Genomic DNA, 72,089 nt, shown 5'->3' on the forward strand with positions numbered 1-72,089 from the left:
CCTGGTGCAATCCCCTCCTTACCACAGGGAAATGTCAGCAATGTCATCTCCATTTCCTTGTGACATTATTTCTGGGAATAAAGCATGTTCCGCCTTCGATTACATTCTTTATGATGCACCTTTTCCTTGTGGGTTTTATGAGCAGGAGCAGCTCATTAGATCTCTGAGGTGATCTTAGTCAAAGCTGCTCTACACAAAAAAATGTGGCTCAAATTATTCAGGTGTGTACCCATAAATTGTGGCTGTATTTTCATCCTGAGAGAACTTTATTTAGCTTTCTAGATGGCTACTGTGTTTTAAGCTCTGTTTGGGAGCAGCATGAAATTGCCCACCCAGCACAGGGCACAAGCTTTGCCTCCCACAAATCTGTATTCCATGAAGCAAGTCTAACCTTAAAACTTCTTAAAACAGTATTTTGACTTCTACTAGAGATATAAACCAGTCCCCAGTCACATATTTTCAATTGTTTTCTGGGATTTTACATTTCAAATCTTCGTTTTTATGGCAAATTGGGTATTGGAGCCGAATTTGGCATCTTGATGTTGTTTCTTCATTATTTATTAATATTCATCTGATTACATTTTTTTTGAATGCTTGTGTACATAAAAACAGGGTCTGGACAGTAGTCAGTATTTCTTCAGTATTTACCCTGGCTTTGAAACAGACTTCAGCTTTGGCCTTCGAAAGAATCACTTTAATCCATCACCCCTGTTCTAAATAGCAACAATGGGAAGCTGGCTCCAATGTGTATGTGCCAGTGCCCTACAGCAGATGCCCCTAGGCTCACGAACCCATTTATCATTAGCAATATATCATTAGCTATGGACAAAAACTCTCTTTTAACAGAAACAGTCTATTTCTTTAGGGTGAGGAGAACTTCAGTGTGGTCTCAGGCAACCTACGATTCCCTGAGCAGCCACAGCTGTGAGGCCAACTATTCCTCTCCTAGAACCCTCACCTGAGCTGATGAAAGAGGGACAGGCTATGAGTTCATAACATGGGTGTCACACTACTATCAGTCTTTATTAATACTGGTACTAGCTGATATTACATACTTTTAAGAATGCTGTGCTGCAGAGGTATCACTACATACATATTGCTGCTCTGTCTGTGTCTACTGCTGTCTTTATTGGCACTGCTGTGAACAAAGTCCTGTTACTGCATTTGTAAAGGGAACTAAAAGCATCTAGACATGATGCCAGATGCATCGTCCCCTCTGTGCACATGGCCAAAGGTCTTACCATTTCCTAAATTCACTATCTTTATGCTTAATCTAGATGCCATTCAAGTCTGAAATGCTGCATCTTTCAGTTAAAGCAGGTTTATAATACGGGAGCTTTGATTAGGCAGCTTCACCAATGTGCAAACACTATACCAATAAAAAATAAGTGGTCTTGCTTGTGTAATCATCCTTGCAGCTTCTGCTGCAGAGCAGCAGCAGACAACACTCACACCTTTTCATGCCATTGAACAACATATATAAAGGGAGAAACAAGCATAAACATAGTTCAGCTGGTGGTTTCAATCAGTTCCCTTTAGTCCAGTGGTTGTGTTCATTCTGGAGAGTAAAATTCTGCATGTATATCACCTGCAGCAAGTGTGAAAACTGATCCCACTACTGTCTGCAGGGTACACAGAAGCAACAGCTCTGGTACTAAGGGATAGTATCCCTTAAAGGATGGCATCAGAGAGCTTAGGAGCAGGACAGATGTTCTCTTGGAATGCCTCTAAACAGGGTCTTTGGGCATGTGTTTGGAGATTATGCTGTTTCCAGCCTTTTGTGGCAGCATTTGTTTGGGTGATGAAGTGCTGGTGCAACCAACATGCCCACACTTTGCTGCTGAGCAGAACGTGACAATGTGAGTCAGCTGTAATGTGAACGCAGGAGAGGTGCAAAGAAAAGTGTCAGAAAGAAATACTCCGGCTTATGGGGATGTTGGTAACTTTTTCCAGACTAGAATTCACTCCCACTCTCCAAAAAAGCAATGTGAAATTATTCTGCCATTATTTCATTTACAGTCTGGCCCCAGAAAGTCTCAGAAATTTGGGTCCTACTTTGAAGAATTTTCTTCTTCAATTTTTCATCCCATTTCTGCACACCTTATTGTTGCTTAAAATGGTATTTTTCTGTCAGTTCCTTAATTTTCTGTTCAATGCTAGTGTGAATCACTGGGCGTACATTATAAATATTCATTTTGATGAAAACAATGGTTTTGAAAGAAACTAGACTGTTGGCACATTGAGGCAATTGTCTGTATTTTGATCAAGCACAGCATAATCCCAGTCAATGGCTGTAATCCTTGGCAAGAACAGTGATGATTATGGATTTATAAATTAATACCAATTAATGATGAATAATAGTTACTAATAGTGCCTCTGTTCATTCTGTGCCTTGCTCATCCTGCTTGTGATACTGGGATGTATTAATGCAATATTTTGTATTTGCTAGCTGCCTCCCACATGCATGCATCAGCCTTCCCTTTCCACTTTCTTTTGTTTTTTTATATGTATGAAACTCCATTTGCTGGGCAGCAAAAGAAGGTCCCTCATGGGTCTTTGCGGAAGTTTACATTGCTGAATCAGAGAAAAGAAATTAATCTTCTAAGAGGACTTGACAGATGCAGACTTATCTGCAGTCCACTGCTGTTTTCTGCTGAGTCATGTCCTTCCACTTCAATCTGCCGTCTTTGGTGCTAGTGTCAGTGTGTCCCAAATGACACAACCTGAAGGAAACTTTTGGGACCTCCTTAGTCCAACCCTATGATTGCTTCAGTAATTCAGGGACATGAAGGTAAGTTTGCCTGCACATGGTTTATTAATATAGTATCACTACTGCTGATGCTTCAGAAATACTAGAAAAAACTAGAAACTTCATTCCAGAAATGTCAAACCACATCTTTAGAGATTCGGTGTGAGTCTGTGTTATCTATGTGTCTGTGTGCTTATTCTTATGTACCCATTTATTCTTCCTGGTAAAAACAGAAGCACATCTTCAAATGCCAGTACGGTCCCAAATGACACATATTTGTTTCAATTCAGTATAGGTCTATCTGTACACATACATACTTTTCTTCTTCATTTCTCCTGTCTTCTTTCTTTGGCATGCACCGTAACTCTCCTGTGACACTTTTCATTACAGGAAAATGAAGGAATCCGCAGAACAGCTAGCTCAGAAACACAAGCACTCTTGGATTTATAAATGAAAACATTCATTTTGCTGTTCTGCTGGGCTTTTGACACATTTCAACAACTTCACCAGGTAAATGGGAGAAGAAAGATAGATGGACACAGGCTACTTAAGGAACTTTAGGGAATCCAAAGAATTTCTGTGTTAAATAAAATGGAAAAAAATAACTATGCTAAATCACAAAGCGTTTGGTGAATTCATAGCTGATATTGACAGCATTGTGCAGCGTGGTTACATCTCTGCATGAATGCTCATATATGCATTTAAGATCGGTATCATATAATCAGATATTAATTCTACTAGTAAACATGAACTCACAGATATTTTCACATCATTACTTCTCCGAAAACACTGCCGTTACAATCAGATAAGACACCTTTTTATCTTGGTGTTGCTTTATCTTGGAGGAGTGTGGAAAGTGGTGAAGTAGTATGCAGGCAAGGTCTATGAAGTGTCAGTTTCTGTGAGCAAATTACGAGCTGAATAAGATTAATCTCATTTTAAACAGGACTTGCAGATGATACATATATTTGTGAGCAACAACTAGAGCGCGATGCAACAACCTACAGGTTTGCAAATGACAAGGCATGCCATTGCTTAGGCTGCTAAGTTGAGCTTAAATAACCTATTCCTGATGCAGTTGTTTAAGGTCATTTTATTCTCAGTGTAGGGAAAAACAGTGTTTCTAAGGGGCAATTAATCTCATCATAAGAGCTAAAACTATAAAAAATCAAATTAGTCAGATAAGAAAAATGAATCCTGAAACCAGTTCTGGGAAAAACTGCAGATTCTGTAGGGAATGGCATGTAGAGGATATTCATGCTTAAGATCAGGTATAATTTTTACACCAGGTTTGGCTGAAAAAAATTCATTCTACTCATAGAGGAAAATGTTGGTAACGTAAATATGTTTTGTTTCAAAATTACGCAGGATCCATTTTGGTTTTTCGCTCCAAAGCAGTAATTAATTAGTTGAGGTTAAGAAACAGCTTTTAGAGTAATGAATAAGTAAAAAAAAATGAGCTGGAACATACCACTAGGGGACAAAGTATTTTTAATTGACCTCCAGATTAAATTACTGATGTACTTGCTTGTTTATTTGCTTGTGGGCATCACTGAAAAAATATTAAACTATTCATTTTCCTTTTGGCTTCTGGATCAAAAAAATTCATGCTTCACCCCCTGCTCTAATCCAGACTTGGATGGGTTTAAGAAGAGGGCAATGAAATACCAGCCAATGTCCTTGCTCCATCTGAAACCCCTTCTGCCTGGCTGGGTGTCGCAATGCAAGTTACTGTTGGAATGTACTATGTAATTCTGGCAAGAAGTCAATAGGCTCACACTCCTCAAGTAACCAAAGCATGGTACTAAGAAATCATTGGAGCAGGCAGAGGCCCAGACAGCCAGTCCATTAGCAGCTTAACCACAGCAGATGTAAAGTCACCAACAAAACTCTCTACGGAGTCTCCCAAAGAGCCAGATGCTAGTGCTATAAAAAGACCTTCTAGAAGCTTGGCATGTTTCCTGCCCACATTTTTTTTTTAAACATTCTTTAGATAGGAGGTTGTTTTTTTCTTTTTTTTTTTTTTAAATTATTTTTTTATTAGTATTTGGGGCTAAAGGTAAGTGGGACGAGGAGGAAAAGGAAAGGAGTAAATATGGCTTATTTATTCCATTTTGCTTGTGAGTGAATCTTGTTCTTATGATAACAATATTCAGCGATAGCACGTCCTGAGGCATGGAAAGCAGTAGGCACAATTCCAGCCTGCTCCCACACACATCTTTTCTTATGCACCTTGGACTGACCTACAGATCGTTCCTCAAAGAGCTCTGTCAATGCACTTGGGGTGAAACACCAGCTGTTATTTTTTTCTGTTCTCCTCCACTGGCTCATCTTGGCCCATGGGGCACTCTTTGGCAGTCCTCTTGCTTTGCGCTCTTGGCTGATGCACATCAGCTCAGGTGGTTGTGCTTGGCATTTGTTGGTCTTTCCTTTTTATGTTGCTCCATCAAAGGACTTGCTTGCTTACTTGCAGCACTACCAGCCCTTCAAGTTTTGCTGAAATAGCTGTGAGCTCTGTGTAAGTCCCAGCTGCTCGATTCATGTGATAATGGTGTTTCAACTGTTTCTAGTAACAGCAACAACAAAAACGGTAACAAAACCAATAAACTGCATGGTACAGATACAATCTGTGCCAATTAGATAAGCACTGAAGCCTAGGACAGATGGGGACACCAGCTTAACAGATATCTGCACTTAGATCAGTGAATGCTACCCACATGTCAAGGTGAAAGGTTCATCTGCATCTGTGGATGAAGACAGATGTTGTTTGGGAAATGCATAGTAAAATATTCTGCAAGATTTAGATATAATACCTCAAGGTGACCACTTACTGGAAGTCTGAGTAGTGTTGAAGAGGTGACTTTGTGTTTAGCAGTTGAGGAAGAAAGCAGCTGATGTGCATCTGGAGAGATGAGGATTTCTCCTCTGCCTGAGCTGTACCTTACATAGTAACTAAATGTCTCTGAAAAGAAGTTAGAACAAGAATCTTGCTTTGATTTTGATGGAAATTTTGACAGGTTTGGCTCTAGAGTAGACCATGTAGGACTCACTGTGTAGTGGCAATAGCCCAATTTAGAGATGAGCTTTGATGATAAAACAACAGGGGAGGGAAGAGAAAGAGGTAGTCAGATCGTACGTGCTAGCAAAGTGTTTCTGTAGTAAGCCCTCACAGTGCTTCTCAGCTGCATGAGCCCTAGAGCTCAAGGATTCTTTAAACTAGAGATATCTTTGTAACAGCAGTGTAGAAGACAGGAGACATTCCCAAGTAATTCATTGCACCAGCAGGAAAAGGAGAAAGAACTGCATTTGCCTACTACATCTTTGATTCAAAATAATATTAAGCTATCACTGGGGCCTAAACATCTATTTACAAGACAGTGAAGGCAAGATGCCTATGAAATGGTTTTTGCTCCACAACAAACTAGGCCCTAAGAAATCACAGGAGCCAATGCTAAGAATGGAAGTGGATACCCACAAAAGGAGCTCTGAGAAGGAGACAGACCACTGGTGGTGACTATTTCAGAGAATCACAGAATGGTTTGGGTTGGAAGGGACCTTAAAGTTCATCCAGTTCCAACCCCTAGACATGGGCAGGGACACCTTCTGCTAGACCACCCCACCTTGACCTCACATTTCTGGTGTCCATCTCTGGTACACTAGAGCAGGCCTAGCTGCTAATCCCATGGCATTATCAATGGCCTGTTCAATGCATTCCATCTAGGTTCCATTTAGAACTAATGCTTCAGAGGTGTTTCATGCAAAAACAGTGATTCATGGTGACTGTTTTTTGCCACTTACTTTCAGCTTTGTGTACAGTTAACCCAGGCTGGATATAAAACATTCCAGTAATTATTAGCATCTTTCTAATCCTCCATTTGCACTAGGTTTTAAATTGCTTTTAGCATTTTATTATTATTGCCATCAGCTTAATTCTGCAGTTAGCTCTCTAACTGCTGATTTTTTTTATTGTGGCTATTCAATGCTACATGTTGTTACAGTGCATGTATTCATGTAATTTGATAGTTTGTTTTCTCTTGTTCATAACATTCTTCTCTGTGAGGATGACCTATTCAGTCATTGCTATGTAGTTTGTATCCTGGTATTCCAGTGTTCCACTGATTATCTTTTCTCCACTAAGTTTCCAAGTTGCCTGTTTTAACAATACCTCTTGCCGGTGTTACATATTCTGATTTTTTGGCATTTCCTAACAAGCTGTACTAGCCTCTAGTTTCTCCTTTTTCCACCCCCAAAGGATATATATTTTTCTTTATTTTTACTTTTAAATTTATTATTCCCCAGAAAATGAGCCAACTTAATTTGTGTGCTTTTTCATGCTTCTCAACTCTCCTTTTCCTCTACTGATATTTTGTCCGAAAGCATTTATTTCCCATTTCCCCTTCCCTCACACAGGCATAGAAACAATGATTAAAGCAAGTGACAAAGAATCACATTTTACCAAGAAAGCTATAGGACCAAGATACATATATTAGAACAATTCCCAGACTTTTTACTTGTTTCATACGTCAGACTGTTGGAATGGGAAGTAATCCTTGTGCAGAAGAGCTGCATTTTAGGAAACATGGAGTACACTTCTGTTTTGCTGTGGTATCTTCCAAAGCTGAGAAACATGTGAACAAGGTTGTATTCATTGCTGATTGCTGTGAATTCTATTTTTACTGTTATTCTAAAGGTTAAGAGATTCCTTGTATACATGAGATTCATACAACTGGTTTAGTTGCTTTTCTCCCTTACTCTCTTTCAGCATTCTTTTTTTTTTAACAAATAAAAGACAAAAATGAAAGTCCCTCTATTTTTTAAGGATGGCGGGAGGGATATGGTTAAATGACAAATTCTTTTTCTTATTATTTATTTAGTCATGAATAAAATTACTCTTTTTTTTTCTCCTCTTTCTTAACAGTTTTCTATTGCTGTTAGTCTTCTATATCAGAAAGAAGTTACAATGCCCAGGTATTCAGAGTTCAAATTCCAGTCTCTTCAGTTTCCTAAGTTTATTGAATCTCCAGAGAGGCCACCCTTTTCCCATGAAGAAACAAGGCAAAACAAACAAAAAAACATTTATCCAAATAACTTTAGGAACAGCATATTTTGTAGGTCTGTAATGAGAATCCAGACTGAAAAATGAGAAGACATTCCATTACATTGAAATCCAAGGCCAGCATCTGGGTTTCTCAGCTCCTATCTTGTCCTAAAAATAAAGTTATTTTTAAGCATTAGAGGAAGAAAGAAGAAACAAACAATGCCACCAGGAATCAGCCTCTGTTGTCCTCATGCATCTGTATTCAGCTTATTGGCAGCAAGGCCTGCAGCTAAGTGTCTCTGCACTAGGTAGATGCCAACTGATATCAAAGAGCAATCACACAATGTGACAAAATGTCCTTAGTCACATTGGATATGCCGGGAGTGTAAGATTCAACCCCAAAATCTTACACTCAATGTGTAAATGATGGACCAAACATGGGAAGCAGTGATCTGGAGAGATAGTATAGCTCTGTCAGGGTAAAGAATCAATCATCTTTCCAGAAAAACAGTCCAGTTTCTTAGCCATTGTACAGTTTCTTCCGCTTCTGTTATCCCTCTATTATCTGTAGTCAGTCTTCCATCCGCAACATTTGAGCACAGAGATTTTTCTTAGTTAGTGTTTAGATTTCAGGCAGGATTCAGTTGCTGAACAATAAGCCTCTGATGCAATTTGAGAGCCCCAAGGCATGCAGAACATTCCCATACAAATGGTAAATATGACATAATGTTCATGTGAGATTCATCCTTTTCAACATTGGCAGCTGGACTCATTGTATCTATGTCCCTTCTTCAGATGAGGTGAATCACTCTGAATGTTGCATCTAACTGGACCTCCTTTAGGTCTGGAAACATAGATACCCTGCTTTCATACACATACTTGTAGGCATATTAATCTGATGGGAGCCAAGGAAGACTATGTCAGCCCGTCAAATACTGATGGCATATGCTAGGATTTCACCTACAGTCACATAAATTCGAACCACAGGACTCAATTCACTTTCCCACTCCTCAACACCTAAAAACACCTGAGATGTACTAGAGTACTCTGCCTGGCTGCCAGCTGCCAGAAAGCACTAGTCTGCCATGGGCTCTGTGTCCCATCTGTGAGGCCATGGATATATGAGACACCTGGAGCATCTCAGACAAGCCATGAACCTACATATGGGACACCAAATTGAGCCTCTGTGAATAGTCGATGGTATAACAGTATCGACTGTCCCTCCAGCAGTACTACTCTACTACTTGAGATTATATGATTAAAGGTAAATAAGGTAGTATTGTAACACAAGGTTCGTATTAAGGAAGCGTATGAACAATTCTGACAATATCCAACTTGCTCCCAGAGATTCTCTTTTCCAACATTTTTGGCTATTTGATCCCATTAATGGACATGCACCCAAGAGACAGGCCATAAGATAAGCTTAACTCTGCTCATCACGCATTCAGTCACATAACAGGGGAACAGTTGTGTGCATTGCCTTCACAGGGGGTCCATGTATTCCACTGCACATATTCCACAGCCCTGCTTCACAGTGCAGTGCTTATTGGATGACAAGTACGGTAGAGTGCTTTTTAGCTATGTGAGAAAGCTTAATGTGTCCTGCTGCCTATGTCTTTCCTGCTGAGTAGCATAAGCAGTAGATATGTAGCCAATCTGGGAGTGTTTTCTGCAGCAATATCTACTGTGAAGGAAGACTAGCTGGCTATAATCCTGCAGAACACTTGTCCTGGGAGGTGTGCAGAAAAGAGTGGAACAGTCACTAATTGAAGATGTAATTGGTTACTCTGTGTTAGAACTATTACGTAGCACCTGGGGACAAGCCAGTGGAGAGGCTGTATATATGAAAAGCCAATACAGAGTAATCACGTTCACTATTCTTAGAAATGAAAAGACACAGTTCAGTTCTTACACTGGGATACAGCTCTAGCTTTCCTTGAGCATATAGGAACGGCCAAGAAACACGAGCCACTACTTTATTTTTGGACTCAGATCCAGATTCCCACTGAGTTAAAATCCAGTGTTTTGGGATTTGTTTGTTATATGCTCTATGGCAAAGGGCCATCACCCTTTCAAGGTTAAAGACTTAATTTGTCTTTTCTTTAACATGCCAACAGCAAGACAGCAGGGAGTGAAAGATGCCACTATTGAATGACGCCCATCATGGCTCATTGGCAAATCAGTGGCACACTGGTTCTCTGTGTGTCAGGACCTCTCAGCTCTCTTTCCAAAGCATTATAATCAAAGAAACTTTTCCTGCCCCATCTGCTGCAGCTCCCAGCCCTCTGCCAGCTCCTCAGCTCACCACTGCTCACTTGTCTTCTTTGGTGGCTGACATTGCTTCAGGTGACAAGGACTTTTGGTATCACAATGGGAATTTTCAGTGGCAGTGGGTTTAAGATAGGATTAAAGATTGAAAACATCTCTAAACAACGTATAAGAATCATGATAGCTGTGGGATTACCCACTGTGGCTGTGGGCCAATCCAGATCTTTGGAATGGAAAACTGGGAAACAGTGCTGGAAAGCTGAGTATATGTTCAGAGAAAATAAATGCCTTTAAGAAAGAAAACTGATAAATAAGAAAAGAAACTCATCTTTTTTAGCCACTTTACATTTTGTTCAATTATGTCTGGGAACAAAAGTCCCCAAAACCTGGATGCGACTTCAACTTAACTCCCTCCCTGGGATGCCACGGAACATAATAAAAGCCACCATACAACAAAAAGGTCTTGGTGGGCTGGGATAATGTCAGCTGCAAAAGAAAAACAAAGCTAGGCCTGGTCAGGACAATAAAAAAATAAACTAAAGCAGAAGAAAACAAAACAAAACAAAATGAAACAAAAGAAACCCACAAGCAAACAAACCCCAAACCAACCAGAACAAATTTGAAAGAAGCCACTGCTTTTCCCAATTTATCAGATACTTTGCAAAATAGATGGAGTTGGTTAATTCTCAGGTCAGCCCTTCCCCAGTAGTTGAACAGAGATAAATAATGGTGAATGCCAGTTCTAAACAGCAGGCACCTTTTCCAGGAATACAAAAATACACAATAACTAGTAAATACTGGAAATAAAATTCAGCTCATTTGCAATGGCAAGACAGAGATAACCTTAATGGTACTGTGGTTTGAAGAACACTACTGAATAATGCCAGAAGATGTGCTGGGCAAAGCTCATGTCTTTTCCTGGAAGACCAACCAATTTGCCAGAATATATTGGGAGCCAGATTTATGGAAGGCAAATAAGTGTAGGTTCAGTGACATAAACATGCATTACTCCTTCTTATCTGTTTTTCCTCGCAGTTTTTGCCCATTCATTCTCTAGTCAGCTCAGTTCTACCTCCTTCCTTTCTAGAAGTGTAAGAGCAGAGATTTGTAAGTGGACATGAAAAATATGCATCCTTTGAAGTTTCCAGTCAACCATAAGGGAATGAGCAGTTTGTTCTTTGGAAATCAAATCCTCTTAGAATATAATATGTTGGACTTCTAAAATAAAGGCATCCAGATTTACCAAAGAATTGTGGAATTGCCGAAAGGTCACCAATTTCTGAGCACTTGATAGGATGAGGATAACATTTCACTCATTCTTGTCCTACCTACTTGTACAACATGCTGAAAATATTCACTATCTTTGATTAATCACTTACACATTCTTCAAACCTATTGAGATGTGAAACCCAAAATAATAAGCTATGGAAGGAGGATAGAAAAGACTCACCTGGTGTTCAGTTAGCCATGATATGCTTCACAAAAGCTGGAAACAAGAAAGAGAAGGGTCATTTATCAATCTCTTTCGTTGAACTCAGTAAATTATTGGGTATCTCGGTTTGATTGTTATTTAAAATCACCTTCTTGCTTCCTTTGATGCAATGAGAACCACAGCACTTTGTAAATAAGATTCCAGATGCCAGGTGCTAAATGCTTTGTAAGTCCTTAAGGTAACATATGTACAGTGCAGTGCAGTGTAGCCAACAGTCTAGGTAGCCAGTGGAAACGAGTGCACACATCAGTCAGTCCATACCTTGCTTAATCCCTTACCCCTGGCTGCCATATGGAACTGGCTTTCCAAAGTATACAGCCATGAGAAACTCTGGGTCCTCATCTTGAAAGGCTTTCAAAACTTTAGCACATTTGCACTAAGTCAAGGAGCAATGAAGTTTCCTCTGGAATGAACTTCCAGTATGCACAGAAGCTCACCAAGTCAGGTATCATGACTATCTCTCTCCAGTGAACTCAGGTTTACAAAGTATTTCGAAATTGAATCAAGCTTGTGTTTCAGAAACTTCCATTTTTTCCATTTAAAAAAAGCATTCATTGTATACAATTTTTAAATTCAAAAGCAAAAGGAAAAATACATCTTATAGTTAGGAATTTTTTTTCTTTCCCAGTAATTCCCCCAGGCTGTGAATTTCTCTGAATTCACCATAAATTCATAAGTTATTTGGGTTGGCTAAATCTATAGATTTCTAACCTATAAAGTATTCATAAGAAATGTTTCCCTGAACTTGGATCACTGGTATTTGTGAATAGAAGGAGACTACCAATCCAAATATTCATAAAAAGCTCAGTGAATATGACTGATCAGCTAAACTACAAAAACAATGCAGTGGTCAGTCATCAGTCAGCCTTAAGAAGGGCTCAGCTGTATACAAAAGTGCATGTTCATGATTCCTACTAGAATATTGTGGTTTTATAGAACAGCCTGAAGCATGTAGGCTTGCAAGATGCAGAAAACAGCCATGGTGCATGTATTCATGACTTTATTCTGGCTTTCTAAAATAGCAATGAAATAAAATGGAATGTCTTTGGAAAATCTGTTAGGATTCTTAGGACCCAAAAGAGGATGATAAGGATAACATTTTTTGCTGAATTTTTGAAGGAAAATTCAGTGCTTTTTCTGTAAGGAAGCCTCAAAAGGGATGTGGGGTTTTTCATTTGTTTGTTTTTTGAGAGGGTAAGGAACTGTGGAGAAGGTAAAAAAAATAATGGTTTTGGTTTTGTTTATTGTTGGTTTTTTGGGTTTTTTTTTGTTTTTTTGATAAAGGCAAACAAAATAAGAATATACAGCCCCACTTTCCGAAGGGGCCATGGCCATTCAGCTATGGAAAAAACACAAGTAAACTTCAACAGATTGGGTGTACCAGCTGAATTATAGAATCTGAATTGGTCTAAAATATGGAAAAGCACATATCCTGCTTTAGATCTTTCACAGGTTTAAACTTTCTCAGTATATTTGCAGCGAAGCCCTCAAGCACATGATCTCTGCCCAGTCTGAAGTGGTCATACTTACCTTCATAGTTGATACAGCCATTGGCATCTTCCTGACCAGCCATAAGCTTATCAACTTCCTCTTCAGTCAACCTCTCACCTGGTGGAAAGCAAAAAGCCTATTCAGTATCTGGGCCCTTTTTTAAGAATTTATGAAGCATATTTCAAAGAACCGAAGAACACAAAAGAGAGTGAGAGAAAAGAGGGTGGTTTTCTTTTCAGATTAATTTGTGATGCTGACTGCTAGGAAAGCTACTTTTGTCCTTGCAAACTGAGAAAATTTAATCTGAAACCCAGAAAGACAAAATAAATATGGAAACCCACATGCTATCATGTTTATATACTCAGTCTTCTAAGAGTAAACTTTCTCTAAGTGCCAAACCTTGAAGGCTTTAGTCACTTTTCAACCAAGTATTCAGTAAAAAAAACTTTCAGTAGAGTCAGGATCTAGTTTGCCTCTGAGTTTTTCAGGAAGATTATAAGATCTAATGTAGGGATTGGTACATGGACGGGAGGTTGTCAGGAGGGACAGGAACCAGCTGACCCTGGGGAGGTGCTTAGGCAGCAGATATAAGGAATTGTAACTGCGCAATAAATCGTTGATGACCCGCATTCCGTGAATGCTCTATGTCTCAGCCCTAGTTCGGAGGGAACTAGTGCTTCCGTCCCTCACCACACGAGTAGCGAGAAACTACAATCTAATTTAGGATCTCTGAATTGGATCAGTGATTCTTTCCATTTAGTTTCATTATCTATATATTAGGAGCCCATTTGTCTGTAAGGCTTCATTTTTGGTTAAGCAGAGATTAACTCAATCCATTCCCATATTCTGATATTAGGCACTAATTTTAGGATGAGCTCAAATGAGTTCCAGAAAAGTAAATGAGAAATCTGAGGGTGATTTCAACTGAAATCATAGAAATTCAAATAATGAAATGAAAAATTAAAATAAAAATTAAAAAGTTAAAAAATAAAATAAAATAAAATAAAATAAAATAAAATAAAATAAAATAAAATAAAATAATACAATGCATTGGGTGTGCCCTGTTATTCATGTAGTTCCCCTTTTTCCATCACTGACTTCTGGCACACAGAAACAAGTCCTTAGCTGATGTGAATCTGTGAATGTGCAACTTTTTTTTTTTTTTTTTATTTAAACAGAGAAGAATGCTAATTTACAGAATATTTGGTTTTGGCTAGGATTTGGCCAGTATTTAGAGATGTCTTTCAAAACAGAACCATTAATTCTTAAGATTGAAATACTTCCTAATGGTGAATATCAGACATTGCTGTATTACTGGAAATAGAAGAGTAAGTAGAAAAGTATTTCTTGCAGTATTGTGAAAATTCCAATACTGCCCATACTGGGTTTTTTTTGTCCTAGGTAAGTTTAGACAGGGCAACAGTCCTGACCCTGGTGGGGGGTGCCGTCACTGAATTTGGTCCCCAAACTGATTCAATATCATCAGCAATAAAAAGGAAAATAGCATTGCTTTCTTTTCTTGTTCTCTGTGCCACTAATAAACATTGATGTGTCATTGAATTAAAACCCCCAGGCATAAAAGGTTTAGCTTTCTTGAATTGATATCCCAGGTCACAATCCATCACTGCAATACTTTTGTCCAAATCAAATCTCTTTTGTAAAGGCTTGTCCCTTTTTTAAAAAATACTGGACAAACACTAGTGAAAAAGCTGATTTTGAGAAATGCTTACTGGATTCAGATGACAGCATGTCAGTGCCTTCTAATCCAAATTGGAAACTTGTTATTAAGTTACAGCCAAATTTTCTGCCCTGCACGCATTCTGTTGTCAGCACTCTCTGTGAAATCAGAGCTTCTGAAGTAAAAATTTGAGAGGACGGACAAATATTGATCTCTTCTTTAAAAACAGGGACTTCCAATTTCAGAGACACTTCTGTTAAACAGATGACTGATAAAAATGTGCATCATCTTAAAACTTTTCTTGAAGGTGCAGAAAAATATTGAATAGCATTCCAATGTTTGGATAGTTTTATGGTGATGGAAATATAATCTTTATTGGAAAATAACACAAAGGAAGCAAGCAAGCAAGCAAAGGGCTTCCTTGACCTGTAGGTCAGTGATATTTAGCTTCATTATTAAAGAACATATTAGTCTTTATACCGAAGACAGTGCAAAATTTGAAATCTTGCTCAATCATTTCTTTCCATAGAGGTTGCCCATAACAATACAAGCTGTATAGAAAAGACCTCAGTGATGAAACTGCATAAGGAAAGGTTCAACTTACCCAGTGTAGCCAAGACATGGCGGAGTTCAGCTCCCATTACCGTTCCATTTCCCTCCTTGTCAAACACACGCAGACCCTCCACAAAGTCCTCATAGGTGCCTGTGTCTTTTGTCTTAGCAATATGCTGGAGCATGGGCAAGAAGGTCTCAAAGTCAATCATCTTGGAGTTCATTTCTACAAAGACACAGATGGAAATGAAAGCTTTGTTGGATTCTGGGAGAGTTGAGGACTATCCGTGGGGCATCTACCATGGATAAGTGATGAGGGTAGAAGAACTATGGGAACAAACACCAGCTAAAGAGGAGAGCATAGAAGTGTTATTAAGTACAGATGGAAGAGTGGATAGAGTAAGAAAGAGGTCTGGTGGAGAGAGAAATACTTACCTGCCACTGTTTCACTGTTTTCACCCCAACATATCACAATTGTTGAATGAGGGCTTAACTGACAATTCCACCTCAGTGGAAGGAAAAGACAGAGAAGTAATTTAGAAAATGCTCAAATGTAGATATGGTTTGAGAGATTTCCTTTGCTCTGAAGAGTTATCCAGATCAATGTTGATGGAGATATTGCTACCGTCATTACAGACCTTCTAATGCAAGTTTTTGAAGAACAAGCTGTGCCCTCATAATCAGTCTATCCCTCTTTTTTTTTTAGACATCTTCAGAATGTCTGCATTTTCAGTAAACACACATGAATGCCTGCCATCAAAGCAATTTTAAAAGGCAAAAGCACATTGACACATTAATTCATTCTTCTAAATTTGAGATGATATTAACTGCAAGATTACTTTTCCTCATTTACTTTTCTGCTGGTGATTTGCAGAGGATGTTCCAAATCCTTTGTTATTTCACAATCTTTCCATCAGAAAATGGATATCTCATCTGCTTCACAAAATTCTTGGAGTGATCTTTTTGAAACAAACACAGAGGAGGACACCAACCTTCTGGTTTGGGCCTGCCAAGCACTTTCAAGACCTCAGCCTGGGTGGGATTCTGCCCCAAAGCTCTCAAGACATCTCCGCATTGTGCATATGTGATTTTCATCTCAGATTTAGGAGTCCGGTCAAAGAGTGAGAATGCTTCTTTAAATTCTGGAAGGCAAAAAGATAAAAAGAAATGCATGCCATGTTCCCACAGATTAAGTCAAAGAGAGCCTAGACCTTCCCCCTAACTAACTCTGTCTGACCCTTATATTTTGCAGTTTGGGAACAAATTTGATGAGCTTTTCTTTTGCTGTTATCTGCAATGTTTGTGTTCCTCCTCCCCTGCATTTTCGGGTTCAATCAGGGAATGGAATCAGAGAGGTCAAATGTTCTTCTTATGGTATTTCCATCTCAGCTAACATCAAGAAGTGCAGAAAACCTTACAGAAATGGTTGGCCTTGAGAGCTTCCCAGCTCATCAGAAGCAGTCAGGATGGCACAGAATTCAATAGCAGTTCTGCTTATTAGCTAACTGGATATTTTATTCAGCATTATACACTTAGAGAGCACTGGCACAGCCTATTGAGATAAAGGAGTACCTCTCTTAGCAGGTAACAAGATATGCCATGATAACCTGTTGGAATTATCACACCAGAAACAGTTGGGTAAGGGTGGAGGTATATGGAAAGCCTGGATTTCCCAGGCACACTGATTGCTCAGAATCACCTCTCACTGCTGGAGTTGCAGATGAATTGCAGAAACGGAGGAGCATCTCAGGGTGCAAGCAACAGTAATAGGCTGTTATTGTTCATTGAACACACTCCATAGTGCATGGTCTATAGGTGATCACAGATATCCCTTTGACTTCAAAGCTGTGAATCTCTGAATCTGCCCTTTGTCCTGCTGTTACTCTTCTGTACATGTTTCCCTCCCACTCTCCAAATGCAGTGAGGATTTTTATTCCCTAGGTCCTGACATTCAATCATTCAGCTACGCATTCTGCATGCCAGATTTTCTCCATCTTTCCCTTCTCAATTCCTTCTCCTCCTCATTATTCCACCTCTCTCTTTTTTATTTTTTATTCTTTGCTTATTTCTCTCTCCTTCCTTCTTCTAGTGTTGTTGGGTTTGCCTCTCCTTCTTTTTCCCTCCCTTTTCATTTTTATCATTCCACCCATATCTTACTCATCATTTCTTCGTCCAACACTTTCAAACAATGATGCCTTTTGTGGTTTAGGACTAATCAACACCCACCTTGTTTTCTTCTTTTAATCTTCCTCTTTGCTCTCTCTTTCACTCTCCCTGCCTCTCTCTCTCCTGGATCTCTGCATCCTTGGCATGGGCCGGAGCCCAGGTCCTATTGGCAGCCCTCATTCCAGCAGAGGGCAATAATGGATTTTCATGGGCTCCTTGCTGGCAGTTGAAGGGGGCAAAAACCCACCCCCAGCTCTGTCCTTTCCTGGAGGTCTCAGCAGCTGAGATGAGTGAGAAATGCAGCTACCTCCCTGAGCTACTCATCTGCCTGCCACTTACCTATTCCCTGAGACAAATTGCCTGAGCACCCTCTCCACCACCTCCTGAAAGTTCACAATTCTTTCTTTTTTCTTTTAAAATCAGATGTAACCACCTCCCACCAGAGCATTGGCCTGTGTGTTTGGACACCCAATTTTGTCAATATACAAAAGCAGGCTATTTTTTTTTATTATTATTATTTGCAGTTGGATTTGCTGGCTTAATGCAAGTTTCCATCAAAGCAACAAAACCAGCCTGGGTATGGTCTTCTTTGATCTCCTGCTAGCCACTAAACCACTGGTAGGAGCAGTGCATATTTTCATATGCCTAATTGCTACCTAGAATAGTACCTTGAATAGTTCATATTCTTCATTTTTCAGTAACTTAGGGGGCTGAAAAGGCTAGAAATCCAGTTTCATAAATACACATTGCCACAACCAATGAATTTCATTGGCAGCTGAGGCATAAGGATGTATAAAGATGGGTATGTTACTCATGGCTTTACCCACAGACCATTCTTCTGAGAGTAACATTTTGGAGGCTAACATAAAAATGAATCCTTGCAAGAAAGTAAGTCTGATGCAAAAAAGTCTTTTTCTCAGGAAAAGGAATAGGTTCTAGGTACCCTACAAGACAGGGCTGGAAAACACCTTGAGATGCTTCATTGTCTGTTTCTTCTCCACCACCTCAGTTCAGAATGAACTGCCAGAAAACCAGTTGCGTCAGTCGTGACATACTGACAACCAGTAATACCTATCACACAGGACAGACTTCTTACTGATCTAGTTTCACCTGACAAATCAGGAAGTATTTCATCTCACTGAGGAACCTAGGTCCTCATCTGGTCAACAGTGAGAGAAGGAGGTGATTATTATGCATTACAGGTTTATATTTAAATATCCCCACTTATAAAGGCATGAGAGGTGACCTTGACCTCCTGACAACTTAATGAAAGAAGAAATTTGACAAAACTAACAGTGCAATGCAGAGCAGAAAATGAGCACAAAAAAAAAAGCAAGTGCAACTGAAACCTAGAAGAATGAGGAGAAAACAGATCTAAAGGACATATTCCAGACCTTTTGCAAGTCCCAGCTCTCAAGTGATTTCAACAGCCAGTATTGCAGCTATGAATCATGGCAAGTGGTGCTTGCTTTCTAACCTGTGTTTCTAACACAAAATAAAATGGTCTCAAGCACTGGAATACTGATTGTCCACTTTTTTAAGTCAGTGGCACACTTTCTGGCAAGGTTTTGACTTGTGCAAACCAGTACAGAGAACAGAGTGTGCCAGGAACAATCCAGGAACAACTGTGGATTGTGCAGCAGATATAATTCTACACCTAAAGTAATTAAGCTCTTCCAAAGAGTAAATACCTATCTAGCCACTATCAATCTGTCTGCTTAATCATCTGTGAACCTAAGAACTTCCTACCTTCTAAAGAACAAGTGAAGGAAAAATAAAAAGAAAAACAGAAGAGATCAGAGAGAAGGAATGGAGCTGACTGATCAGCAGTGCTTTTCTACTCTGTTCCCCAGGTGATGTTTAGGACATAAGGTACTACTTCCAGCAATTCATGGTAGAACCTATGAACCAACTGCGTAATTAACCCTGAGTGGATTTAGTGTTTCTTCCCAGTGCTAGTACACAATATAACTCTGCTATGTTGTGGTAGCTGGTACAGAAGTGTCATAGCCTTTCCCACACAGATGATATCTGCTTCCTGCCCCGTGGCTTTCCCTTTAATGTTTCAAGGACATCCTATTTCACAAGTCCTGTACTCCCAGCTTTTCTCTGTGTAAGCAGTGAGTACAGCTAAACCAGAAGGCAGTTGTAAGAAGAAAATTAAAAAGAAGATGCAACTTTTTGTTTCCAGAGATGCTCAGCATCTGCTCTAGACTTGTTACCTTTTTTGACAGCCCTAAGTTTTCTCCAGATTTGTAATTTCCTAGCCATGCCAGTGGGCTGATAGCCAGACAAGCATCCCATTTTTTCTGAATAAGTCTCTTCCCATTTTCTCATACAGTCTCTAGAGCTAGTTATCCTCAGGGAAGAGAGAAAATAAGGCATAGAAACTAGGAGGGTCCTATCCAATCCCCAAAACATTAACTGATGAGAGATCAACTGTTGTGTGCTGCTGGAATAGTTCAGAGGTTTGTGGCTCAGCATATGGTTCTCCCATGACTTTGGGACAGAAAAGGTACAGCCTCCCAGAAATTAATAGTTGGCTCCAACCATGAGTTACTTTTGACCTCTTGTTAGCAAATAGAAACTAAGCCAAACCCATTAAGTGGAAATGGAGGGAGGAGAGGGGTGCTTGAAAATCCCAAGGCAATGCGGGAAGTCTGCAACCAAGCCTCAGTCTTTAAGATATTATGGCATTTGGTTCCAGTTCAGAAAATCCTTCCTTCTGTATCTGTTCTTTCTAAATCAGCCTGACTGGATATCGTGGTTGGGTTTTTTTCATCTGTTCTAATTAACCCATTTTTTGATACCATCTTCCATAGTCTCTACCAAGTTCTGCCAAGTGTTTAAAAACCAAAACAAAATGCCAGATGTTTGTGACTCCATCTATCAATTATCCTTTAAGTGAAAAGCAAGCTGGTGGTTGAGGAAAAAGGGGACAGCTGCAGTGGTAGTGTTCCCAGGACTTCATGCATGAGGTTTTAGTATCAGTTTCTTGGGCTGGGACAAAGTTTTCAGAAACAAATGCTGATGTTTTGTTTTGAAAGAAAAAGAACGCCATCGCTGTCATTATTTGCAGGTTTCTGGAGAGCTGTCCCTAAACTGTAACACATTCAATTCTGATTGAATACAGGGAAAAGTTCTCAAAAGCAGAGTTGGGAGACTTTCGCTTGAAAGGATTGGCATATTGTTAGTGAGCTTTTTAAAACAAAGAGCATATTTGGAGTGAGGTTTTTTTTTGGGGGGTGGTTCTTTTTTGTTTTTTCCTCACTGGAAGCGGAGCTGATATTTGCTTTAACAAGTACTTACTCTGCATGGTGCATGACTTTCCCCTTTTTCTCTTAACCAAGTCAACAGAGGATTTGGAGGAGGGAAGGAGCATGAGCAGCGTCATGGATTAAAGCACAGCCTTCTCAAGGCACCTCAAATACCACACCTGTGTTCACCTCAGCACTTGCCAGCATGTCCCAGTAACAATATTTACTGTGTGCAGAAGAGAAACACATCTTCCTCACCTTCAATCTGATCAGCGGTGAATTCAACCTGGAAAAAACAAAGAATAACAGCCAGATAAAACCCAGAAAAGAGAAGCAAACAAGAAGAAAACTGGTTTAGTCTTTGTCATATGTTTTTGGGTGGTTTTGAGGTCTATGAAAGAGACTTACTTATAATGCCAAGACAATAATTTTATTGAACCTACAGATTCTTGTTTTTTCCTCCTCCACCTTCACCAGCCCCACGTTTAGGGTCTCTGCCCTCAGCACAAGGCCTCAGATGCCCTTTATTTTCTGCTGCTCTTGTGCTCCTGCTGTAGTCTCTTTCCTTTATCCCAAGTGACTCCCCACTGCTCACACCCTCTCCAGAGATGATTATGGTAGCAGCAGTCTACTTTCCTGAAAGATTTTATTGTAGACAAATGAGGATCCATAGTTTTTTCCAGTGAAAAAACTAAGGGCTATCACATGAAGCTGGCACAAATCAGGCTCAAAGGAAAGTGAAGGAAGTGGGGGTTTTTTGCTCTAATAGCTGAATTGTGGAAAGCTGGTTATGGGATACTGTGGATGTTCACAGTCTACACGTGTGTAAAGAGTCACAGGACCATTTCAGGGAAAAGTAATATATTTCTGTACAGTACAAAATATACTAAAATACATAGTTTAGGAAGTGTCTGTGTGAGGTTTAGGACAGTGTTTTGGGGAAGTTTTCCCCAGTTCTTGTACCTTTTCCAAAAGCATTCTATAATAACCACTGCTGTACTACATTGGACAACTCTTTGGACCTTGCTCTGACTCTGCAATATGTATAATTTTCTCATAACTTCGTCTTTCCACCTGTTCCTTAAGTTTTGGGGTTGTCATGCTCTATATTTTTACCTGGCACAGCACTCTAGCAGCTCTGGACTCCAAAAATGCTACAAGATGCCAAAAGGCTGCTGCTGAGCTCAAATGGAAAAGAAGGAAAACCAATGCCAGTGTGAGGTCCAAGCTTCTGCATGAACAGGCACAGGACAGCAATGTGAATTTACCCCAGAATTTACACCTGCCTCTGCAAACCAATAGGTTGGATGTCTCTGCTGACAGGAACATTCCTCCAGTGCAAGAAGACAGGCAGATTGCCTGTATGGTGAATACATATATAAAGAGAAACCATATTTTGGTATGCATAAACATATAAATGCATATGTGCAAAGCATACGCTTGGGACACACCTAACAGTACACGAATGGATGCTCTTGGAATCATTCCTCTGAAATAGACTCGTAGAATCATAGAATGGGTTGAAAGGGAACTTAAAGATCATCTAGTTCTGCCCCAGTTGCCACAGGCAGAGACACCTTCCACTAATACCCCTCCCCATCATATGTACAACCCTACACACTTTGTGTTAGATTTTCCATATGAAGCTGACCACCTTTCATTGTTTAGTGTCATATTTTGTTCCTTGGTAGCAAATCATCCAAGTGGAAAACAGGCATAGTGAGAACCTCAAACTCCTTTTTCCTTTGTTTCAAGGTGAAATGCAACATGACTCATCCCTTCATCATCTGCTTGGGGTTTTCATAATATTAAAGGATGGAGCTGTTGTAACTCCCCAGCTCTCTAGACAGGATGTCTATGTGTCATAAAAGAACATGACAGCACCAATCTCTTCATTTCACCCAGGGTTCATTGAACAGCTCCGAGACACTTCTCTGTCCAGATACCCTGAGCAGTACAAGGAGCTCTAGCATCCATAGGACACATAGGGTCTACAGAGCAGATACAGACAGCCTGAAACTCATATTTCTGACCAGTGACCTCCCTATCTCTCCCTAACATAGTGTTTCTGAGCATCTTCTGGCTTAGGACAAGGAAGACCTAGAAAATATCTGGTGGACTTGGAAAGCAGGACTCAACACTAATCCTGCAATTGTAGAAAATCAGGCCACTATTTTTCTGTCTGCCCTTTTCACTTCTTACCTGAACTAGCCCACTCAGGGGATTACCGTTTTGTTTGCAGTTCTCAGTCATGATTTACCTTGAATGAAATCAAATTAATAAAATAGCTACCGAAGTGACATCTAGGAAGCTGTCTGGAAGAAAGTAGATAACAAATGCAACAAATGAGCCTCCAGAAGAATAGCAATGCTCTTCCCTTTTCTAACACATGGAGGGGTACAAACACACATTTTTCACAAACTGTGGAATCATAGAATAGTTAGGGTTGGAAAGTACCTTAAGACCATCCAGTTCCAACCCCCCTGTCATGGGCAGGGACACCTCACACTAAACCATGTCACCCAAGGCTCTGTCCAGCCTGGCCTTGAACACTACCAGGGATAGAGCATTTATCACTTCTTTGGGCAACCTGTGCCAGTGCCTCACCACCCTCACAGTAAGGAATTTCTTCCTTATATCTAACCTGAATTTCCCTTGTTCAAGTTCAAACCCATTACCCTGTGTCCTATCACTACAGTCCCTGATGAAGATTACACTCATCTAGGTCCTATCCCAAATCCACATACCTTAGTGTAATGATAAATAAATACCCATCAGGGAATACATTTATACAGGTGCATTGTCAGCAGCAGACTTATGCCCAATGTGTCTAATTATATCAAGCTTTGAGAATTTGACTGAAGGTAGTTGCATACTGAATTTATTCAGGCATCAATAGCCAATGTGGGTCAAATACAGCCAGAGCTGCTGGCAACTCTGGATTGCTCTTGGGAAAGAATTCATCTCAGCTACATTTAGATTAGACATTCAGATGTGTCAATGACCCCACATGTGCTTTATACCAATAAAAGGGAATGGGCACCTGTAGGGTGTGATTTGACTTGGTTTAAGTCTATAGTTGGGCAGAAGGTTAGTTATGCTCTCCTTTTCACTCAGTGGATCAATCACTTCTCTGATGATGATAAAAGAATGTGGGCAACTAGCAGAGATGTAGATGTTTTTTTCTGGTCTGACGACTCCCACTTGGAAAGCTTGAGGCTAGACCTTTGGCAGACTGCAGATCAGGACAAAATGTGCCAGAGCAAAAAAGAATGACTGTGGCTGGATCAAAATGAAGGTTTGAGCTGAAGGGCTGACTGTGCCTCACTTCTAATCATGGCCCTATAAAAACACCACCCAGAGCTGGAGCACCATGCATGACAACTGGCAAGACAGTGGCAGACAGTTTGACCAGACCTACCACCCAGGCACAGCTTCCTCTCAGGAAAGCTGCAAATATGTGTGGGTGGCAGCTGTTGGTATTTTCTCCCTTCTCAGCACATACCACCATGGAGTTGTAAGGAAAGACAAGTCATTATTTGCCCAGCCACGAGGTATCATTGCAGATGAATGGAACAAAGTCCAGGCTATATTTAGACTGAAGATGGCTGGGGTTTTATTTTCCCTCCTCTCTCCCTCAGAATGGTGTGAGCATACAAAACCAAAGTCATCTCCGTGTACCAAGAGCAAGCAGGTGGAGAAGTCCATGAGAACTGTTCTGGAGATCCCAGGCAGGAGAGATTCAGAAGACAAGCAGTAAAGCTAGGTTCAGACTAAACCAAGCAGTGGGCAAATGAGTCTCAGTGCATTGTGCCCACAGTGATCCATGTCCATGCTTTTAGGCACCTCTATCTGCTGCTGTAATGCAATGGGCATCCAAGGGAGTGAATGCCTCTAGGGGTATGTCTGATGCCCACTCCTGCACCAGGCACTTAACACGGTTACACATCAGTATCACCCCACACTTCAGTGAGCTCGATCAGCAAAGCAGCCATCATCACCCAGAGCTGGAGGCTGCAAAACCTATTCACAGTCTAAATGTGAATTTGCTTTCCCATATATGGCTTTACATTCTCCAGTTCCTTGGAAGCAGACTTGTGGTTTTGTTTGTTTGTTTGTTTGCTTGTTTGTTTGTTTGCTTGCTTTAAATACCCTGGTACTTCAGAACAATTGATTTTCCTCTGGCATTTTTCCTGCTGGCAACTGAGGTTTTAAAGCAAAGGCATTGCTATGAGTGCCAAGCATCCACAGCACCACTGCTCACAGTAGTAGTGTTTGATGCTGCTGACTGCTAATATCTTTCCACTTGTGTCCTGCCCTTGTGTGGGCCATTCTACATGTTCTTTAAAGACACAAGACATCTGAATAAAAATTTTTCTATAGCAAACTGGAAGTATGATGCCAGCAATCTTGGCTTGAGGGGATCATCACCTGGCCACTGGTGGTATCAGCTGTAGCCCTAATGCTACTGTCCTCTTTGCCTGAACCATGACATTAAGCTGGTTTTGTTCCAGAGACATCAGGAGGGATGCATACACCCACTGGTGTTGTTAAGGTCATTCACAGCTTCATATCTCAGTGAATTTTTTATAAAGCCATAGTATCTCAATCAAGGACATAACCCTGTGCATGATAAATCAGGCATAACTAAGCCTGAGATAAGTCCTATTAATAAAACTGTTGTTAACCAGCAGTCGAGGTTATCTGGGGGCAAGCATTTAGAAAATGCAAGCAAGGAGCCCCTCCAGAAAAGAAACAATATACCTCTTGTTTCATAGTACACTGAGGAATCTTAACATAAACAGCAAGGTTTTTACTTAGCCATGACAGGGATAGTTTTGGAGAAGGAGAAGGGGTATTTTTACTGTGATCTTGAGAAACCAATTTAGGAGACAGAAATGCAGCAGATGGAAAGAGGCCCAGAAGGCCATCAAGATCAGTATCATTGTGTTGAGGTTACATTTGTATTTCACAAGTATGTGTTTTTTTCCACTAAGACCTTTTAAACCTATTAATACACATAAGCCCATCACTTTCTGCGCAGAGCAGTTGTGATGTACGCGAACTCCTCCACTGCCCATGGAGAAACTTTGACATGTGGTCAAGTCTCATACAGCTCCATCCTTTCCTGTTGTTTGATAGTCACTCCTGATCTATCACCTCCTCTGCCTTCTGAAACTCTTTAGGTACATTTAGCTCCTGAGGTTGCCCTAAGGACTTTCCTCATTATTTCTACTCAGGTCATGGTCTGATGGGAGGGAAGTTATGATACAACATACAGACATTGACTAGTATAAGAGCACATGACAGTACAAGATCCTCCACCTGGTCTTCATGGGGAACAGCTAAAATATAATAAACATTTAGAAGAATGGAAACCCAACCATAAAACCCTACTGATACTTTATTTTTTCAGGTTTTCATTTGGTCCCCAGCATTTCCAGAAGAAAAATTATTGCAAGTTGAATTGAAATGATAGGTCATTTCAGAATGGCAGAAAATACATCATTTGGAAGTTGAATAAAGGACTGAATCTTTGACCTCTTACAACACTTAACTATACTGATAATGAAAGTGAAGTGAAAATAGAATTCAGTCATTATTTTCAGCTGAATTGGTGAAGCCTGTCATAAAATCCTAGTATCCCAGTTTGGAAGGGACCTCAGGGATCATCTGGTCCAACCTTTCTAGGCAAAGTATGAACTACACTAGATGGCCCAGCATCTTGACCAGTTCAGTCTTAAAAGTATCCAACATTGGGAAGTCACCACTCTCTGGGGAGATTATTTCAGTGGCTCATTGTTCTCATTGTGAAAATTTTTCCTCTTGTGACTAGTGGAATATCCCCAAGAGTGACTTGTTCCCCTTACCCTTCATCTTTCCAAGTGACTTTCGTTAAATGATATATATTTCAAGATCCAGAATATGATACAAAGCCTTTGTTGAAGTAGTGCGGAGGATGCTGCTACATAAGGAAATACACAAGCACTTTTTTCCCCAGCCTGCATTCTATTTCATCAGAAAATGGTCACCTTAAATCTTCCTTTTATCTGGGTTTCCCATGAGCTTAAAAATTATAGCAGTATATCACCATTGCTCCTATTATAACTTCAGCAGACTTTATAACTTCCAGATCCCTACTTTATTTTGGAACAAGTCTGGATGACGTCTGCTAAGTTGTGGCTTTTGATTCACCTGGTCTCTAAAGGAGTAGGTGAAAAAGCCTTGTGTGAAGAAGAAGCAGGCTCACCTTCAGCACTGATGCTCTGCATCCTCAGTCTGAACTAAAGCTCTGGGTGGCATCGCTTCTTGATTTCTTGTAAATACCTTCTGGGGTTGAAGGAGCAGTGCATTTTTCAATCACTGTGCTTTTCCAACTCTAGTAGTAGTCTATAAATTGATAGCGCCCTTTCTTGTATGAGGAATGTGTTGCCATAACTTTCTGGATTATAAAGGGAAATTCCAGAGCCTCAACAGGAGAATGACACAGCCACTTTGGCAAACTGAGACAACTTCTGGCAATGGCCAGGACCAGAAACATAAAACACTTTAAAGACTGACTGTTCTTCCTGTAGCAACATGGTTTTGGAGTCTCCAACCATTGACAGCTGGCTTCCAGCCTTCTTTGCAATTTCCCCCCTTCACCAGCCTCACCAGCAGATGTTTGTTCAGATGTTCACAACCATGGAAGAAATTAGGAAACCTAAAAAAAATACCCTCTGTTAAATCCTGGATAGGAGCCTGGGATGTAGGAGAGGTCAGACATTGCCTGTGCTTTCTGCTTGAAGTAGACAATAGCTCATGGGATGGTTCTTTAATGAGAAGAGCCTCAAAGTGTGAGATGTCCCTGCCCATGGCAGCGGAGTTGGAACTAGATGATCTTAAGGTCCTTTCCAACCCTAACTATTCTATGATTCTATGATTCTAAAGATACAGCTTGTGAACCACATTGCAACACTTCCTAAAGGATTCAGACCCTCAAACCTCCTGGTAAGTGGGTGCTAAGAAGGAAAAAGGTCCTTCTCTCAATCCACACCCATGGGCACAGGTATACTCCACAATTTCACACATAATTATGGAACAGCATTGCGCTTGTGCCCCTTACAAAATGACCATCTTAAAATGGAAGGTCTCCAACAGGACAGGGAAATTAATCACCTGATAATACATTTGGTGGATATACTGAGAAGTGTCCAGGAAAAGAGAAACTCTTCTGCATTTCATTTGACAAACAGTTTAAGAGAGAAAAAAAATGAGGCATTACTATTATTATAATTATCATTATTGCACTTATTATTTTGATATATAAAGCTCTTTCTCTTTCATTTCCAAAATGAAATGTTTTGCCTTGTAAATACTGGCAGCTTTTTCATTATTATTATTATGTTTTATTTTAAATTCAAATATTTTCCTGTTGAAGTGGCATATTTTGTGTAAAATTGACTTAAAGATCCTCACTCCTCCGTATGATATCACTCCAAACCCTACCAAAACAATTCTTTTGGGGCTGAACAAATCAATTTCAAGTAGACAAAAAAGGATTTTTGTGGGTTTTTGAAAACTCCTGAAAATTCAAGCTAGTTACTTCTAATTTCCCCACCAAGCCTAAAAACAACCACCTTTTGCAGAATTAATTTTCCTCTCAGATTGCACAGTTGTGTAACTCCTCCAGGTTTCTGACTGATGTGTCAGTCACTGTAGCAATAAATGAGACCATGTGAGACATTAAGTTGGCCTTGGTAAAATAAGCTTGATGGGTCTCAGGCAAGGCGTAGCAGAAAGGCGTCTGTAAAGAGAAAATCTCCTGGAAGATAAGGAGTCTGCTTTGAATATCATAAAATCGTAGAGAGGTTTGGATTGGAAGGGACCTTAAAGCTCACCCATTTCCAACCCCCTGCCATGGGCAGGGACATCTTCCACCAGCCCCATTCAACCTGGCCTTGAATACTGCTACAGATGGGGCAGCCACAGCTTCCTGGGGCAACCTGTGCCAGGCCCTCACCACCTCACTTCACAGGGCCTCACCACCCTCGTATGTCTCACCACCACCTATATGGAAGCTGAAGCTGTTGCTCATACACAGCAAGGTCCCCAGGAAACAAAATACCTTAGCAAGGTACCTCCACCATCAGCACCAGACACCAGAACCATCTACCATGCTTTTCTTCTTCCAGGGTCTAGTCTGACAGTGCTCTGCAGCCCAGGAGCATATGCAAAAGAGCTTCAGTGTCCTGAGTAAGAAATATTCAGTTTTTCCCAGACACAACTCCAAACTGTGGGGTTCACACAGCAACACGATGCAAACATCACACTCCCTCAGTTCTGTCCCAGAGATGTTATCTCCATCATCACCATCACAGCCACCATCAACCTAAGCCCTCCCAGGGATGGAATGATGCCAGCTGCCAGCCCCTGGCAAAGCCAGTCCATCGTTATGCACTTGCCGCTCCTGCAAAATCAAACAGTAGCTGGACCCATTTAAAATGTCACACCCCTGTCTTGAAAAAAAAACACCAAACCACTCAATCAACAGGATTAAGCTGCCAAAGAGTCACCATGATAACATGCTGGCAAGGGAGAGAGCTCTTCTTTTGTTTCACAAAGCTGGCATGCGCAGCACACATGCTGCTCCCAAAACAATCACACTGTAACCCAGCTCAGGTTTCCAAAGGGCCAAAACTTCTCTGTAGAAAATCTACGAGCACAAACTCGTATCTGCCATACTTCATACTCTGGGGGTTGGATTTGGTTGTTTGTTTTGTTTTATTTTATTATTATTTTCCAAAGCAGGATGTTATTCATTGCGAGCTGAAAACCAGCATGCTCTGATCTCACTTGCAACTGCACTCATACTGGCTGTTCCTGCCAGTCTCCAGCATCACCAGGGAGCTTTAGCCCGAAAAGATGAGCCCCCACTGGGGGATTGGTCAAGAGGATGGAAATTTTAAATCTTGCCCTTTTATTGAAATTTCAAATTCTGCTGGAAAAAAAGAAAGGAGAAACCCTTTCCCTCTCCCTGCCACCACCACGAGTTTTTCATTTCAGTTCAGTCTGCTGGGGTCCTTTGATTTAGAAGTTTATTTATGTAGAAAGAAGCCAAATCTGGAGTTTCCTACAACCACAGTTGAAGCTGATGTTTCAGAGTTTTGGTTTGGTGTTTTTTTCAATCCTCTTATAATGGTGTCAGTGTCCAAATCCTGATCATACTAACAAGTGCTCTGACCTGTGACGGTTTTCTTCAGGCTTTTCAGCAGAGCCTGCCAGGTGACACTGAAACTTCCGAGGCCCACAAGCACTGTGCATGTCCCACAGCCTTGGTCCCCAAGGCCCTTTTGTGCTCAATACAGCCAGATCCTGCTGTCGTGTGCAAGGATGTTGTAGGCAGATTCAGTCTCTGTGTTTATAAAGAGCTGTCACCAAGCAGCATGGTATTTGATGACATTTAATTTCTGGGCAGAAGGGGGGTGCATTTGGGGGGGGGGGTGGGTGTGCTCTTTTGCAACCATTAAATGAAAGGGAGAGAATTATTTCTACCATTGCCAGCCAGTGACTGTTACCTAGTAGTCAGTACTAACCACAAACAGTGAAAAGTTTGAGCTATTTTCCTTAGGAACATTATATTTTTTCTTCTTTTTTTTTCTTCTTTTTTTTCATCCTTCTTCCCCCCTCCCCCCTCCAGCACTCAAAAGCTATTGTCAGGCAGCTCTTAACCATAGTGGGGTTTTCCATGATGCCTTATTTTATTTCCCTGCTCCCCATTACTGTTTTTTTAAGGTTGGGTGGCTTACAGTCTGGTTTGTTTTCTGAAGATCATTCACAGAGGCAGACCTCTTACAGTAGATTGTTCTGTCACGTCTGCTCAGTGGCTGCAATGTTCCGCTGCTTCCCAGAAAATACAATCGATGGATTGTCACTGTTTCTATTCTGGGCTTTGGATGCTTCGGTTTGCTGGAGCAGAGTGGCTTTCGCAGGCTGAAGGGTGGGTAGGCTCCGTCTGGGTTGCAGGCTTAGTGCCACCTCCCTTTCCGGCACAATCCCAGTGGGGCAGGCTGCAGGTTTGTCTGTCCCACACCTATTAGAGGGCTGAAAAGGAGGCACTGGACCCTAGGTTGACCATCCAGGCACCATGCATGGGTATGATGTGTGGTTACACATGCACCAGGCATTTGGATAAAGAAAAACCTCATAGGAGTGTGCATGGGGGTCAGTGTTTGCTCATCTATATATATGCATGTATATACATGTGTACTGATTCATAGGTACATATGAATATGCATAAATTCACACTCATTTCTTTCCTACATACATGCCTATGCACACATGCATATCGTATATATTTCTATACATTTTTTTTTCTACGTTTATATATATACATAGAATCAGAATGGTTTGGATTGGAAGGCACCTTGAAGATCATCTAGTTCAAACACCTTCCACTAGACCACGTTGCTCAAAGCCCCATCCAACCTGGCCTTGAACACTGCCAAGGATGGGGCAGCCACAGCTTCTCTGGGCAACCTGTGCCAGTGTCTCACCGCATCGCTTCACAGAGAAGAACTTCTTGATATATACTGTACGCACAACTCACACTGACTACCACATTCACATATCAATCCCCAAGGTAGCTAGGGAAACCAGAAGTGAGAGATGATGGTGTAAAAAGGACTGGTATAAATCCACCCTTTTTTAAAACCTTTTAAATTTAGAGACCAGAATCTTTTGGATTTAGGGCACAGATCTGTGGAAATGTAGGATGCAAGTATTGGGATAAACCAGCATGGGTGTATGCATGACTGGAGAGGGCTGTGCTGACTGACCCCTTGGTGGGAATCAGTCTGTGACGTGGACAGCATTCATGTGTAAAAGCTCCTAAAGCTTTCCTGATCCTTGTTATTAGTGGCAGTAACACACAGCTCCCTGGCTATGGCCAGGATTCTGGGAAGCAGCTATTTCATCAAAGAAAGCTGGGCTGCAAGCTGACTGTATACCCTGAGCATAGCAGGATGATCTTAGTTTATATTTAGGTGAGTCTCTCTCTGCCTGTCTGCTTTTTTAGAATTCAGATTGCAGATAGGACAGGGGAGGGAACAATGACATCTGAGATGCATGCAATGAGATAATGAGACATGAAATTAAACTCAAGAAGGAAATTTGCTTAGGAGGGAAAAAACCACCCAACATTCTGGAGATTATGTTGGCATTGCCTCTCTACTAATATTACATCAATTTCCTTTCCCATATTTCTTTCCACTTCTTTACACTGGCTAGCAGATGATTATTTTATAGGTATACATATATAATATTGTTGGGAAATATATTTTGACATTGCTTTTTTGTTGCTGGTTTTAGTAATACCTGGCCTTTAACCAATACTTTTGCCACTTGGAAACCTTACAACTAAGTCTAAGCAAACAGGTCGGTCCCTGGACTGAGGGAGGAAGGAAGATGGAGGTGGAGGAGCTCAATACTAGTCTAACATCAGAAAGCTCTGTACTTTGAGATCATTCAGAGCTACTGTAGTTTTAGGAGAGATAGGGATGATTCAGACCCAAAGTCCCAGAGCCTATGCAACAAGGTAGGCAGGTCTCATCAGCTGGAGCCTTGTGGATAGAGAGGCAGCAGGAGGAATTCCCATACTCCTGGTCTTGGTACAGAGCTAACCGGTTACCCTACTTTTACCCAGACCAGAGCAGGTACCCACCACACACCTCTGCCTGAAAATCACTGCAGATACACTCTGCCTTTTCCTGCTGCCAAGGAGAACTGCTCTATAGCAGTTTCTAAGTATTTATATCAGTCCTACTCTTCTAACACATCAAAATCCTTCATGAAAGCCTATCCAGATCTATAATTATCACTGTCCCCACTTTGCTTCTGGAACATATAAGTGCAGAGATAGGTCTTTACCCAAGATGACTGCTCCCAAGGTCACCATCAGGGCTTGCACAGCAAAGCTGAAGGACTCTTTCACTTGTGAGTCCACTTCCTATGGAGACGCATTGCCCTTGGCCAGCACATCAAAGACTTGGTGACAATTTGGTAAGCAACCTGCCCCTGGAAAAAGATGGGGTGCAGGACCATGAGAGAAAGCAGCACATCATCATCTGGCTCTGAGTCATGTCACCATCCAACTCACAACCTGTGTAGCTCCACTCTCCACGGGGAACACCTGCTAACAACTTTTTCCATCCTGGCACCTCTGCCCAAACACTAACATCTTTGCAAAAGTTAGGGGAAACTCGATGTTTCTGTTTCTATTAAGAGCCACTGTTCCTTTCCACCCCCATTCCTCCTATAGCTACTCTCAACATTTTTTCACCTTTTCCAAGTTAAGATTTAACTGGTTTACTAGAGGAATAAATACTCTGTCTCTACAGTTCAGCCTTCCAGCAACTTGGGAAAAGTTAGCACTTTGGCCAGAGCCTTCTGCATGCTCTGAGCTGTGCATTTAATTTAAATTTAATAGTTATTGCACGTTACACAAATGGTGATTAAAACCATATTGATTGAGGTTTAGCAGCTATGTGAGAAATGCAGATCTTATTACAGAGTTGCTCCATATCCAGAGTGCGCTTTTAATAACTCGCTGCTCATCAAGGGGCAGATTGGAGAGAGAGGGAAAGGAAAATGCAAGGTTGGGAGGCACGGGCTGGAGGGACAATGGTAAGGTTGTGAATCAGGCAGCTCTCACTTGCTTCCCATCTCTCGTACACACATCCATAGCATAAGATCTCAGCACTGATGTCCTGCTGACCTACCCATCTATAAATCAAAGTAAACCTACATTATGCAAACCTTTTTTGAGTGTAGACATGCAAACAAACCTACAGAGGCCACATCCATACCACGTGCTGGAGAAGCAGATAAACATGTTGGCTGAGATTTCAAAAGATAAATTTCTGTGGTAGGATGAATTGCTGTAAGGGCTTTCTAGGTCAGGACCTGCTGTAGAGCCATGTGAAAACCCCACAAACTCTAAAAAAAAGGGTTATTTGTGATTCTCTCATATATTTCCTCCACCCCCTTTTCAAAAAGCTGCAAAGTTAATTTGGTGGAATAGCAGAAATAAACAAACTCTTGTGTCCTAGTTTGTCTGAGATAGCGACTGAAAAGAGAAAATGAACCAGGAAAACAATAACTGCGCTGAAATCACCCTGCTGAGAGCAGTGCAAACCTTTTCGAACCAACTATTTGCTTTTGCACAGCTCTTTGCTTTGCACAATTTGATCAGTTTGCATGCTTCACACAGAAGTGAAAAGCAGTGCTAGTAAATATTATAGAGACAAGGAATGTATAATTTTTAAGGTGAGACAGATAAAGATATGAAACATGCAGGATTACAAGGGGACATGTAAGGGAAAAAAAAACACCAACCAACCAACCAACAAAACCCCCAAAACCCCCAAAACCCCAACCCTAGACATGCTTGCAGAAAATCTTCATCTTACTATAATGATTTCAAATGACTCAATAAATATGGGCTACCCTTGGGCAAGGTTTACCCAGTGCCACAGGCTTTTCTCCTGTGTTAGGAAAATAAAGTTAATGGTGTTTAAGACCCTCTACAGAAATCACCTCCTTTACATGAAAGACTAAGGAAAAGCGTGTTCAAAATATCACACTGTGCTCCTTCCTCTCAGCAACCCAGATACAAACTCAGAAAGCTGCACATTTTGCTTTAAATGCTGCAAGGCCTGAGGATTCAGTAAGGCTGAAACTCTGAGATATTTCAAATAAATAGAATTTATGAAACTTCATAGGTTTTAATCTCTACGTCCCTCAGACCAATCTGAGCTGTTTACAGGTTTAATTTTGTACATCTCTACATCTCTGTGCCACAGATATCAGATATTGCAGAAAAGTTATTTTTTTGGCAGATGCTTAACAAAGACATGGAAGAGACTAGCAAAAAAAAGAAAAAAAGAATTTTTTTTTAAATCACACTACTACATCTTTTAAGGTGCCACTGAGCAATTTCCAAATTTTAAGGGAAACAGTAATTTTGATTAAGAAAGAAAACATTTTGGGGTTTTGTGTTCTACTTGATGACAGTTTTAGTTGGAAATGAAAGAGAAAAATTGTTCCAGATTGGTCAAAATGTTCTTTTTTGCCCAAACTGAAGTAGTTTCAACCATTACAAAATTCTGGGTATTTTTTTATGTAAGAATGAAAGAACCCTCCAAAATTAATAGCTGCTTCAGATCAAAAGAAAGAAAAGAAATCTAAACAGGGAATTGACTAAAAAAAGGTGAAACTGGTAATTTTCTTGATCCTTTTAGATTTATTTTATTTTTAAAGTCCTTGCAAAATCTGTGTGTATTTGCAAAACATTCTGGTACCACCATATTGCAGTTTTCAAGTCTCCTTGAAAAGTATTTTTACGAGAAATGTCACCCAGCTCTGTGAACAAGAGAGATATACAAAGATAGCCAGACTTTCATTGGCCCAGAAAATTCGTCTGGAAAGCTCTTTCGCTTTCCAGTGCTACTCGGGTTTGGCCCTAAGAATGAGTGGAATATACCACAAAGAAACCCTTTTGCTGTGTTTTAATGCATGCTTGCTCAACATCTTACTATTTCTTCGCTGCTCTGCATCCTGGCCCGCATCTGTCTTGGGGATCATCTCTTCCGGGGATGCTACAGCCCCAGGGACTTGAGACATCTCACATCCCCTCTTCTGATGAAACGTTTCCCTGGATCAAGGCTATAGGATTTATCCTAATGCTGAAATACCCCTTACACTCTCAGGCACTGATTAATTTCTGTTAAGCAAGCTGCTAAACTCATGTCAATCTGAGGCCAGCGTCTCTGAAGCGATGGGCAGGAGGGAGAAAGGTGCTCTTTCTGCTCTTAAAAGCAGCCCCAGCCTGCCTGGGAGTATGCTGTGCTTACAGACTGACATGAAGCGTGATAAATAACGAAGAGAGAAAAAGAGCAGCTCTTCCTTTAGAAACAAGCTATGGCCACATGGCATTTTAATTATGCTTATCTTTGGGGTCCACTCAGAAGCACTGAAGCAAATTGTTAATGGGGCATTGACCCCATTATAAGCTTGGCCATGATTTTTATGTGCAAGGCAGCATGTCTCAGCAACTAGCTCCTGAGAAAATACCTGTGGTAGCTGCATATAACAGCCTCTGCTAGGCAGGGAGGCTTTGGAGAGGGAAGACAGACCTGACAGCATCCTCTAGCTTTTCCTCACAGTGCACACTTATGTGTGTGCTGTGTGTATGACATCAGACCTCTGCACTCCCTGCTATGCAGGGGGGCAAGAGAGTGTGTGAGAAAGCACCATTTATAAAGGGAAAGTGCTATGCCATGGACTTTAGCTGTTGTGAATTTGGAGGGGAATCCCTCAAGGAGGAGAATGTTTCCTCAGATCTCATGCAAAGCAATTGTTGACTGGCATGACCTGAAATCCACAGGTCATGTATTTCATAGAAAGGACCACAGGCTACTGAATTTGGATTCCCTTCAGGTTTGTGGACATGACAGATGGGAAAGATGCAGGACTTTATTTCAAAGATGGCAGTGATTTCTCATGTTTAGGGTCCTGCCGATCTGTTCTCCTCCGTGGTCAGCCCAGAGCCAGGGTTTTGGAGTAGGTCCATAATTTCTTTTAGAATAGGGTCTTAGGCAGAAATGCTGACTTTCAGCAGCCAATGTCTATACTGTGGAAAAGTTACAGAATGGTAGAAATCCAAAGCAGCGAATTTCTACCAAAGCAGTGCTATACAGCAGTGTACAAACCAGACAGGTTTTTATTGGCTTGCTTCCAGGCACGGTCCAGCTCTGGCAGTACTCTACTGGTGAGCACCAAGTATTTGCAATTCACATCAGCTGGGGCACAAAAATGAGCTGCCAGGGCTCTTCACTGCATCCAGATCATGGCTTGCATATGCTTATACTTCAATGGGCCCTCTTCTCTACCACTGCTTTATTTCATCTACCTTAGATGCTCGCCTTCCTCTGGTGAAATGAATAAACTTCTAACAGTGCCTGTGTTCAGCTGTGATTTATAAGAGCTTGAAGAGAATATCTCAACGTTGAATATCTAACTTGTAGATACCTGAAATACATCAGGAGAATCCCACTTTTGATCTTCATTTCTTTGTTTGTCAGTAGGCCCAAAATGCTTTTTCCTAACCGGAATCTTTAGGCTCAAGCAGAGCTCATCTGAGTCAAAATCTGCGTATAGGATGTCAGATTAGATAATTAAACAGACTTAAGGTCCGTAAAACAAGTACTCATCACACTCAGTGGCATGAAATGGTAATAGATCATCTAGGAGCCTATGGCCTTCTTCACTTATCCTCTGTATAGTGTAGGCTGAGCAAGGCAAAGGGCTCTGGTTATCTGGGGTTTGAGTGGAATTTCTCCTCTTTAATTTTTCTCTGGTTCTTCTGTGCCTGTCACAAGGGTATCAGGGCACTTTGGCTGAATATCTTTCTAGTGCAAGAGGGAAATGGGTGACACGTTAAGTAGTTGTGGAAACTTTGGAATAATACAATCCAAACCTCCGGTGACTCTCTGTACTTATCTGAATTGTTTACTAAGACCTTGTGCTTGAGATAGTAATTTGAACTTGTTCAGCCAAAATTTTCAGGGTGGAGCTCCTTCTTCTTCACTATAACCAGCTGAGATAGACATCTCATCTAAGCAGATAAGCTTCATAGAAGCCAGACTGGACTTTTTCAACATTCAAATTTATTAATCCCATTTTAAGAAATGTATCTGTTATTTAAAATAGGTGGCATCTGATGTCACACAGGAGCTTGTACCATTATTACGCTGAAAAGGGAGTTGTCTCTATGCACTTGAAGATAATTTACCAGCTCTATGCAGTTTTTGAGCAGATACCTCAGAGGCATTCACCACTTGCTAAATTGAAAATAAATCACAATAAGCTTGCAAAAGTTCTCATACCATGCCAAAGCATTGATCCATCGCTAGGATGGTGAGTCAGGAACAAATCCCATAAAACTCAAAAGGAAAGATTTCCTACTGACTCTCACAGCTTGCAATAGTGTCTCTTGTCTTCACTAAATTTCAGTTATTTTTGCCTGGGGCCTCCTCAAGGATCACTACTCAAATTTCTCTGTGCCTGAAAGGCTCAGAAAGAAACCACTGAAAGAGAAAGGGGTACAGCAGGAGCTAGATATAGCCTGGCAAGTGTCTGCCCACTGCAGAAACCTTCAAGTATGTGAGCACAGGAGGGAAGTTGCTCTCTAAAAGTATTTTAACTGAGATGCAATGTAGGCCAATAATAATGGTGATGACAATGGAAACATGTAGCACCTGGAAGGAATGAAACCAAGGGAAAAAGTAGGTTGGACTGAGAAAGATGAGAAGGTGTTCGGAGGTTGAAAGCTTATGGTGGCCACCTTCAGTTGTCCTCATGCCTGATCTTGCAGGCTTAGGCATATGTATGTGCAGCAGCGCCCTATGTCATTCTCAAGGAAACAACATGGACCAAATTCTCAATGAGATCTAACATCCTGACAGGTTTCAAAGTAGGCAAAGATCTCCATCCCCCCACCTCTTACTAAAATATAACATGATAGCTTCTTGTAGCCTCGATATGACATGCGTACACTGCACGAGATATCCAGGCAGGCTTTCTTGGAACCAGACAAGCCCTTTAGTAGCTGGATGCCTTTAGTATGTGCCAGGATATCATCTACTCAAAGACCCCCAGAAATAGTCCCCACACTGAGTACTGTACTGCCCTGTGTGGGTGTCTTAGGGACAGCTCTGTACCACCATCGATCTCATGCACTGTTGATATAGCTGTGCTTTCCTGGTGTAAAGAGGAGGTGAAACAGATTGGTGAATGGCATTGAAGACACCTGCTCCTGGTGTCTCTGTACCAGAGGTAAGGGTTTCTTCAGTATGTTGAGATTCAAATCATGTTTGTGCTGGGATATCCTAACCTTGGCCCAGAAAATGGCTTTTCCTAGCAAGAAAATGCCGTGTTGTAGAATGATCCCCACAGGTCTACACTGCACAGGACCTCACACTCCTATCGCCAGCCAGCTATGAGGTTATCTGCCTCTCACGCCAGAAGAGATGTGTGCCCATGAGCTCATAAGCTGGTTCCCTCACACAGTCAGGTAAAATATTTCTTTTGCACATTCAAAATCTCCCTCAAGTGGGCAAACACCTTAGCTTTCTTATTCACAAAGAAGCTTTTTTGCAGACAAAACCCTTCACCCGTACTCATACTCCATCTCTTCTTACAGAAGTCAGGGACCTAGCTAAATTCCTCTCTAACACATGCAAAATATGCTTCATTCTCCAAAGGTATGCTCAAAACCTCTCAACATGTTTACCTCACAAACAAAATCCTTTCTATCCACAAAGTGACTCCTGTTTTTTCATTCCCCAAAGGCCTTCTCACACATATATTCACTATTAACTCATACACATTTCTCCCACATCCAAGCTCACCATGAAATAATCATTTCAGTCACTTCAGCCCAGAATAAATTCTTCAGCAAAGCATCAAAAACTGCTCTGACAATACAACCGAGCAAGGCATTTGATGTTGAAATGGGATTTTTCCCAATGAAAGTCAATCCATCTCCCCCAAGAGATGTTTGCGTCTCTTCCCTCAGACTTCAAGCTTCCTTCCGATTATTGCTCAGCCTGCTTCACACTGCAGTGGAGGCTCGGACATGTACCCTTGCATGTCTGCCGTCACAGTGCGGCATAATCGGTGCTTGGGAGCTGGACAGACACATTGGCAGGATCTCATGTTTACTGGTGCTGAACGAAGCCTGTGTATTTCCCTTGTGGCTGCTCCCATCCCAGGTGAAGAAGAAAAAAAAGGGAAGAAGCTTCTATTTTTTACTGTGCCTGCAGATGCTCAGAAGCCTGGGACTTTTCATGGAGAACAGTTTTCACATGGCTTTAAGACCGCAGTACTCCACAAAAATAAATGATGACTGTTTTTTCCCCAAGCACCTGTACTACTGCATGCTGCTACAATAAGCATATCAAGTGACAGCACGGGAAAATGTGGTTATTAAGGATAACTCTCTATGGTAAACTGTGTCCTTTCCAGGTCCTCACATATGCCAGCTATCTTTTTTGTACCCAGTACTCACTGGACTTTGAGCAGACGTCATCTCAGCTAACTTTAGCTGCTGAAATTGGCACCCAAATACCTCTCTCAACTCTCTTTATCAACAGATCAGCATCTCCGAAGGGTGATTCAATCCATCCTCATATAGGTGTTTAGCACAGCTGCAAGGGATAAAACTCTCTAGAGTTGATTATAGGTGATTTGTTTAAGGTCAGCGGTTATTTTTTTCAGTGGTTAAGGTTAGATACCCAGTCACACTTTCTGTGTCCATAACAATGGAAGATTCATCCTGTTTTCCATCAGCCTTAATGGCTTTCAGGAGAGCAGAATATATTTCTGGCAAAATGTGTCCACCTGCTACAAGACAGCATTCAAATGGGAATGAACTAGAAATATGGAAAATACAATCTTCTTGCTACAAAATCTCTTCAAGACAATCTATTTCCCAAAGTAATGAGGTTCAGGGCCCATTCCAGAGAAACAGTTTCTTAAAGACTTCCTCATGGACTCAGACAAAGTCTTATAGAAAAGCAAACAAACCGAAAAAAACACCAACCCATAACTCTTTTCTATGAGTTGCAAACAATATTCAATTGCACACAATCTACTTTGAAAATTTTTGAGTATTGGATCAAATCCCATGGGAACGTATATGTGAATTAAAACTTTAGTATAAAACTGCATTTACTTAAGGGGATGTATCTCAGATTAAAGCCACTATGAATGACATCCCAATAGAAGACAAATACACCCTGAGACCATGAAGCAGCTAGAGAAAGACAATGGAAAAATCTAAAATTATTCTGGAGTGTAAAATAAGGCTCTTAAACCGTTATCATGACAGCAGACATACCAGAAAAATTGAAACAAGAAGTGTTTTTCTCTACCACAAAAATATTTTAGTCTTGAGACTTTAAAAAATTTAAAAATTCCAAATTCAAACTTGTGCAATAAAGTCTGAGAATAAATATCGATAATTTGAGACATTCCCATCAAAAGGTGCATTTTGATAATTTTTAACACTTTGTTTTGATACAAGGTTATTTTCCTCAGATTTTTTTTTAACTACAGATTGTCGTTGGCCTAAAATCAAGAACCAATTTTATCCTGGAATGTAGAAATCGGATGCTTGGAGAATTTCAAAACTCATTAAAGCTTTTTTTTTTTTTTTTTTTTTTAATGTTGTAGAGTGACCTACAGAGGTATTCTGATCTACACCAGATGGCCTGAGCTCCATCACAACTAGTTTATGTAGCAAGAAGCAGTATACTGCCAGACCCAGCCCTGTGCACAAATAGCTTCACTTTGACAAAAGCATTCTTGATGAAAAACATTTAATTGAAAAATTCCCAAGAAAACTTCTCAGACTTCTCTAGAGAATGTCATTCCCCCTTGCTATGGGACCCAAACTATGCATCTACCAATGCTTTCCCTGGTCCAATTTTGTATATAGTAGATAATGGAATATTCTTTGCAAAGATGAAGAGATGTTAAAATGGGATATTGAATTGATTTATTTGTTTTTAAGGAACCCAAAATATATTTTTTGGCAATTTAAAACATGATAAAAGTCCATAATTGCAAATTGGGCTGGAGCAAAAATGTAAGAATTTGCATGAATACGTGTGCAGAGTAAGTTTAAAATAAAAATGCAGATATTAATTGGTTTCAAATCCTTCTTGGATGGAAATGTATTTGATGATCCTGATATTGTGTTGACTACAAAGAGGAGAGTCTATTTTTTGAGCAGTACCAGTTTGGGATTTTTTAAATTATTATTTTTAATTATAACTCATGTTTCTACTGGACTTAGCTGCCCTTCATACCACAATGTCACACTATCCCAGATGAATATTACCACAATGTCATGGTATCCTGGCTGAAGCCATCTGTGCCCTGGAAGAGAAGTTATTGCAATTTCCCCCTCCTCCTTTTACAGTGCAGGAATGTTAAGTACAGAGAGCTGGATCCCACCACGTACCACTTGCTCAAGGTCACGGTGGAAGTTCTCAGACTATGGCACTAACTCTGTTGGCATTACTTGAAAAATTAGCCCAAAACCAAATCCCTTGTAATTTGAGTTCTTCTTGATATAGTTACAAATGATTGCTTTTTTTTCTCTAGCATTTGAACTGAAAGATTTGCAAGGTCTTTATGATTCAAGGCAGAAAATCCTCCACTTTCAGTGCTTCCTTTGGTAGAAATCCCCAGCTGAAGGAGTCACTCCCATGTGAAAGAAGCAAATGGCTTCAGCAGCCCATGATTTACAAGCCACCCATGAGACTCGCTGTGGTGTACTCAGGCAGCACACTGAACGGACAGGGTAACTTACTCCCTTTCTCACATAGTTCCTATGTTTTCCTGAGGAGGAAATCACTTTCTGACCTAACAAGAGAGAGTCCCAGAGACACTCATCCCTCACCTCAGCTCTGAGGAGCTGGTGCCATGGATGGCAGTGGAGTTCTGTCCATTTTCCTATTTGGCATTATCTAGTCTTGTTTCACATCCTATGGCTCACCATAAACACAGACAATAGCCAGGACTCCCCTATTGATTACTCAGTTTCTTTTAAGAAACAGGAAAGAATCTGAAGAATCTGGTTGCTTTAATCAACAAAATAATGCTGATCTACACCCAGCCATTGTCTGGTTCAAATCCCCATAAGAAAAACAAACTAGGAGATGCTGCAAAGCTCCTCTTTTTTTCCCCAAGGTCAATGCCTTTTCCCAATTTCCAAAGCACAATGCCTTGCAAAGATATCCAGCTACATCTTGCAGTGTTCATCCATCATGGGGTATTTACTGTGCTAACAATATGGGAAAGCTCTCCCTAAAGATTCTTGTGGGGATTTCTAACATTCCTTGTGTATGTGTGTTGTGCAGGAAGATCAAAGGGGAACTAGTCATTGTCAGATCTTTATTTGCTTACTGCATTTTTGTAAGTAAAGAGGTCACTCTTGAATAGTCCATTTCATGGTCATTTTCATAGGACTATAAAATTTCTTTCTTCTTATCATTTCCTGAAGCAAATGTTTTTCAAAGTAAAGGTCACTCTCAGATATCTACTGAAGAGTAAATTTCCATGGAAAAAAGCATTTGAAAGCGAAAGATCTCCAGCACCATTTCAGTGGAATTACCTACTTCACAGTTTTAAAACCTTGAGTGTTTCCTAGACATTGGTAGTTCCCTGTCAATGGGGTTGTTCACTGAAAGGGCAATTTGATGCCAGTTAGGCAGCTCAGGATTAGAGTATGCTCAAATTCTCCCAAATTCTCTCAAAACCTGTTTCTGAAATGGCCCTGAAAACAGCCTTTTCCTTACATATTTGAGGAAGACCAGCAAATCCTGCTGAGATCAGCAACAACTCTTTCCAGCAGAGACTTCTCTAAAGGAGAAGGAGAAGGCTATGCCCTTTGAAGGAATCCTTGGTGCAGAACCTGAAAGCAGCAGTTCAGTCAGGAAAGCTGGATTTTTTTCCAAGTTTCTCTCTGCCTTCCAAGATACACACACATAAGCACACAGTTCCTTTGCCATTCAGTTGAGCTTTTCTGGAAAACCTCAGGAGGTGTCACTGGCTTACTTTAAGGAAGTTTCGGACTGGTGATATCTACCAAAATGATGCATTCCAGGCAGAGAGAAAGTAATTCAACCCATGCTCCAAGCCTGCTCCAAGCCCACTCCAAGCTTACAATCTAGCCTTGGCCATTGGTTAGTCAGTGGTCAGCCTCAAATATAGTCAAATCTTCCTGGCATCTACCTGCACTGTTGCCAGCAGAGGAGCAATAAGCTTCCCACTGAGGTCAGTGAAGCTTGCATGCAATAAAATGTGCTACTTTGGGGATAAGATGGAATGAATAGGTCTGAACACCCTCAGATAAAATAAGATTCACTTTGAGTGTCTCTATTTAGCTGATCCCCCAATACTTTGCTCCAACTCTTACTTCACCTGTAGCAACTGCCTTTGCTGCTTACATTCTGCTCAAAACCAAGAGCTGCTTTTGGAGAATGTCACCTCACAGCACTGAATACACCACTGCCAAAACCACCACCAACCCAAGCCCCACCAGCCTGCTTCCTCCCATGCCAGGTTAAAAGATACATACTTTGATAGAAGCTGGGTTAAATTCAGCTTCTTTGGGGGGTTCTGGTTCTGCTGGTTTAGGTGCTGGTTTGGGTTCTTCCTTCTTAGGTTCTGCCTTCTTAGGTTCGGGCTTCTTTGGAGCCATGTTGGTTTGCTGGTGAGCTGTTTTGGAAAGGGAGAGAAGGAGACAGACAGACAGAGACAGGAAAGAGATGGCTGCTGCAGGATAAATCTCCAGTGCACACAGGTCTTTATCCCTGTCCAGTCTCTTGAAGTCATACATTATGTCACTCTCAGACCTGTCACATGCCAGTGATTACAATAGGGCCACAGCTATAAAAGGACAAGACATTTACTCGGCTATTTTAGAGCTATGAGATATGGTATTGTTATAAATTGACACTTAAATGGAAAGAAAGTTTGGGGGTTTTAGGGCTGAGGCTGGCACTGGGTCAAAAATTTCTGGTTGTGTGTGCATGCGTGTACATGTACGAGGCAGGAGGTTGGGTTATGGCTCAGGTCCCATTGATGGGTTTTGTCGTCCCCACGGCTGTGCCAACAATTACCTTCCTACTTCACTTGCAAAGCATCTCACTTTCAGTCAGGACTGCACCCCTGGCCTTTGTTGTTCTGCAGTTCATTAAATGGCAGGCACAGATCTATATTTAGACATGAGGGATAGACCTAAGTGGGAGATTGACCACCAACATGTCATCTAACGCAGGAAAGAGTTCACGACTCAGATCACACATTGGTGTTCTCCTGGGAATGTACAAAGAATCAGTAGTGCTTATAGTATAATGCATCTAACAAGGAGGGAAACATACACACCCACACATGCATGCACATATGGTCTGGGATAGTACTGTGTGTCTTCAAGTACATCCTCATGGTTGAGATTTTCCAGACCATTTTAGGGCTGAATGCCAAATTCCTATTAAAATAACTAAGATAAGGATATCCCTTTGAAGCTTGTATAATCCCACCACTACTTTGATTTAAATAACTCCACTTCAAAGCAAATTGAACTTAACAATTTTCAGATCTGCATTTGCTTATGTCCATTTTCTAAATCAGGAGATCACACTTCCACATTGCCTAGATTTTTTATCCTTTTTTTCACCACAGAATTTTTTGGGTTGGAAGAGACCTTAAAACTCATCCAGTTCCAACCCCCTGTCAATACCTGAAGGTTGTTGTATAAAGATAACCACTCCAGGTCAGGAAGTCCATGAGGAAAAAATTTCTGGAATGTGTTTTGAGAATGTATATTTCTTTTCATATAACATCAGTTATATGAAAAGAATATAACTTTTTCAGACTGGTTTGAGTTGGAAGGGACCTTAAAGGCCATTCAATTTCAACCCCCCTGCCACAGGCAGGGACACCTTCCACTAGACCAGGTTGCTCCAAGCTCTGTTCAACCTGAACACTTCCACGGATGGGGCAGCCACAGCTTCTCTGGGCAACCTGTGCCAGGGCCTCACCACCCTGACAGTAAAACAATTTCTTCCTAACATCCCTTCTCTACTACCAGCTTTGACCAGAACTGAGTTTCCTCAATGTGGGCCAAGACCAACCTGGTCTAGTGGGATTGGAACTGGATGATCCTTGTGGTGCCTTGCAACTCAAAACCATTCTATGATTGTATGTGTCTCCATGAGAAGCTGTGCAGAGATCTGTCTATTCACCCTGCCTAGACCTAGTCCTGACAACTCTTTTCAGTTCACAAAAGCCACAAGACCTGCTCTGATGGAGCCCACCAGATCCAGCTCATGTCTGTATGGTCACATGGGGAAGAAGTTTCAGACAACAACTTTCCAATATATTGATGTACTCACTATAACAAGTGCAAACAAAGGAGAAGTTCAGCTACATTTGGTCCCTGGATTGTAGGCTGGGATTTGTTTGCACTGGAGGTGTGACAGAGATGCACTAGGTGGTCCTATCTGGCCTTCAACTACCATTGCCGAAAAGCCTGAGTCTCCCATAGGGTCTGTGCCAAAACTTTGTATCTGCCAGTCCCATACATGTCTCAGATACCACAGGGTATCAGAAATGGCTCCAGAAACACTTATGTAGGCAAATTAATCTCATGCTCTGTGAATTATTAAACTACAGGACACCCACAGAGTTCTGGAGAGGCCATTGTAGGCAGAGGCATCTCAAATGAGTGAAGCCATAGACACCTACAGCTGAGAGATGCATCACCGTCACACTGAATATATGGGCTGGATCTCTGTTGACTGCTATGGGAGCAGAGCCACAGAGTTCACACGAATATATTTACATTGTAGACACCTAAATTAAGTGACATGAACCCTACCTGAGCTGAATTCTATCTTCTGAGATTTCCTTCAAACTGCAGAGCCCCGGAGTAAAGGTTTTTCTGCAGGTTTTGAGTTCTCATTTGGCCATTTTCTGTTCAGGGCAAACAACAATGAAGTGCGGAAAGATGTATCCTGCTGATCAGAATAAGTGATCCCTGCAGACTTTGCAAGCTGTAGATATTTCTGCTAAGAAACAACAGAAATCATGCACTGTTTTCATGCCCTGTAAAAAGTTTTGCTGCATTGATTTCTGCGTTGAAATGTGTCATGGCTGGAGAACTGTAAGAGCTTTCTACAGGCCCAAAGAAATACCATGGAGTAATTTCACCATATTCTCCCACTACAAACTTCTTAAATGACATTGCAAGAGACAGGACAGACCCAGGAAATTCTAGGTTTTAATTCAAAGTGCGAATCTGTAAGGCAAATTAGTGTGCGCTCTGAGAGGAGCTATAACCACAAAGACAATGTCCGAGCAGGCACAAGCACATACGTGTGTTTTACATGACATTTTAAAAATCCACCAGGTCTTATTCCTGAACTGAAAACAGCACTGGAAAATACCAGGCAATTAAGATGCCAGCAGCAGTTCAACAGCAGCTTGGGATCTTGTCAGCTCCACCTCTGTGAGATAAGAAGAGACCATAATAACAGGAAGAGTCATATTTCACTTTGTCTTCTGAATTCCACAATCAGCATGGTTGTGGGGTTTGTTGGTAGGTTTCCCCACACTTCAGCTATTCTCTAATAAAAGTACATTAGAGAAATAACAGTAAAAAAAAAACAATCCAGAAATGTGTCTGGAAGCTCACCTCTGTCAATTCTCAGCCAAAATCCAGTAGTCATACAGTCATACAAGGATTATATCAATATGGTTTTTTATATATTCAAGATAAGGTATATTCACAGTACAGCTGGCGTGACACAGAGATGATCCTTTGCACTTCTGTCAAAATCAAAACTGTTGCCACTTCTTGTAAATTGTCAGCTCTGCTTGGAGGGAAGGCTTCTGGCAATGACAGAAAATCCCAGTTAAATACTTCGGGATTTTATTCAATCTCTTACCTGTCTGTTCCTCTTCTATACCCCTGGCACGTTGCCTCCTGACTTCCGTTTAGTTTACTTATGTAGACCAAACAATAACCAAAATACCCTAACAGATCAGCCATTTCACACAGCTTCTGGTGGGTGGTTCTTCACTTTTCTTTTTCATCAAGATGTAACATATATGGCAGGCAGCAGCTCCATTTATGTGATTACTACATATATGTATGATTATCTTTATCCAAATATACAATGTCAAGGCAAACAGGGAGATACCTCATGGGTTTTAAGAACCTGCAAGGCTGGCTAACCACTGCTGGGTGGGTATCTTGGATCAATTCCATGGATTAAAGATATTCCAATTCCCTGTAAATCCTTGCAAGCAGCCAAATCAAGGCAGTTAATCTTGCCCTAAATCCCCCATTCGACTCTTCCATGAGGATCCCTAGAGTCTCAGCAGCTGCAAAAAAAATTCTGACCAAATATCCCTCCCCTATTAATAGGTTTTGAAAGGCAGGGAGTAGCGGGGGGAGTCCTCTTCATTTTGCAGTCGTGTTCAGAGCAGATGTGAGCAGCAGATCTCAGTGCCAAAAAAGCTATTCCAGTGTCCTACATGAGAGGCTGGGTTAGCTGTGAATTTTCTAAAATTCTCCTGGTCATCAGGGTTTGATGAGTTTCTCCTGAGAGATGGACCAAGTTAATCTTCAAAGAGAACAGAGCTCATCAGGACATTTTCCAGAGGAAAAAAAAAAAAAAAACAACACACACACACACAAAAAAACACTTTAGGAAGCAGAAAAATAGAATATAAATGAAAACAAAATATTCTGGCCAAAATCTGAATTGTTTCCATTTTGGGAATACTGCCACAGTGCCTTATGATTCTCTGGTCTTTGATAAGTCTGTCTGTCACATGGAATGGAATGCCGGAATGTCTGCTGGAATCACAGAACATCCCAGTTTGGAAAGGACCTCAAAAGATCATCTGGTCCAAGAAAAGGAGCCTAGATAAGTTCATCTAGCAGTCTTACTCCATTTACTGCAATTTACCATACTCCTTGGACCAAGTGGAGGAGTTGGTATAGAGGATGAGAATTGTCTCTTTCCGAGGATAATAAAGACCTCAGAAAAGTTAAGAATTTTCATGAAATTTTGTTGTGAGATATTTGAATTGAACTCTTTGGTGCCAAAAAAGTATCACTTTTCAGATATTCGAATTCTCAACAGAATAACATCCCTCTCCCCCAAGCAGGCTGGTTTGTTGTTTTTTTTTTCTCTTAAAAATAAAATTAATCTTTGAGTTTAAACTTTAATTCTCAGAATAAACTGTTGATGGAAACTGTCCAGACATCTTTAAATAAGAGGCTGACAGCACGTCAAAGATGTTTCTCTCTCCACCTAAATGTGGTTGAGCAATTTTTCCCAATAAGGAATGCTGTCCTTAGAGTTGTGAGATGGCCACAGCTTGAGTGTCTTCCCCAGACAACAGAGAAAAAGTGGTTTTAGAAGATTTGTAACCAGAAGACAATTTATTTTTCTGCCTTTTCAGTCCCTAGCACAGCAGATGTCAGCTGTTGGATGAAGAAAGCAATCTGCAAACCACATCTGCTTATATGCTACTCAACCTCTGTACTTCATATAATCAAGTTATAAACAGAAAGTCAGATATTTTCAAATGTTGGTGGCATTTCAAAGATAGCTAATGAAAAAAAAAATATAAAATAAAGCCAGATGAGGCTTCTCTCCCTATTTTTTGTCAGCTATACAGCTCATCATTTTTTCCATCCATGTCTTAACACCTGAGTGGTTCAAACAAGACAAGAATATAATGGAAGAAAGAACAGAAGAGGTTGTATTTGCAAGGAGGGAGAAGGATGTGGTAGGCCATCTGTGAGGGGGTTTATCTGATGAGAACTTGCTGTGAGCAAAGGTGGAGGAAGACAGAAAGAAAAGTAAAAATAAGAATTTTCTTGAAGATTATTGTTACTGCTCCCAGTTTCCATAGGGTGAATTGTCCACTTCTCCCTATAGGAACATCAACTGTGAAGAAAAGCAAATGCCTCCCTTTAGAGCAACACTTCAGCTGCTATAAATCAGAGAGTTCTACTAACTTCAAGGCAACTATGTTGATTTATGCCAGCTGCGGATATGGACCAGAATAGTAGATAGTCTGGCAGTAACCATCTTAGTTTCTGACTATTGGGATCAGGAGAACACATGTTTGCTGCTCATCTGGGTGGGGTGGGGGGAAGAAGAAGGCAAAAAAAAAGCGGTATCTTTTATATAGAAAATGCAACACTAAATATACCAAGCAGTGCTGGTGACACAAAACTCAGTGGAAATGTGCTCTTTCTCATGAAGCTATGTGGGATTTAGTAGAAAATGAATATTTAATGAATTCTGAGACTATATAGGTATCATGGGATGAAGAACAGAAATGAAATGTTTTCTATATTGCAGCCTCAGCGAACTTTTGAAGACCTGTTCCAAAGACAGTAAAAGCATGACAAAATCAACAAGATCCTTCAGTGGTTTGTTGAAAGTAAAAAGTGTTAGATATCAATTGAAAGGACTAATTACCAGCTATTTTGCAGACTTCATGATAGCCTACTTCTTTTAAGTGTAGACTTTTATTTTCTTCAGGAAATCATCTAGTTCCTATCAGAACATTAGGGAACAGTTGTGTAATTTAACTTCAGCATCAATGAAATGTCTATCTTTTAGATGAATGATCAGCTATGCCTTTTCTTTGTTAAAATGAAGAAACACCCTCAAATGGTCATTCCTTCCATCTTTTGGTCTTTACAACAGATAGGATGAATATCCTTCTATACTTTTCTTTCGCTATATATATTGGCAAAGGAAGTTCCAGTTGTTCACATTGGAGGCTTAACTTTCAGATGTTTAAAGTAAGGAAATTCCACATTTCCATCCACATACAGCCTATTTCATCCCCATTAGGACATTTCAATTTTTCTTTCAGGAAAGGAATAAAACAATGTATTCCATTTTTTCCAAAAGGAGCATACCTACCTCCAGTCATCAAAGGTTTTTATGTGTTTGTCTCTGGAACTCAACAGAGTCTGGGAACTCTCCTGCTTTGAGGACTTACAGGTTACGGGCAAGCCAACTCATGATCTTCTCAAGGACAAAGAAAAATTATCAACCTCAGTGACTGACAGGTTGAAGCTGGTTACTATTCAAACCCTGATCACTGGTTACTTAGCAGGTAAGTAAATACTTCTCTTTGAGATGACCTTGCAGATCCTAGAGCAGATGCTGAAGGCAAAAGTGGTAAATGCATGTTGAGTTACCTAGAAGTCTCCACTGCCATCACCACTTTGTCATTACCTTGTGTTTTCAACTTTAAAAAGTCCATTATAAGAAAAATGAGATACACATGGCTGATTTCAATGTAATTGTTGGAACAAGTCCAGAGGAGGGCCACGAGGATGATCAGAGGACTGGAGCAACTCCTGTATGAAGACAGGCTGAGAAATTTGGGGCTGTTCAGCCTGGAGAAGAGAAGGCTGCAAGGAGACCTTATAGCAGCCTTCCAGTATCTGAAGGGGCCTACAAGGATGCTGGGGAGGGACTATTCATCAGGGACTGTAGTGACAGGACAAGGGGTAACGGGTTAAAACTTAAACAGGGGAAGTTTAGACTGGATATAAGGAAGAAATTCTTTACTGTGAGGGTGGTGAGGCACTGGAATGGGTTGCCCAGGGAAGCTGTGAGTGCTCCATCCTTGGCGGTGTTCAAGGCCAAGTTGGATGAGGCCTTGGGTGGCATGGTTTAGTGTGAGGTGTCCCTTCCCATGGCAGGGGGGTTGGAACTAGATGATCTTAAGGTCCTTTCCAACCCTAACTGTTCTATGATTCTATGATTCTATATGGCATTTTCCTCTCTTCATTTCTGCTCCTTTCTCTCTTTTTTGGTACTGTAAGTGATCAGCAGCTCATATGACAGTGCAAATACTTTTTACATCCTTTGGTTGTCCCCACTTGTACTGCAATGTGGCTGCTGTAAATTTCAAAGCTGAGTATTTCATATTTTTATTAAACCACTACCAGAGACAGCTGCAGTGCAAGGGGTGTGCAAAGGTGGTATTCTTCAGTTCTTTCAAACTGTTTTGCTTTCAGTGGCATTAACTGAAAAGCAATCCAAGGGACTGTAACTAAGAGCTGCCCTATTCTAGCAACCTGAAGTGAATTCACAGGAATCTAGCCCTGTTCTAGGAAAATAATACCAAAGGGGCCAGTGATGTGTGCAGGAAGGGGAAAAGTAATTTATCCGGATTTACAGCAAAGTCTGAGAAGAGGACATCCCAGAAGACTTTTCTTTCCACTAGAATTAAACCAATGTATCACACAATGTGTTAGGTATTTTGGGAAGCATCTTCACCCAGACCTGCAATCAAATGCCAATTTTATTTGTTTCAATGTAGACAAATCATGGTGGTAGATAAGGCCTCTTAGGGCAAAGTTTTTTCAGTAGCCCTTCAGAAATTCAGGTTTTTCTCTCACCTCCAGAGTCTGAGCACTGGCCACTGTTAAATACCTCAAGTAATTAAGACTCTTCTTTCAACCTTAAAAAAACATCCTCTATTCAGGGCTGCAGTTGACTCGTTCCTTATTTGAAGACACCATAAGGCAGCCAAGTTTGTTCCCACGCTGGATCTACAAATCACTCTTCCTGCTTTTTTTCTTTTGTATTATTGTCTATCCAGGATCCCTTTTAGGAACTAATAGAAAAAAATCCATGGATAAAGGACTATTTATCACATTCTCTTGGAAATTGTCTTCCTTTTCAAAGGCATCTGTATCACTGAACTTACGAGGCAAAAAGCCTGGAAGACTAATCAGGATAGCTAGTTATATGAAATGAGCTCCAGCCAAGTGATACTGTATTTCAGGCTGTGAAGTTGTGTTAACATCTGCAGTATTGTAAATTTGGGGTTAAAGAAGGCCGTAGACTGAGTCTGAGACTCCCACTTTTCAGTTCTGATGCTATCAGAGTGATGTTGACACCCACAAATTTTCTGGGGAGTTGTCTCTACTCCAGGCAATACCAAAGCCCAAGCTCAGTCTATCAGAAGTTGTTCCAGGACATACCTCAACTGTAGCATTAAGTGTAGCTTTGAGATGCCCAGAGCTTATACTATCTCATGATGTGATGGGAGATGAAGGCAGAAATCCCACATCACAAGAAACAGCCTCCAACAACTCAGGCCTCTGTTGGAACTTTCTGTTCAACAACAAAAATAGATGTACCCAGCTTATCTAATTTTTGCTTCCTGTAGGCCAAATCCTACTTGGAGATGAGCTCTAACAACTTCGAAAGAAACATAAGACTCATGATCTGGCCCTGCTACTCGTTTCTCTATTGTTTTTTTATTAGCAGAGAAATTTAAAATTATGGGCCATAACTGTAAAGGCAACTTTTGCAGCAATGATCAAGTAATTTATACCTTGTTAGCATTTATCATTATCTTGAAGTCCCAGCAGGAATTCTGGTTTCTGCTATAGAAATAACTGTAACTATAGAAGTAAAAATGTAAAAATTTATTATATACATATAAATGGAAGATAAAAGGGGAATGGGAAGTGTTATCCTAACCTTTTTTGTAATGGAAGGATAGTTGATTTGACCACGTTCAGAGCTTCTGTGACAGAATTTGGAAATAAATAGATTTCTAATGTTTCCACACTGCACTGTATATTCTGGGAGTTGAATACAATTCCTGTAGAAGGCACATAGTGGATGTGATGGGAACATACCCACGAAACCTTGTACAGCAATGTTTTAACAGTAAATAATTTACTTGGTCTTGATGCTATTTAAAAAATATATATATATATATTTTAATAAGCAGAAGGGATATTAAGGGGGAACATGGAGCCTTTTCTTTTTGGTGTCACAGGTGTAACGTTAATGTCACTTCCCAAAATACTAATCTTTTTTCATGCAGTGGAATTTCTGGCTGGGTTGTGAAACTCAATGCCCCCTATAAAGGGCTGTAACCCAATCTGGATCAACAGCTTGGGAACAATAGAGCTGGCTGGCAAAGGAATGCCAGGAATGTCCTGGGCTGAAGGACTCAAGGGCTAGCTCCACTCTGTGCTCTTGAAACCCCGGGGACCCTCCACCAGACACTACTTAACTGAAGAAGCCTTGGAGGTGTGAAAAGAGAGCTTCACTCTGGCAGAGTTAACATTCAAAGATGTGCAAAGCACATGGAGATCCAGATCTGCCCATGGATAGTTTGTGATGTACAGACACAGTTCAGCCAACAGGGACTATGATCCCATGCTAACCACCCAGCATTCATATCCAGGACTTGCCCTAGCATGTAGTTCTAGTTACATTTATTGCCCTGCCTTAGTTATCATTTTATCCTTTTATTTCTTATTTCTTTGTTGATCAGCTGGCACATTTCTGAAGGAGCTTGAGATTTTTTTTAGAAAAGGTGGCCAGCAAACTTATTTTTTGTCTTGACATCTAATCAAACTTTCATTGTTCTTCAAAAAATTACCCTTTTCCCCTTTTCTGTTGTACTCCTTCTTTCCCTTGCTTTTTAGCTGAGCCAAGGGATTTCCCATATACATCCTCAAGAAGCTGGAATAAGATTTGGACAGATATCTAATGACTAAGGATGGCATGAGCTCCACGACTAGTCACTAATACACTGTTAACATTCACTGAACCCACTGAATGGGGTAAGGAGATTGGAAAAGTGACATTGAACCTGTGCTCCACCAAGTGTCTTCTGTGTTGAGATACTCACAGTGGATATCAGTTTCCTACAGAAGCAACTAATGAGTCATATCCCATGAGTGTTGCCTACAGGATATCCTGCACACAGCACACAGAAAGGCAAACCCTCTGCCCCCAAAACAGCAATTTATTACCAGTGGTTAGCACCTAACAGCAGTTGAAGAAGTGTCATGTTTCCATTTCAAGATCCCAAAGCAGTGTCTGAGAGCTCATAAAACTTAATGTATGCTGGGACTAAGCTCACAAGTGGACCTTGGTCTCCAGTTCATGGGATAAAAGACATGTGATCCCCAGCAGCTCAGGCCAGTCACATTTTTGTTTTACAGTACACCACAAGGGCATAATGAAAGAAGACAGTTCCTGGAAAGAATGACTCCAATTCATACTTGTTGACGTCAACAAGCCAGAGATATGCTTGACCATTTTGAAGAATTTGCCAAAACCCAAAAGTGGTTCTGTAAGAATGTTCTGAGGTTCTGATATCAAAGCATATTTGGTTTCTGTCTGGCTTGTTACACTGGCTTATCTGGAACAGAAATAAATATATTTGCATTGCTACATGCATGCACTATGAATATGTGTAGCCTACTGCATACATACATAAACATATAGCAGGAAGAGAAAAATATGATGTAGTTCAATGAATCTTTCAAGGAAATTCTGCATATATGTTGTTTAGTTATATATGAATTTCTGCATATCACACTCATATAATCATATATATCAGACATACATACATATACATATGCACACATATATATCTCATATACATACATACATAATCATGGTATCTCTGCCCATGGCAAGGGGGTTGGAACTAGATGATTTTTAAGGTTCATTCCAACACAAACCATTCTATGAGTCTATATTATACGTATGGTAAATATGAAAACATTAATAACATTGTCATTTAAAAAAAACCCAAACAACAACAAACCAATCAACCAACCGAACAAACAAAAAAAAAAAACCAACCCAAAAAAACCAACCTCACAAACATATCCAAATCTGTCTGTTAATTTTGCTTCTAATGACCGGAGGTTTTTACGCTGCTTCATTTTTCTGACAGGAGCACCAGATAGATAAAAGGTTCCTGAAATTCATGGCACAAAGAACATGGTAGAGGAATATTCTGGCATGATAAAGGAGACCTGGGGCTTGTTTGTTAGCTGAGGGTGACGATGATAACTGTTTAGTGTTCAGGTAAGACCTGAGGAGCCATGCAGGCCTCAGCTGTCAATTTTGCAGCAGATCCTATACTGGGCACGGAGTGATCTCTTTGGTGAACAGGTCTCAGTACTATAGGCATGAATGAAAAGGCAGATGGCGTGATTTGTTCAGATCTCCTCCAGTGTAAGTGCTGTCATGATAAATTGTCAGTGTATCTTCAGAAGATATGCAACTATGATTATTTTCTGGAATTCACCTAACAATGCAAAGTAAATCTAATGAAATGAATGCAGAGTACAACACAGAACTGGACATTGCTGCATCCTATTTCCCATCCTCAGCTGGTGAAAAACATCTATAGGGAAAACTGCTTATGGATATTAATTTTATGAACATTTTTTCATTAAAAAAAAAAAAAAAGCCTGCTAGGCATCTTTCCCTGTACATGACCATTCAGTATAGAAAAACTACAGAAAAAGAGAGGTTTAAGAACAGGTCAGATAGGTAGAGGACCTAACAAACAGGTAGGTTTTCCGAGTATTGTACAGTTTGATTTTATCTCACTTGTATCATGTTGAATGGCAGCTGTAGATAGAACAGTCGTATTTACCATATCACTGCAGTCTGAAACGAAGCAGCATGTCAACCTCTCTCACATCTGGCCTGCCAAGAGGGAAAGATTAAGTGCAATCTGATGACAGCATTGTTCTCCCCGTTCTCATGAAGCACTGAGTCTACCAGACTTTCCCTTCTGGTTCATCAGCTGTGAAATGCATGGTTTCACAAAACATCAGATCCCCAGCCACTACTCACAAGGTGTTAGATGAAGTGATGGGCCTTGCTAGGATCCCAGGGTAATAGGAGCCATATGACCATCTAATTTTTACAACACTATCTCGGAAGTTGATTTAAGGAGGGGATGAAGGGAAGGGGCTTCCAGTTGTGTAAATCCTCATCTGATGAGTACTGATTGGCAAGGGGTGAGTGCCTACTCTTGTGAAGTGGGGATGGCCATGTGTCTACAGCCCACCCATCTCACCCAAATAACAGCCCATCAAATGCTGTAGACATATAGACAGAGACACAGAGGTAGGTTTGTTTTTTCATATGGGGAATGGAAGGCAGACTTCCCCAGATACTGTCAAACAGAGATCCAAATAATATCAACTATGAAGACAAGCCGAATGAACTAGGGTTGTTTGGGCTAAAGAGGAATAAGATGAGGGAAAGGGGAGGAGAAGCCAAGAACTTGATAGCCTTCAAAAACAAGTATTCAAAGCAAACAAAATTAGTCTGTTCTCAATGTTTGTCACAATCAAGAGCTTAAACTGCAGGATGGTTAATCTTTCTTCTTGAACACTAGAAGAAACTCTGTTAGGATGAATTCTGTGTGCTGGAATCTGTCTCATGGAAAACTTTTGCCTGCTGGAAATCTTTAATGTGAGTTTATATAAACTGCTGTCAGGAAGAGCATAGATGTAATTATTCTTGCCTTGGGACTGGATGGTCTTTCAGGTTCTATCAGGATGTTGAGGTTCCTCCTAGAAATCAGAACTATTCCCACTCTGTCAGTCACACAGGCATGACAATTAGCTGCTTTAGTTTCCAGTCACAATGCTACACCAAATAAAGCTCAACATCAATATTGCCTACTGCCAATTCATTAGTGTATCATGCCCTTCAGCTGGGTTTGCCATCCCCTTTTATCCAGCTCTTGTTCTCATTAGCTGATCAACAACATGCTTCTTGTTCTTGCTTGTTTAGAAATTCTTTCAGACATATGGATTAAACAGAAGATAAAAAGAGGCATCAAACCCCAAATAAATATCACTAAATATAGTTAGGGCCAGCTGGTTTTAATTAGAATTGTCTCAAGGCAGCCATGCCAAAAGCAATCTGAGCAGAGTCTTATGGCATGATCTGTTGATCTGCCAACATCTTTCAGGGGTTTACTGTATCCCCTGCAGTGAAATTGCCCCCCTATGTAATACAATGACAGTGCATTCCAGACATATTTTTCTGCTGAGAAGCAGTGTTTTGGATGCAGTGGGAGCAATTGCCGTCATCTGATCCTAGGGCTATGTTTTGTGTTGAAGGCATCACATTGCAACCTAGATGAGCTCTGTAACAAGGTGACCTCATAGGAAGGAGCCATCCCCATGAAGTCTGCAGTGCATTGGTAAGAAATATGTGGAGGGGTGAGCCAATCTTGGGACATGTCTTGAGGCTCTTCCAGGCTTTTCAATTCTCTGACCACCCCAGTCACCATGTAGACTACAGAGCTCAGTGTGTCAGTGAATGGTACCAATCATGAACTCAGGTAGGCTGGCAGTGGTCCAGGTTCCCGAGGCAGTTTTCATACATATAGAATACAGCTCTTCATGTTGAACAGCCTTCCTGACCAATTAATTGCACAGGCTATAAAAACATAACAAGGCCTGAGAGCCAAAAAAACCTACCTGCACATGTTCTCTGTACCGTCAGGGACAAAGAGGACTGGAAGGAGGCAGATGAATCTAAAGTAGGTTTTTTTCACTAATAACTCAGAAAAGTAGAGGAAGAAGGAAAAGATATTAGGGACTTAGTAATTTTGTTATTGGACACAGGAATATTCAGTCTCTGCTGCTTCCACCAAAAGAGAAAGATGATAGATAGAGATATGATCTGCCATACTGTCCACTGGTCCATCATCTCAGAATGTCTTACAGCCAGCCCCATTCTACCTCAAGGTTTACATATTCGTTTGATTCATCCTCATGTTTTCTCCCAGCTCTAATATGACGTGGGTTTACTAGTAGTTTCTCAGACAGGCTAATACAAGACCTGCTGAAGTAAAAGGAGTTTTTTTCTGTAAAGCCAAGCACAGAAAGTGGATAGCTGTTAAATTTAAGTCGCATAGTTCTGCTTTCGGAAAGGGATTTGAGACATCTTCGCATTCAAAGAGCTGCAGTCTCATGCCAGATCACATTTCCTCATGGCCCTTCCTATACTTAACAATTGTTCATGCACATGTCTTGGTTATTATATTTTACCACACAGTCAGAGAATATTCACCACTAATAAGGAAAAAAGAACACTGGATAGCTGTCACATCCTGGGGCCAGAGCAAAGGTTCAGTAGTCAGTGGACAGAGGACCTCTTCCAAGCCTAATTTTTTTGGATAAAAATGTTAGTGCATTCAGCTGTCTGTATCTATTGACCAGCCTGAAGCGTGATATTCCTGCATCCTGCTAGTACACAGGACAGTGTTGACATTCATTACGTAAAGCCATTAAGGTTTGCTGATGAAGGCTTGGTTTTATATATAGCTGGTGTGGTTTCAGCCTCCTCACAATGTATGTTTTTCTCTGTCCCCAGAAGAAGACTCAAGCCCATGCAACCAGCAGAACTGGGGTAGATGGGACTCTCTTTAATCCAGCACAAGGGCAGGTAAACTTGTGGTGAAAGATAACACCCATATGAATGGCTCAACAACAGTGAAGACAGCAAACCTCAAAGAAGGATCTCTAGCAAAAGCCAGCAAGGGATAAAAGGTGGAAGCAGGTAAAGCAAGAAATTTTTCAGTCTTCATGGTGGATGGTCAAAGAGAGACAAATCAGTCTCTGACTCCATCTTCCATCCTCTCTCCTTGCTCGCATGGAAGCTCCTTTGTCACAGCCCAATTTGTCATGGTAATTGCCTACTCATATGCATTGTAAAATCCACTTACCTCCACTTTTGAGTATCATTTTGACTCATGTCACATCAGGTAAATGGCAGATCATTGCACATACATGAGCACAGAAGGCAGAGATCGTGTGTAATGCTTTTATAAGATCTAAACTTTCCCCCAAAGAATGAGAAAATCAATTTATTCTATTTAGGTTTGTTTCAAGCAGTACTTCCTGAGAGTGTTCTTCCAACAGGAAACCCTTTGTTAGCATTACTTGACATATGGGAGAAAACTGAAAGGAACTTGTCAAATCGCAAAGCTACTCGAATCCCCTTTTGCTCCATTAGGCCTGATCCTAATCTTATTTATAAATCTTCATCCTAACAAGGATTCATTTGCCTCCCTATGCCAAAAAAAGCAAATGCAGAATTAACAAAGTATTTGCAAAACAAACCCTTTCTCTGCAACTGCAGCATTGGTTGAAATCACAGAAAATCCTTTTGCTCATGTCTCCTCTGCCAGGTCAAGATTGAGTCTACCTGTCATTCCCAGCAGTGATGCACCTAAAATCTTCCGGGATGGGAAATTATCTGTCTTCCTAAGCAATGCATAGAAGGTTTCTTTACCCACACCATTACACAAATTTTGGTGTGTTTGTTTGTTTTTGTACAGACGTCTAAACTGATTCATCCTTGTTGCGATTTGACCCTCTGACTATTTAGCCTATTTGCATTGGACACTGAGAACTTGAAAACAATGTTTTAGCTCTTTCTTCAGTATGTTATTTTTACACCGCAGATTCCCTCAATTTTTGCTAGGAACTTTCAACTACTTCAAGTTTATACAAAGCTAAGCCATATGGAGAGTTTCTTCCATTTGAGTGGTACTGTAACACAGTACAAAGTACCAATATTAATAATAAAAGTAATAACAAAATTAATATTAACACTAATATTAATATTAAACTTGAAACTAATATTAATAATTTTTTCTTCTACAGATTCAATTAGTACTAGTTCAAAGTTGAAAGGAAAATGCAAGTGAGGAAATTACTGTATTTGCATGTGCTCCAAGCTTTGCTATGTAAAGCAGAATTCCTTTGCTCAATGCACCATGCTTGGTACTTGAAATAAATTGATGAGATCTGTCACAGGTTGCGCATTAAGCTGAGATAACCAGAACGTTTATAATTGTCTGATCTGATGTCAGAATCACACATATCAATTTCATAGCAAATGTCCCCAAAGTGGAGTGAGGAAGAAGTGAAGTAAAATAAAAGGAATTTATGCTAGTAACATAATGTTCCTCTTTGCTTCCTCCTGCAACTCTGCACCATGCAGTTCAAATTTCAGTTGTGTTGAATGCTAATTTTTCAAGTGCAGTAGTAACAGGAAAACTCTTCATCTGGTACATATGAGCACAGTCAGAAATGGATGTTTGTCATGTAGCCAGAGAGGCAAATTTTGCCCATCAGTTTATGCATACGTTTCATAAACAAAAAGGAAGTCTATGTTAGGGTGCTGGGGTAGATGCTATAAACTTTTTATTACAACTTGTTTTTGTAAGTCTTGTCTAGCAAATCCATGTGGTTTCCCTCAAATTTTCAGTAATAAACATTTAACAGCATGTTCCCCCATCCCACTTATATAGGAAATTTTGTTGGGTAAGTGAAAGAAATTGCTCAGAAGAAACAAGGATTGCTGTGTTGCAGTGTGACAACTACGTACTGCAGAGTCTGACAGTCTCAGGCTTGTTGCCTCTATGAGATGACCTGTGGATGTAGTGTCTTTGTCCTGAGACTAGGAGAGATCCTGGGGTGTTGTATAAAGCAATAGGTACTTCTGATAAAAAAACAACAGATGGTATCTCCTTCTGCCAAATTATGGACAGAACAGATTCCCTGTGAGTACAAATCCATGATCTGAGGTTTAGAGGTTAAAAAGAAAATCCAGAACAACAGCACGTTTTGGCTTCCTTGGGTCAAGCAAAGTCTCAAAAGAAGCAGGAAGACCTTCCAGGGGTCATCACTATCTCCTCCAAGACGTACATAATGAAATTTCATATTACTGTTCAACCCCGAGTACCACCACATAGAATACAGTTTCCTGTACTGTATATTCACTCTTGCCCCAAGAGGAAAAGAAAACATCACAGATCAATCAAACACCATGGAAACCATCTTATTTCTAGATGGCAAAGCCTTTTCTGTCCACAATGGTGGGAGTTGTGTGGAAAATAGTGAACTGAAGCAGTGGACGGTTCAAAGAACAAAAGAGCCCTTCTGTATATCTGTGGTGGAGGCATTCAAAGAACATCATATGGGACCACTGTGCTGGACATGAGGACCAAATTACCAGTCAACAGCAGACCATGTATAGTCTAGAAACACAATTGGTTCTTTCTATGAGAAAAAGAAGCATGAAGTAGGCTACCTATATCTGGTATAGGGATGTGAAATGTGAGATCCATAGCAAAGATCTTCAGCTACCTAAACATGGAATAGGAATTAATCTTAAGGTCCTTTCCAACCCTAACTATTCTATGATTCATCTATTGTTGATTGTGTACCCCAGATGTCTGAGAAAGAAATAGTAGAGAAATAATAACTTTGAGGTCACAATGACCTCGTCTGTAGAAGAAACAGAATTAAGATGCGATGTGTTGTTCTCTGAAAAATATACAGGTAAGAAATAGAAACTTTGTGGGTACAGTGATTCTGGTCTATAGAAGAGACATAATTCAGCATAAGATGGACTGCTTTCCAAAAATGCCCTTTTCTATATAATGACGGGAAGGGGCTTTGAGTGACTTAATTCCAGTGTACTACACTGTAGTTGTCTAACACAAGGTAAGAACACCATCCCTCGTGTCCACTTATATCGATTCTCTCTAGCCATGAAAACATATATGTAACTCCAGAGATTGATTCATACCATTGAAGAAAATAAAAATGTAACTGCAATTGGCCAGACCTATGGACCATATAGCAGCCTTTCTTGGAAAATGGCCAACAACAAAGACCTAGGAAGAATATAACATCAAGACCCCCTGAACGTGGGCTGAGCAGAGAACGGATTGAGAGCAGCCCTGAGGATAAGATCTTTGGGGTGTTGGCTGACAAGGACAACATGACCCAGCAATATGTGTTTGCAGACCAGAAAAACAACTGTGCCTTGAGCTGCATCAGCAGCAGCGTGACCTGCAGGTCAAAGGGAGGGATTTTCCCCTTCTACTCTGCCCTGGTGGGAGTCCCCCTGCAGTCTTGCATCCAGCTCTGGGGCGCCAAAATAAGAAGGACTTGGAGCTGTTGGAGTGAGCCCAGAGCAGGCCACAAAGATGCTCCAAAGGCTGGAGCACCTCTGCCATGGAGACAGGCTGAGGGAAATGGGCTTGTTCAGCCTGGAGAAGACAAGGTTCCAGGGACACCTTAGAGCAGCTTCCAGTGCCTAAAGGGGCCAGCAAGAAAGCTGGAGAGGGGCTTGTGACAACGACAGGTAGGGATAGGATAAGGCGAATGGCTTTAAACTGACAGAGAGGAGATTGAGATGAGATCTGAGGAAGAAGTTCTTCCTGTGAGGGTGGTGAGGCCCTGGCACAGCTTGCCCAGAGAAGCTGTGGCTGCCCTATCCCTGGCAGTGCTCAAGGCTGGGCTGGATGGGGCTTTGAGCAATGTGGTCTAGTGGAAGGTGTCCCTGCCTGTGGCAGGGTGTTGGAACTGGGTGAGCTTTAAGGTCCCTTTCAACCCAAACTGTTCTATTATTCTATGAAAAGAAATATATATCCCCAAAACACATTCCATGACTTCCTGAACTGGAGTGGGTATCTGTATATAGTAAACTTCAGGTATTTTATCTGCCATTACCTTGTTATAATTTGTATCCATGTGAACAGTGTCAGCAAAGGTGACTCAAACGTGACACTTGTGTTGACTGAAGTGTCTCATCTGGGTGATTCACTCCCTTAGAGTGCTCTGCCTCTCTAAGCAGCCTACACAGCTTGCATAGTCTAAATGTTTCATTTTCAAATGAGATGAATCCTACCCCTGGCAATCATGAAAATAACAGGTACAACTATGTTTTGCAGCTAGCTGCATTCATTTACCCATCTTGTAGCAGCTTCCAGAGCTGTGACAGAGTCCCTCAGATCAGTAACTCAAAAACATCACATTCCCAGAAAAGACATCCCAGGTCCTTGGCACTGAGAATCTGGCACTAAAGTCTACAAAGAAAAGGAAGAATATTAGTAGGCAGCAGAGTCCATAAGCATACAGAGTCAGTAGATAGCTGGAGAGAGGCATCTTCCTCTAAGAAGTAAAATCAAAATATGTGCAGAGAAATTCATTGTGGAAGGCAGTCTGTTGATCTGGATAAGCAGGTGTCTCAGAGGAGAAATTAGTCAACATCCCAAACGAGCTGGATGGCTTGGCTTACTGTGTGACTGTCCACACTTACATTTTGGTTTTACAATGGGGTGAATCACCTCTTAGAGGTGCCTATTTGTCTTCATGAATTAATAAGGGAACTTAGCAATTGCCAGTAATTTTTGCATGCTCCAACGCACAGGGAATGCTTTTGCAGACCAGAAAATGTGGGCTATATTGAAATCCTGATCCTTTCCCTCAGCAAACACTTAGTATGCAGGGGTATTGCCTTCATTTATTCTGCCTTCTGCTGTTAACAGCTGCACGTGAAATGTCCCTGGGTTTATGCTTGTCATCTCAAATAGTCCAAAGCGCTGAGAAACACACATTTGCACACAGAAGAATTTTAGATGTGCTAGGCATACTGCACACCCAATAGAAAAGCACCGAGCTTGCATGTCCACCATAACTTTATTCCAATACCCAAGGCATGTTTACAGAACACTTCTCCACCAGAATTACTTTTTTCTATACCAAGAAAACACTTAGCATAGTATAAATTCCTCAGAATCCAATGGAAGGAAATCCTGGAAGACAAAAAATAGTGAGGTAAGATGCAAACCCAGTTAGCCAATGCAATTTCATCTGTGTAATCTCCCCAACTATTACCTCATTAAAATAGAGTAGAAAAATAAACCAACAGTATTTATCTCAAGGTAATTTTTCCAGTATGTTTCCTGCTCTCTTGTTCTTCAATGTTTTCTTTAGCAGTTTTTGGAAATGTGCCTCTGACGGGAGCTACTATAATCTACTGAGTGTTTATTTAAGAGGCAGTTAGCTTTTGTAAGACACATTATTTCCATTGCATCAGTTGTGCTCAGAGAAGCTCATAAGCCCCTTTCAATAGAGCAAAGACACTCTGCACTGTAAAAGAAAATGCTGGAAAACTCTAGGCAGCTCTAGCAGGACTGACACTGTCATAAGGCACAAACCTCTTGACTGTGATGTAAAACCAGAAGGATGTAGCAGTGACAACTGCAATCTGCTGGATTATCCATCTCCCAGAGGAGAACAGCAACATGTGTTAGTTCATACATACACAAGGTTGCCAATGGTGGTATAAAGGGTTCTGCTTTACCATTTTATACCTTGCAAGAGTTTTTGGATACTATTGAATTTATCATGATGTATTGAGTTTGCGTGGCAAGGGTTTGGTAGTGGGAAGCTACTGGGGTGGCTTCTGTGAGAAGCTGCTAGAAGCTTCCCCCATGTCTGACAGAGCAAGTACCAGCCACCTCCAAGACAGGCTCACTGCTGGCCAAGGCCAAGCCCATCAGTGACAATGGTATTCACTCTGGGATAACATATTTAAGTAGGGGGAAAAGAAACCTGTGCAACTTTAGCTGAAAAAAGAAGTGAAATTATGTGAGAGAAGAAGCTCTTCAGACAATAATGTGACCAGCAGTACTAGGATAACAATCATCCCCCTGTACAAGGCACTGGTAAGGCTGTACCTCAAATTCTGTACTCAGTTTTGGGCCACACTACAAGAAAGATACTCAGGTGCTGGAGCAGGTCCAGAGAAGGACAATGAAGCTGGTGAAGGGTCTGGAGCACAAGTCTGATGAGGAATAATTGAGGGAACTGGGGGAGTTTAGCCTAGAGAAAAAGAAGTTCAGGGGGGACCGTATCATTCTCTACAGCTACCTGAAAGGAGGTTGGAGTGAGGTGGTAGTCAGTCTCTTCTCCCAGAAAACAAGTGATAGGACAAAAGGAAACAGTCTCAACTTGCACCAGGAGAAAGTACTAGGAAAAATTTCTTCATGGAAAGGCTTGTCAAGTGTTGGAACAGGCTTCCGAGGGAAGTGGTTGAGTCACCATCCCTAGAGATATTTAAAAGACATGTAGATGTGGCACTTAAGGATATGGTTTAGTGGTGGTTTTAGTATATTGGTGGCAACAATGGGTTAACGGTTGAACTTGACGGTCTTAAAGGTCTTATTCAACCTAAATGATTTTATCATTCCATTTCTCCCATTAGCCTGGATTCATCTTTGCTGGGCTACTTCATCCCTTCTCCTGCTTCTTCCTGCCTCCGAGACACAGATTATGCAAAGTTATGAAGGCCAACGGTAAGCTAAACTGAATCTTAAAACGGTATGTCAGCTCTGAAGGCTTAAAAGTACACAACTGATGAGATCTGGAACCTCCTGACTGCATACTTTGCCTGTGATAAAAGTAATTATCTAGTCTTGGAGTGTAGAAGGGAGAAGCCAGCAGGAAAAAGAAACCCTGAGATGTAAATAACATAATGAACTCTTTGCAAGTGGAAGCTGGCTTCATGCCCTTTATCTTAGGATGCTGAATAGCTGACACCACCATGTAGATCATGTGGTGATGCTCTGCTCCTGTTGCTCTTCACAAAGTTGTTTGAACCTCAAGGATTAGCCACTCCTTAATCCAGTCTGAAGTTTAAAGAAACAAGGCTTTGTGGGATCTCAGGTCAAGGAGAGAAGCAGATGACTCTTCACTAAGATTGGCTTCTGATAAACAGCAAACGTGGGGTAAAGCCCCCAGTATGAGAAACATACCTGCAAAGAAGAAGGGACCAGTCTCTGCTTTAATTTTGAATCCACCCTGTCTTCTCTTCCTCAGAGTCCCTCAGTCACCCACCTACTCAGATGCCTACACTTTGGGATTGGAGGGTCTGATGACATGCCCACAGGTAGCAATGGCACCTTGTTCAGGATGATACTTATATATTTAACACAAACCCTAAAAGGAATAACTGGGTTGAAGGGGAAGGACGAGGATGGAAACAGAGCTCAGAAAGTATGGTTGATAAAAAGTTGTTCCTCAAGCTCTGAGAGCTTATGTTAATTTTCAAGTAGACTGCACTGTTCATAAGTGAATGGGGAAAGGGGAGAGACTTTTGCATTTCATAAAGTCTACCCAGAACTCATTATGGGTAGACTTAATGGGTGAAGAATTTCCTCTATCTTCATTTCCTGTAAACATAATAAACTAATGGGCAGGGAACTTAATTTTCTTATCTATGAAGAAGAGGCATCACCTATTTTAATTAAAAGTTGGGGTATTTTTCATTGTCAAGATGAAAGAACATAGATAATACAAGTGTTTATGTTCCCATAAGAACAGGGAGAAAGCAAGACAACTTTACTCCAGATGACAATACAAAGTTCTCAGAACTGGGGCTGTCCCAGAAGTAAGACAGTATGGGAATGTTATGACCCTCACACTTAAACATAATGTAGTGCCTAACCTGTTTTGATAAAAGTGGTAGAAAAAGGTTAAGACACATTTAAAATTTTGATGCTATCCAGTAAAGCAGAATTTATACTGAGACCACTGTGCTTATCCTACTGCCACTTTAGAGATCTTCTCACTTGATGAGGCATCAAGTACTTCCATATGGTGTGACAGCTGTAACACCTGAATCCCAGATACTGATGCTTGAGCACCTTCTTGACTGGCTACAAAGTCTTGATATGAAAAGTTCAGAGAATCTTCACAGTAAAGCACTTTTAGCTACCTAGTCTTTGGTTCACACTTGCATTAGAGACATTTACACAGGACAGTGAAAGTTCATAGCTTCTCTTCTGCAGTTTCAGTGTTGGCTCCATGATAAACTTTCAAGCATAGAATTGCAAAATAATCGTAGAATCACAGAATGGTTTGGGTGGAAAGAGACCTTAAAGCTTACCCAGTTTCAACACCCTGCCACGGGCAGGGACACCTTCCACTAGACCACATTGCTCAAAGCCCTGTCCAGCCCAGCCTTGAACACTGCCAGGGATGGGGCAGCCACAGCGTCTCTGGGCAAGCTGTGCCAGGGCCTCACCACCCTCACAGGGAAGAACTTCTTCCTCAGATTTCATCTCAATCTCCCCTCTGTCAGTTAAAAGCCATTCTCCCTTGTCCTGTCCCTACCTGTCCTTGTCAAAAGCCCCCCTCCAACTTTCTTGTTGGCACCTTTAAGTATTGAAAAGCTGCTCTAAGGTGTCCCTGGAACCTTGTCTTCTCCAGGCTGAGCAAGCCTATTTCTCTCAGCCTGTCTCCAGAGCAGAAGTTCTCCAGCCCTTGGAGCACCTTCATGGCCTCCTCTGGACTCGCTCCAACAGGTCCATGTCCTTCTTATGTTGGGGCCCCAGAGCTGGACACAGAACTGCAGGGAGGGTCTCACCAGGGCAGAGTAGAGGGGAATTCCCTCCTACAACCTGCTGGTCATGGTGCTGGTGATGCAGCCCAAGGCACAGTTACTTTCTGGTCTGCAAACACAGATAGCAGGGTCGTGATGACCTTCTCATCGGCCAACACCCTGAAGACCTTATCCTCAGAGCTGCTCTCAGTCCCTTCATCCCCTAACCTACAATGATATAGGGAGTTGCACTGGCCCAGAATCTTGGAAAATAGATTCTTGCTAATTCACTGTTGTCAACAATGTACACATTGCAGTTTAATTAGACACTGTCAGCATTCCCAGTTGAAGCTATTATTTTCAGAATCTCTCAAACAGCTGTCAACCAAGTGGCTTTGCACAACTTCAGTTCCTCATCTTCTTAGAGTTTTGATCTATAGATTTATTTTCTGCTGATATGTGGAAAGGGGAGTGAATTTTGTTTATTTGCTCACTAATTCCTTCGGCAGATTTGGGATGAAGAAATTATGGACACTTTTTTGGTTGCCAGTCTGGGAGAGAGAGTGGGAAATGACACCTATGCTTTAGCCTTTGATGCGATGAAACAAACTCATTTGTAGATCATTAGATTATTTGAATACAGTTCTAACTAATTTTCTGCCATGCTAATTTAATTCCTTCTTTTGCATATTCTGAATAGATGTCTGAAACTTCAGATCCTACATTATGATTAGGATTTATAGGGAAATTTTGTTCATCTAAAGCATATATATAACACAAAATTTGACTAAGCTAATCCCTCAAATAGCTGAGATTCCAGCTGTCTAACATTTTGGTGGCTAAATTTAGATAAGATAAATACCATACTATGTGTCTCAACAGCTGTAAAGCAATAAATATAGCAGGAGACATACCTTCTAGTGACAGATAGTAAACCTTTTGTATTAAAGCAGTTTCCCCTGCCACCTCACCAGCTTCTTTTATAAGATTGGTCTGAATGCACACATCTACACAATATTATTTTTTAATGTCAACGAATGATTACATTGTATTTGACCAAACAGGTTACTGATAACTTCTTAATGGAAGTGAAGTATATTTACCTATTAAAATGTTAGAATCTGCAAAACTACTGAACCTGATTTCCACAGAAATTCTGACAAAGCAAATCTTGATTTTTTTTCATTATTCCTGCTTTTGCTCCTCTCTGTAATATAAATTTTATAGGACTAAGGTTAATGTTGGGAAAAAGAGCATTGGATTTGTTATACAGAAAAACTAGTGTAAAATGAATAAAGAAGCGATACAAATTAAAGTACTCTCAAAGTATAATACTAATGTTATGTTGCTTGAAAAGCCAGTAGATCTCTTGTTATGTGCAGCTCTGTGAATAGAGACAGGTAGTCAAGGTTTCAAACCCAACTGGTCAAAATTCAGTATTTCCATTTTATGGGAAATTCACATTAACAAAAATGTTCTTTGTTCCAAATGAAAACAAGCTTTTGAGGTTTCCCACAAAACAGTGAAAGTATCATACTGCCCTATTTAAACACAGACAGAAAACACTTTGATCCAAAAAAGATAAGAACTTTTAGTGAGTGCTGAGAAGCAGCTGTCCTTGATTTTTTTTTTAACAATAAATGCTGCATTTCATCCAGCAGTAATGAGGTAGTATGAATGACATTTCATAAAATACTTCAAAACTGAAGGAAAAATTAAGTAGTTTTAGAAAAAAAGTTTGCAAAATAATTTTATCCTTTTAAAAGCTTAAAAAAACCCTGAAGTTTCTGCAAAATATTTTGTCTTAATCGAAACTAGGGTTTCACTGCAGAAAGATTTGCTCCCAATGCCATCCTCAAGAAGAGGAGTTAATAATGAGAGTTAGTAAAGCATCTCATGAAAATGCTTCCGGTTTCTGCAATAATGAGGCATTTTCAAAGATGATTTGAGAGTATAAGTATCTATATTTTCCCTGTAAAATAGATCTCTTCGTGTAGTCACTTGATTAAAAAGAAAAAAAAAAAAAAAACAAAAACCAACAAAACCCCGACAAACCAACTCATCAGAGTTTTCTGGTAAAGATAAGGCCTTCACCATCAGAAATATACTCAGAAATCTTGTTACTCTGCTGCACAGAAGACCCCTTGTTTCTGGAGAACAGGCATGCGATTTCAATGCATTTCCATCTTTCTTTTTAACCCTCTTCACTTTGATCATCTTCCCACCCATGAATTGATGCTAAAACCCTGACTTCAGGTTCAACTAAGCACCACAATTTAATGAAAAAATGATGGGGGGACAAAGGGCAGGAGAATAACTGAGTGGGGACCTTCTGCTCTGTGCTTTGTATTGCTTTGTATCACTGAAAGGACTGCAAGTCCTTTACCAAGTCTGGGCTTGACTAACTCAAATACTGAACTGTAAAATTAGCTGAGGCGAATCCCACCCCCAAAACAATCCATCAGCCTTGGTTGAATGTAAATTGGCAGCAGCTCTGGCAATATTTCATTTACATTAGCTGCTAATATCAACATTAGCTCAGTACTCAATCATAGGAAGTCAAACAAATCTCATAGCCTGATAGAAATATATACAGCAGGCACAAAGATAGACTCCAGTTTTGCTTCCTTTCTTGAAGCTGTTTCTGATTTACTATGAGGTATGTGTTGTGCAAGATGCAACCCAAGGAACACATCTGTACAATGATAATTTTCATACCAAAGATATGTTTGGTGCATTATAAATAAAGCAATAATCCCCTCAATGATCTAGTTCAGGCAAGAGCCAAACAGATCAGACGCAAGTATAAATAGCAAACCACAGGCCTGCTTTTTCATAACTGCCAATTTATTACTGCAAGTCTCTCGTTTTCTTTTCTTTTCTTTTTTTTTTTTCTTGATTCCCGATAGTTCCAGCTTCTGGATTCCTGCAACTTCTTAAAAATATCGTGTTTAATTTAAAAACATTAATCAAATAAATAAATTTTTAAAAAAGCCAACAACAAAAAAAAAGAAAACAGGGAAAAAAAAGGTAGCTACTTCTTATTCCATGGTTGTGGGAAAACCATGAAAATGTGGTGGTTTAGCTGAAGACTCCATCAACAGAAGGCGAATATAGGTAAACCTAGCTAGGGATGTGAACAAGGGCTATTTGAAGACTAGCAACCTCAAATACCACATGAGTGGAACATTTGTGGGTTTAACGTAAAAATGTCTGAGCCAAAAAAATGTAGATAATGTGTATATGTACAGAAAATCAGAAAATGAGTTCAAAGGATTCACCAAATCCTTAAATGAAAAGCAGTGTTTAGTAAGACAGGCATGTGACCTGCTAAAGATCTCAGGGTAAAATTTAGACACTTTCCCATGGCTGAACCTATATCCACATAACCTCCATATTTCATGGCTGCCTGAACTGAGGCTTGACTTTGTTCCCATCTTTAAATACACTGAATCTGCATATTCTCCTGTCTAGCCAGGTATGTGAATATAAGTGTGTATAATATGTATGTGTGTATATATATATATTTCAGAATGCTTTTGGTGAATTTGCTCTGATCTGCCTTTGGGTAGGAAGGAAATAGCTTCCAACACAAAGACAAGCTTCCTAGAAACCATCTGGTTTAAAGCAACATCTTACAGCATCAGCATTTTGGCAGATGACTTTGCTGTCTTCCCTGCCTCCTGCAGGCATGCCTGTGCTTGGGGATGAGACAGGGGTTGCAAAGGGTGATGCCAAGTAATAGCAGTTCACATCCATAAAGGGGGAGTGTCACGAGGATGGAGCCAGGCTCTTCTCAGTGGCAAACAATGATAGGACAAGGGGTAATGGGTGCAAATTGGAACACAAGAGGTTCCACTTAAACTTGAGAAGAAACTTCTTCTCAGTGAGGGTGACGGAACACTGGAACAGGCTGCCCAGGGAGGTTGTGGAGTCTCCTTCTCTGGAGACATTCAAAACCCGCCTGGACACATTCGTGTGTAACCTCATCTAGGTGTTCCTGCTCTGGCAGGGGGATTGGACTAGACGATCTTTTGAGGTCCCTTCCAATCTCTAACATACTGTAATACTGTGATACTGTGATACATAGCTCTGATCTGATCAGTATCTGTCCTGTTTCGTTAGCCACCATTCAGCTGTCAGCCATGATGTTGGTGTAGGGATTGCACAGGGGAGAGATGGACATGAAGATATGGATAACGGTTGCCAGTATGTCACAGATTCAAGAGATTGTGTAGGTAGATGTGCAGGAAGGTAAGCCAGGGCAACACGTAAGAAAGATGAGGTATTTTGAGAAGTGGAGGGTATGGAGAGGGCATAGTGATGAGGAGAGATGGCAGGGAGCTAGGTATATCTTTTCCATACTTAAAGAGTGCTTATAAGAAAGATGAGGACAAACTTTTAGTAGGGCCTGTAGTGATAGGACAAGGGGTAATAGTTTTAAAATAAAAGATGATAGATTCAGATTAGATAGAAGGAAAAACATTTTTACAATGAGAGTGGTGAGGCACTGGGACAGGTCGCTCAGACAGGTGGTAGATGACGCATCCCTGGAAATATTCAAGGTCAGATCGGACAGGGCTTTGAGCAACCTGGTCTAGCTGAAGATGTCTCTGTTGACTGCAGGCATGTTGGACTATATGACCCTTAAAAGTCCCTTCCAAACCAAACCATTCCATGATTCCATGATTCTATGATTCTACAATTCTACGATTATATGATTATGTATCACTGGGAGAT

General features: G+C 40.7%; 1 protein-coding gene across 2 annotated transcripts; it reads right to left on the reverse strand.

The window, feature by feature from the left end:
* Positions 1-11,512: 11,512 nt before the first annotated feature.
* MYL3 (myosin light chain 3) lies at positions 11,513-44,002 on the reverse strand (the record flags this gene model as incomplete). Of its 2 annotated transcripts, XM_080639530.1 has the most annotated exons (6): positions 11,513-11,541; positions 13,078-13,155; positions 15,321-15,494; positions 16,261-16,410; positions 20,950-20,977; positions 43,880-44,002. In XM_080639530.1, 6 exons carry the CDS (start codon positions 44,000-44,002, stop codon positions 11,513-11,515), a joined length of 582 nt encoding a protein of 193 aa, XP_080495656.1. The 2 variants fall into 2 exon arrangements, with proteins under 2 accessions (XP_080495656.1, XP_080495655.1); XM_080639529.1 differs by lacking the exon at positions 11,513-11,541 and having other exon boundaries at positions 12,878-13,155.
* Between the last annotated feature and the right edge of the window lie 28,087 nt (positions 44,003-72,089).

The sequence above is a fragment of the Psittacula echo genome (assembly GCF_963264785.1).
Source record: "Psittacula echo genome assembly, chromosome: 2".
In the NCBI taxonomy this organism is placed as follows: domain Eukaryota; kingdom Metazoa; phylum Chordata; class Aves; order Psittaciformes; family Psittacidae; genus Psittacula; species Psittacula echo.